The 72,089-nt window shown below is 46.2% G+C and overlaps 1 protein-coding gene across 1 annotated transcript; it reads left to right on the forward strand.

Annotated features, from left to right (window-relative positions):
• The first annotated feature begins 2,730 nt into the window (after window positions 1–2,730).
• On the forward strand, window positions 2,731–51,521 carry UBXN7 (UBX domain protein 7). The gene is made up of 11 exons (XM_088466625.1): window positions 2,731–3,146; window positions 9,649–9,796; window positions 10,450–10,514; window positions 15,493–15,558; window positions 15,902–16,014; window positions 21,401–21,547; window positions 32,088–32,178; window positions 32,261–32,388; window positions 34,507–34,936; window positions 45,315–45,394; window positions 49,840–51,521. Exons 1-11 carry the CDS (start codon window positions 3,089–3,091, stop codon window positions 49,999–50,001), a joined length of 1,488 nt encoding a protein of 495 aa, XP_088322751.1. The 5' UTR covers window positions 2,731–3,088; the 3' UTR covers window positions 50,002–51,521.
• Window positions 51,522–72,089: the final 20,568 nt, after the last annotated feature.

Consider the following 72,089-nt stretch of genomic DNA (forward strand, 5'->3'; position numbering starts at 1 on the left):
TTTTCATCCCCATTACACTTAACAGGACTGTCTTTTTGTCCCTGTTATTATTTGCATCACAATAAAGTGCCACTCTTTCTGCATATGTGACCCAATCTTCTGAAGCACCATCAAAGCTGTGTAAATGCTAATGTTTCCTGATAGTTATATAAACTTTTCATCAATGGTGGAGAGCCCTGCTAGATACACTGTACACTTCAGTGATGGCTGATTGGGCATGCACACCCCGGCTGTACTTCCTGCCTGTATTACACAGTGTGGAGCCCCGCCTCCAATTGTAATACACAATGGAATATGCTGGCACTATATAAGTAAATGGTAATAATTTGTTACGCTCCCATTTCACAGAAATTCACCATTGGTCGTCTGGTGATTGCTATTTGCAACGATGAATACAGTTTTACTTTGTCGCCAGGTGTAATGCGTGTAGTTTAAATTAAACACACTAACCACTTGGAAATGTGAGGAACAGCAACAGCTGAACAGTTTACTGCTGTGCGCAAGCACCTAAGTCAAAAAATGACAGTTATGTGGTGAACGCACTGGAAGGACGGATCGGCCGTCTGACCGACCTAACGATTTGATAAGGGTTATGTACAAACGATATTGTGCATACACACATACAGTACCAATCAGCCGCACAATATGTCTGGACACAAGAACCAGTTGTGATGTCATTTTCACTGGTTCCAGTGGCCAGCATATGAGTCGTCGTTTTGCCTTGTGTACAAGCAGATGTGAACGATATATCTGCACAATATATCGCATCAGCCGTGCAGCACGGCCGATGCCATGTATCTTTCAAATATGTTGTTCACAGATATAGTGTACAAACTGCCAGATGGTCTGGACGGTATATTGATCATCGACTGTACGTATGATGTGTCATCCAGGTTGTAACCAGCATTAAACACACAGACATTTACAGCTGGACAGCCAGTAAATGTACATCAGTACATCAGGAGACCCCCTCATCTCACCACTTCTCCCTGAATGCAATTCTTGCTGTACCTTCTGTTTCTATGGTTCATTTTTAAAAAAAAAAAAGTTATTAACAGTTCTTTATATAGCACACGCACATTACGAAGCGCTGTATAAAGAATATATCAGGCATTCACATTAGTGCCTGCCCCAGAGACATTTACAATATATATTCCCTGCTACAGGGACACACACACATATTATTATTTTGTGAGAGAAAGAAATTAACCTACCAGTAGGTCTGTTAGAGAACCTGGAGGGAACCCACAAAGAAAGCGTACAAACTCCACACAGACTGCACTGAACTCATTACCCCAGGGCTGTGACGCAGCAATGTTAACCATTACCCCAGCAGTCATATTATTAATAGATTTATTATAAATCAATAAACAAAATGCAATAGGATGTATATATATAATGTATTTGTTGTAGTACTACAAAATGTGTTTAAAAAATGCATTAGAACTAGGGAGCTCATTCAGACCCGCTTGCACCCAGCGTATGCAAATCCGGCACACACCCAGCAAGGCAGGCGATTGTACGGCAAGGCATAAGCACACCCACTATGTCTTGGTGTGCGATCGCTTTGTGTATGTAGACGCCCACCAGCCTGACTAAAGAAGCCAACTTGCGTACGTCATCTCCTGGAAGTGTATGCAACCATCGGTACATCGGGTACCATCGGAAGCGAACGCATCGCTTCAGGATGACTATACCCTGCCGCAAGCACTGCGATCACTTGAGTGGGAAAATCAGCCAGGTGATGTGTACAATGACGCTGCTTCTTAATTACGCATGCCTCTGAAACGACGTTGATACGCTCAGGCACGTCTGAGTTCGCATCTCCACACCCCCGTTATTAATGACCAGCCCGTGTCACCACCCACAAACGGCTTCTCCTGTCACTCACTCTGTTGGCAGTCTATGCACAGTGAGCAAACGCTTCCCGATCGCTCTCACTGGTTCGCGCAAATGGGGGATGCGGTCAATATCCCGACTGTGGGGATTCTGGCACTCAGAATGCCAGCTCCGAAATCCTGACACTTGTCAGAATCGGCGCCAGCATCCCGAAAGTAAGTTGCGGGGAAGGTTAGCGTTTGGCACTAGGGGGAGGGTTAGGTTTAGGGTGCAGAGAGGGGGAGGTTAGGGTTAGGCTCTGGGGATGGAAAGGTTAGGGTAGGAAGAGGGGGAGGGTAAGAATACTGACCGACAAGTGTCGGTATTCTAACCCTTTCGGGATTTGGCATCCTGAACGCCCGCATGCCGTATCCAAACCGAGCAGATGTCATTCTGTTTGTTGTAGTCCACCTACACAAGTTTGGATGGCCGTGCTCAGAACCTACATTACGTTTCTCTGGAAATTGTTAGATTATCATTTACATGGCGACACAAGTGTTCCGCAGCGCCTTACAAAGTACATGAATAAGTAACCAGCAAATTACAATACAAAGCAGGACATGGATAATAAACATTGTTATATTAGCGACCTTTACGCCCACATAAGTAGCCAAGTGTTAGTTGCCCTAATGGGGGGGGTAAAAGATAAATGAAATTACAGTAGGGAGAAGCACAACAGGGTAGAGGTGTATTGTTAAATGTACCATTAAAGGAAGCCTTACGTTCTTCATAATCAAATCCTGTCATTGGGTAAAAACAAACGTAAATGCATCGTTTTGTAACAGTCAGGGTTAAATAAAGCTTGTTTGAATGAAATGACAGGGGTGGAAGAAGGATCAGCGGCACCACATCCAGTCGTAGCTGTCTCAGGCATGGAGCAGGTGTGTCTTGCGCATTGAGACAGCTACTTCATGGTCTTCAAGAAAATGGCCGCCGACACTGCTCGCAGAGCTCTCTGAAAACGCTTGGCGCTTCCCGAGATATTTCACCACGGCCTATGTTACACACGGAGCCTGTCGCCTCCTGACTCGGCAAGGCCTAAACGTCTACCTAACATATCTCCCTATCTGCCTGCCGAGCATATCAACCTGACCGGGATCGGCGGCTTAGTGATGAGGTGTATTTGCCTCTAGTGTTCATATGTGTGTGTCCGTGATCCAGGGGGCCCAGGCAGTGACGTCGGCGGTTGTTGTTGTTTGGCGAGGGGAAGATGGAGGCGGATGGCGGGGTTTCCGCTCAGATGCTGAGGGAGTTCATCTCCATTACCGGTGAGAGGAGGTCGGCTGGGGGTCCCCGGAAAGTGGGCCTGCGTGACAAAGGGGAGTGGGGTGTAGCAGGGCAGTGGGAAGGGTGCAGCATTTGGGGTACATCCACAGTACCCTACTTATATGGGTGGAGTACATCCACAGTGCCCTAGTTATATAGGTGGGGTGCATCCACAGTGCCATAGTTATATAGGTGGGGTGCATCCACAGTGCCCTAGTTATTATGTAGGGTGCAGGACTAGCTCCAGCCAGTTACATGGATCACGTAAGGATATGACCTCATTTATAATAATAATTATATTATAATAATAAAATGCAGTTGAATGGCTTTCAGACATAAATGGGATATAACGCACTTTAACATTTTATAATGTTGGTTCCGCTAATATATAACAGTGACAAGTTAGATTAAAAATAAAATAAGCGCACCTGACCACCGTGCAGCTGCAAACGGCATCTAAGTGACGCTCGGCACTCTGGTGATTAAATTATTTCTGTGGTGTCTGATTTCTTATACAGTGCTGTGGATTGTGGACCTGATTCACTACCGTACGCAACTGCGATTATGCAATCTATTTAATTTTGCATTCTGCGTATGCACCGCAGTGTGTGAAATAGCCACTGTGATTGGGACTGCGATCGTAGAGGCTACGCAGACCCATTACAGAGTGATTGACAGGAAGTGCCATTTGTGGGTAGCGACTGGGGGGTGGTCGGGGAAATGCAGGTGTGCCAGGTCGTTTGCACGCCGGTGCAGGGTCATGCATACATTTTCCACTGCTATGGCATATGCAGTCTGAGGTCTCATAGCATGCGTGGTTGTTAGTAATTTCTGAGTAAAGGTGCGTATCCACTAGCAGATAGTGGAACGACAGTACGATTACAACATTGTAATTGCACAGTCGTTCCTCATCCCCTGTAGTGCCTACACTGAACGATATGTCGTTCAGTGCAGGCACCCTCCCTCATCCCTGAACATGGTCAATCTGTCGTTACCGGCAGATTGACCAGCATGTTTAGACGATGATGCCGAAAACTACCAGCGGGAGCGTGCATCGCTGGCTGTTTGACATTTTCATTCCCGATTCATGCCCGATTTAATGATATCGTTCAATCCCTCATTTTAATTGGAAAGTGGATATGCGGCTTTAGGTAAGAGCTTGTGCAAGTGTGCGTGAGGCTGCGATGGTACTCGATTATACCGATGGTTTTGCAGTCTTGCTAAACATTACGGATGTGTGCTAAGTGGGCGTCCTTGTGTAGTGCTGCAAGGGAATAGCGATCGGAATGAATTGATAAATATCGCAATTGAACTGCATGCATAATCTCTGTTACTTATGGTAGTGAATTAGCCCGTGTCCTCACAGTTTTGGGATATCAAAATGTATAAACATGAAACAAAAAGAGAAAGTTTAGCTTATATATCGTGTAATATTACTAAATAGGTCCACCCTTAGGGGCTTGTTATCACTCGCTACTAATCTGAAATGGTGCTCCAACCAATCAGTTCCCAGCTGTCATTTTTCGAAAACAACCTGTAACATGACAGGAGCTGGTTGGCTGGAGCACCATTTAAGATAAGCATATCACTCGTTAGTAAATGGGGCCCTTAGTGTAAATAAATACAAGTGTGGAAAGTCCTTCTTCCAGAGGAAATGATAGTTATCTGCAAGCCTGATGGGTTATATGCTCTTAAATAAATGTGTATCGAAAGTATCCTATCTTAATCAATTCTCTTCAATACCCAAAAACACATGGAAAGAACACAAATATGTATAGTACAACACTGCTAGTATTGAAATCAAAAGGATAATTTAATTATCACTCACATGAGTGCATGAAAACAGCAGCATTTAAAACATATGCAATTCTGTGAATTATCCAATATGGGCACGTACCATAAAAAAGTAAAAAAAAAAAATCAAGGGAGCTTATTACAAGTTCCATGCAGATGTTCTAATAATGTTCTTGTCATGATCACCTACTCCTTAGTTCTGGATGAGTCCTTCAGTGCATGGGGAAACCACTTCTATCCTGAACATGTTTTGGTCACCTTTCACCCATTCTATATTTACATATCGCAACACTGTAAGGAGACAACCCACAGCGCTGTATAAGAAATCTAATGGTGCATACACATGGTCAGGTTTGTCAGATGAACGATTTGAACTACGAACGATTTTTGACTGCATTAAAATGAATGGCATTGTGTCCAAATCTGACTGCAAACACATCAGATGTTAGATATCGTTATCTGACAAGCGGGTACGCGCATCGTTCATCGTTCATCTGACAAACATGTCAGATTTTCCTTCAGATATGAACGATTTTTAAATCATTATGGTTCAGATCTGAAGAAAAGTCCGACCGTGTGTATGCATAGAAGTCTGTTCCTCTGATATCGCTAATGTCCATTCCCAATTTGGATGCATCTATAGTGGTCCTAACCCTTTAGATCAGTGGTTCTCAAACTCTGGGTCTCATTCAGACCCGCTCGCGAGCGCAGGACGCTCGCAAGCGGGTTGATGGTACCCAAATGCGCATGCGCAAGACGGAGGGAGCTCCGTCGTGCGCATGTGCAAGACCCGGATAGCGACAGCCAAGCTGTCGCTCCAGGTCTCGCACCAAAGGGGGCGTGCTGTCGATTGTGCGTGACAGCACGCCCCCTTTGGTGGGCGGGCCGGGGGCGTGGCTGCCAGACGGAGGCGTTCCCATGGGAACGCCTACCGTCTGGCGCCGGCCCCACTGACATCACTAGATAGGCCCCACTGACATCACTGATAGAGCCAAAATCACTCCAGGGCTTGCGGCAGCGAGACCCTATCGCAGGGTCTCGTCGCAAGCCCGATGGTCGCGATGGTATTGACCATCGCGACCATCATCATGGACGCTCGCATAAGCTGTGGGTGGTAACCCACAGCTATGCGAGCGTTCAAAAGGCCGCTCCAAATTTAACTAGGACGGCCCTGATTCAGAGCGAGCGCTCTGGTCAGAGCGTCCGGCTCTGAATCAGGGCCTCTGTCCTCAGGACCCCACACAGGTCACGTTTTCCAGGTCACCAGGCAGGTGCACAGGTGTAGTCATTATTCACCGACACATTTTAAAAGATTCCCAGGTGGAGCTAATTATTTCACTTGTAATTCTGAGGAGACCTGGAAAACATGTACTGTTTGGGGTCCTGAGGACCGAGTTTGGGAACCTGTGCTTTAGATTATGTATATACAGTGGTATAGTAATCCCATCTTTCTGCAAAGTAGGGTCTGACTGTGATGGCTGTGCCACACTCCTTTTATAACTGAGCCATCCCTGTATAGAAATATTTAGGTCCCCCCTTAATTCTCGCTAATGCCATTGACAGAAATGTTCCTGTGTCATCTATGTATTTAATGTTCCGCTCGTACAAATGTAGATTTATAGAAATCCTGTCTTCAGTTTCCATAGAGGAGCCCCAAGGTCTCTATTCAGCTCTAGCTACATTTGTTATTCTGCTGCTTTATGGGTAAATTGTTCCCCAAACCTGTTAAATTGTAAACGTATTTGGGTAGAGTCAGCTTTACCTTCTGTTTAATGTCATTTATTTGTATTTTTTCCCCATCAATATACAGTACTGTATAATGTGTTGGGGCTTTATATAAAAATAAGAGGTCTATTTATATGCTACAAGTCTTATGTCTACCTCCATAAATTGATCTTGCATTTGTTAGGTATGTGCTGTTTTGTGTACCATAGTGACTGCAAATATATTTTACTTTTATTTTCCGCCCTATATCTTCAAATGATATAGTTAATAAAACATGCAGCGTAAGCAGAGGCTGTGGTGGTTTCCCCGATATTAAACTCTTATTTAGCTTTCCATCTTGCATAGATTGCTGTAACTTCTGGGCCCTGTAGACATTGTATTGTCATTAGCTGTTCAAACCAAAGTTCTTACTATAACTCTGCTCTTGACTATACAAATTCTTTGTGAAAATTAAAGACTTTGTACCATCTCTAAAATGCTCCTCACACGTCTGGGATTATACATCCTCTAAATGTTCTCTCTCTACACTTTATCCCCCAGTCACCTGTGTATGAGAATCCCAGATCTCACACTCACACACACTCACACACACATACATACACTTTACGCCAAACATTCTCTTAATTTTTACAATAGACTTTCAGTATTGACAATAAACATTTTCTTCTCTTGATCATTAAAGTAATGCGTGCGCCAACTCTGTCCTACAGCTCTTATATGTAAAGGTATGATCATCTATAGATAATAATCTTAATAGCCCATACATTTACCTGCCATGGAAGGCTTACTATAAATTGGGAAAAATACTTTTGCTGGGTCTTCGGCCAATATATCGTGTGTGCGTCGGCCAGTGCGTACAGACGATATGTCTGCAGATATATCGGCTCATTGTGCTGTGTACGGGCGGTCAGTCATACACTTGTTGCAGAGGCCGCGGGTGACCTACATCACAACTCGGTGGGCACATGTAAATGCCTGCCCAGTTGTGACGTCAGGCACGATGCAACGGGCCGATGATTGGTTAGTGTGTATGACAGCATTTTAGTGAATGGGTCCCTTACAAAATGGTGTATAAGTTAAGTATTCTGGGCACAGATTTTTTTTTTTCACCATGAAGTAAAACAAGACTGTGGACAGATACCGAAACATGTTCCAGAAGCAGGAAAAACCTGGCACAAAAATGGACACATCCTCTCTTTCATATATAATTAACTCTTTATGGTGTGATCCTGCTGCAACTAGCAGAGTGAGATCCACTGATTCATCCAGCCTACAAGAATCTGTGAGCTGTCCGTATTTGAAGACATCAGCTAGGCACGTAGATGGTCAATTGCTTATAGCAGTGGTTCTCAAACTCTGTCCTCAGGACCCCACACAGGTCACGTTTTGCAGGTCACCTAGCAGGTAGACAGGTGTATTCATTACTTACTGACACATTTTAAAAGATCCACAGGTGGAGATAATTATTTCACTTCAGATTCTGTGAGGAGACCTGGAAAACATGCACTGTTTGGGGTCCTGAGGACCGAGTTTGAGAACCTATGGCTTATAGTTTTGTAAAAAAAAATTGCCACACTGCTCAAATTGAAAACAAGTGACATCAAAGATCAGAGCTCTGGGAGGGAAGGACTAGGTTGGTAATAAGCAATGATATACTTAAGATACTTAAAATAACAAAAAAAAAAAAGGTTGTAATCATTAGTAAACCTCTTTTATATGGCTCCACAAGGGTTTTGCAGAGCCTTAAGCAGAAACATTGTGATCAAAACAAGAAGAATAAAACTGCAAAAGACTAAAGCTATGTACATACTAAACGATGTGTACCCAGCGCGATGCCACTAGCGACGGGATCTGGCAGGAGTGCCGGCCTTGCCGATGGAGGGGGCAATGCTGCATTGTGCAGCATGACCCCCACTAACGATATCGCCCGCAGGTCCGACGGACAATGTCACTGACACCGCAAAGGAGCACGCATCGTCAGTGACCTAGTGCATAGACACTGGATGATATTATTTATTAACAGTTTCTTATATAGCGCAGCATATTCCATTGCGCTCTACAAATGGAAACAACATTAATAGAACAAAACTGGGGAGTAACAGACATAAAGGAAAGAGGGCCCTGCTCGCAATCTATATGCGTCGGAATTGGCCAAATCGTTAATAAAATCGTCTAGTGTGTACCCAGCATTACATTGCAGAACATGGGATACAAGCATTGTTTCACTTTCAGTCATGTCACAGAAGTATGACTTGCTGGTGTCTTTGTGGGAATGGGGGGGGGGGTCGGGATCGCAGATGATGGTATAAGTGATGGAGGGAAAATCACTATTTGTTTTTTACTATTCTAACACAGTGAGTGGGGAAGATTTGGGCTGTCTCCTTCGGATAGCATTATCTGGCCGTCCTAGGTGACAGGTTTATTATGGATACTTTTTGTTCCTGCATCAAGTAGTCTTTTTTTTATTCATAGGTCTTGAGGTACTGTTATCTTTTATTTTGCTCCACTCCTAAATTAGAACAAGAACATATTTTTCCAATTTTATTATAGAGCTAATTTATCTAACTGCAGCAAGCTCCTACAGGAAACAAGGACAGCTTCTTATTCCGTATCAAAGGAGAAACAAGTGTGATACAGCAAATTACAGGTGGATCAGACAAACCATCTTATGGAGCTGAGGCAACATTCACCAGAGCAGTATTGACTTCCTGAGTGGAACAAACTTCAGCCATAGTGGAGAAGATTTAAGCTGGTACACACTAAACGTTGTGTGTACCTAGCGATGCAACTGATGACTCCCACCCCCGACAACGGGCGGTACACATTAGACGATTTGGTGCTTGATATGTCGGTCCCTGCCACATCCCACTGCTGTATAATTAACTATGTAATAAATAAGTGTGAAAGAGAGGTGACTTGCTCTTGTGATACAATAGGATTTGGAAATCTTTTTACATGGCTTTGTTTTTTTCTTATTTTGTGCAGGAGCCACTGAAAGTGTGGGGAAACATATGTTGGAAGCATGCAGTCAAAACTTAGAAATGGCTGTCACTATGTTCCTGGATGGTGGGGGTATCGCAGAGGAGCCCAGCACAAGTTCTGCAGGGGCATCCTCAGCCCGTCCTTCTGCAGAGTAAGTGAATTCATTTACATGGTATATAACTTGCAGGATATTTTCCTAGTGGACATTGTGTCTGGCCCTATGTATTCTCCCTCTCACGTTTAGCATTTATTACATTTATTATGCATTTATTATTCCAAATTAATTATATTGCAGTCAAAAGATATGTTTGATGTGATTCCTAGTTAAGCTTTCATTACAACAATGCCACCATCTGTTAGAAATACAGATGTGTCCTCATACACCGAGCCTCATAACTGCATACTTGCACTGAAAATTCGTCTTAGTCACATTCGAATGTGACAAACCGCTTCATATTAGACTGCACTATTAATTTGCTATGCATCACTTGTATATCTGTATATGTCTGAGTCTGTATCCAAAGCGCAACGGAACTTTGGGTGAACAAAGCCGCGGCCTCTGCATTGTAGAATTTAGTTATGTTTAGTGGTCCTTTTTAAGGTATTTCATTATTTCTTGCACAGAAATAAATGTAATATGCCAGATAAAAAATGTAAAATGAATATGTAAAAATATTGTGTTGTAAGAGCATGTGTTAATGAACCTTGCCAGCCTACTTATTAGCCCCATATCTGTATAACCTATTTCTCCTCTTCATTTTGGCGTTCTGGAATAAGATCATCTTCATGTTTTCTTGTTTATAGAGATGATGTTCGTGCACCTATTCCACAGAAACAAGAAATCCTTGTAGAGCCGGAAATTTTCGGAGGTAAGAGGTTTGTGCACTATTAGCTTGTAGATGTCCCGTCTGTGTAACTACTGTTCCGTATGGAAGAACCTATAGTTGCAGTAAGAAAGGTAACATTGTGTTTAGGAGAAGTTGTACACTGTGCTGCCTTTGCAGCTGATTAATCTTATATTCTCTGCGGTGAGAATAAATACTCTCCATTAGATAATGGAGTCTGGCCAAAGACCATTTCCCAAATAATTCAGTATCGGCGCTCTCAGTGGAAATTGGTCCAGTAGATTCTGTGTAATAAAGGCACCAACACTGTTTAAGACTAAACTATTTCATTTGGGCAATAGGTATAAAATATATATAAAGTTATTAAACTAGTCCTTTAGTAGGCTATGAATGATACATTATAGTCTGTGCAGAGTCCACTGGTTGGACAATTCCTATGGTCTACAGTACAGGGGTCAATTGTTGGGAAGTAGACTTCACAGTTTTGAGTATTTGGCTACACAATGGTCTCTATCAGGTAGGGTTCCTTAAAGTTCAGGTGTACTCGTTCCCGCCCCATGGACCATGTTGACATGATGGAATCACGCAGTTGCTGCAGATTTGTGGGCTGTCCATTCCACCATATCTCAAAGGTGCTTTACTGAATTGAGATCTGGAGCTGGATTTACTAGGCAGCAGCTTTTGCAATCTGCCATTTCTTTGCAGTTTTGACCCCAAATATTAAAATGCATTAATAATCGTAATTACAAAGCCACATATGTTTTACCGTTAATATTATTGCGACCACTTATGGCAGGGGTCAGGGAACTTTTTTACCTTTTACCCCAAAATATATTTAGGTACGCTGACGTTACCCCCTTGATTTGAAGGGAAGGAAATCATATAGTAGTGCCCCCATAGTTATGCCCCTGTAGTAGTGCCCCCATATAGTGCCCCTGTAGTAGTGCCCCCATATAGTGCCCCTGTAGTAGTGCCCCCATATAGTGCCCCTGTAGTAGTGCCCCCATATAGTGCCCCTGTAGCAGTGCCCCCATATAATGCCCCTGTAGCAGTGCCCCCATATAATGCCCCTGTAGCAGTGCCCCCTTATAATGCCCCTGTAGCAGTGCCCCCATATAGTGCCCCTGTAGTGCTGCTTGTACAAAAGAAAAAAAAAAAAGAAAAAAACACTTACCTTAATCCCAGCTTCTGCATCCGCCGCCGTCCTGTCCACCCGGCTGCTCCTCAGAACTATGGGAGTAACGTCAAGACGTCTCTCCCATAGTGCGCACGGGGAGAGCCGGGGCTAACGCAGCGCTGCATGGAAGGAGCCAGGCGCCCGCTGTTAATAACATCTCAGCAGGCGTCCGGCTTAGAGCCTCCCTGCGGCGCCGGGCTGGAGGTCACTGGCGCCGCACCCGGCGCCAGTGACCTCCATTCCTGGGGGTAATGGACGGACAGCCGGGCATGCAATGATTAATATGCATGCCCGGCTGTCCGTCCATTACCCCCAGGAATTTAATTTTTACCCCTTTTGGGGTAATTTACACCTGTTCCCCTACCAGTGATTTATGGCATCAACATTCATTGGCTACCCCCCCCCCCCATAGTGTGAATAGATGCCGTGTGTATGCACCCGGCATATATTCACTCACCGGTGATTGGTTCACCCGTGACTGTGTGCCTCCATACGGGCAGAGCGCATTTCAGCAATTTCAAATTGGGCAGGGCGCGGCGCCCTGCTAAAACGGTCTAGGAGGAATACTAGTGGTATAAAAGTACCTCTAAACCAATACTATGCTGTGAATTGGTAATACTTAGATTGTGGAGCTTGGCTGGATTGGGTAATTTTAATGATCAAATAATTGTATTTGCAATACTATTTAATTGGAGTATTTCTTGCTTGCAAGCACATGTATGTCCCTTCTGTAAACCTATAGCAATGGACTTGTCCCAAATTGTTTTGACCAGCACTGAAAATAGAATTTCTCCTTCATCCACTAGGGGACACTGGAGCATAGACAATGGGGTATAGACGGTGGTAGAGCAGAGCCTGGTACTTTTTTAATAATTTATAAGTGTGACTGGCTCCTCCCCCTCTATGCGAGAGCCGGTTGCTTCTTAAGCTGTCTCGAGCCTTTTATTTTATTTTTATTATTTATTCATATTTCTAATTTTACATGTGAGGACAGGCAGGCTGCTTACTGTGGCAGTCTGCCTGCTAGGAGGGAGCAGCCGGGAAGGGCACCGCCACGGCTACTGCAGCCTGTGTCCGGTGACCCTGAGGGGGGCTTTAAAAAGTGAGAAAACAGACTCCTTGTGGACCCGCCACAACTGAAAACAGTTAGTCTCTGGGTTTCCTCATTTGCCCCCCAGCCTAGCATCCCGGCCGCAGCAGTCTGTGAGTATATCCCACCACTCCTGACTAGCTGGAGTGGTGGGCAAAAACGCTGGGCTCAGTGACAGTGCGCGCTGCTGGCTGTCACACATACAGGCTCCCTCTCCCTGCCAGTGTAACTAATGTGGCAGTGTCGGAGCTGTTTACGAGACCCGCTGCGGCCTTCGGCAGCCAGCGTCTGGGTTCATTGTCCTCCCTGGCTAGAGTTCCCCTCCTAGTTAATGAGAGGATGGATGGCAATAGTTGCGCCATCTATAGCACCATTTAGCATGACAGCGCGGTGCTGCCGCGGCTGTCATTCTTAGGATGCGCCACGTAAAACACAGCTGCAGCACTGACAGGACAGCATGGTCACGCCATTTAGCATCCGAGGTGGGCAGCTTAAGTAATAGCAGTTCTCTCTTACCTGCTAGCGCATAGACATGAATAACAGGGAGGCGGGGCTTAGCAGAAACTCTGGGTCCAGACAAGGGGGTCTCACAGTGATGCTCCCAGATGTGCCGGTCATTCCCTAAGATGGGCAGAGAGACAGCAGCGTCCCGTATGCATCCATTATAGGCAGCGTTGTGCTGACACTCAGCGCCGTTCATAGGTCAAGCCTTGAACACTATGGGGAACGCTAGTACCAGACTGGACCCACCCCTGCGTGATTAGAGCACGTGGGGGGGGGGGGGGGAGTGATTCAGCAGTGTTAGTAGATCACCGCTGTTGCGGCTATGATGGAGGGAGGTACATGTAATCACGGCTTTATGTGGTTCAGATGAGGAGGAAGTTTGTTCAGCCGGTGCACATACTGGCTAGACTTGCATAGGAGGGGGACACTTCCTATGGCGCGTGCTCACATAGCCCGCGGTTTAGCTAGTGCTACAGCCGGAGGCGGAGCTTGTGACTACAGCATACCCTTAATGCAGGATTAGCAAATGTTAGTCTCTCTCACTCTCAGGCTTCTCATGCCTCTCATTTATACTAGATGGGGATGTCACTATGGTAGCATATACTGTACTAAAACTGAAGGCTGGTTTTAATCATCCTAGTTTGCAATAGCTCAGCGGCTTCTCCTCCCCTGTAATTCTATAGCCATCAGGGCTAACCGTGGGAGGTATGAATATATGTATATATCTACATATTTTTAGCTCGGGTGCTTGCTCCGGCAGCACATACACAAGATTCGTATCCTGGTATTGTGTAGCCCAGGGTACTATAGATTAAGTGGCTACATGCACTAGGACTCATGTTCTACAGCTTTACATGGTACAAGTACTAAAATTGAAATGACCTTTTTATGATAAGTGCCTACAGCCACACCACCCTGAACTCGCTTGGTCTCGTATGATCTCGGAAACTGAGCTGGGTCACGGATGGAAGACCGCCTGGGAATTCCAGTGTGTTCCGTGACTATCTTCTATTTCTGCTTTCGGTCCCCGTTTCGGTTGGCTGTTAGTCGGGAGGTTTCTCAGCGCTTTGGGACGTCGCCATTGTCTATGGACGCCTACCCAGCGCTGCTTACCTGCCTTCTTGTTTTTGGTTCACTGTTTTCTAGTTGGGCTGTGGTTCCTCTGCATTCTATTGTTGTGTGACTACATGTGTTCCCTTCAGTGGGTCACTCCTTCAGTCAGTCTTTTCTGTGGACTTCTTCTTCTCGTCTTCCTGTTGTCCTCCGTCTCCTCTCGGGCTCAGTTTCTAAACTAGGGCTGATGGGGCATAGAGGGGGAGGAGCCAGTCACACTTATAAATTATTTAAAGTGCCAGGCTCTACTCTACCACCGTCTATACCCCATTGTCTATGCGCCAGTGTCCCCTGTGGAATCGGAGAAAGGGATTTATCGGTAAGTACCAAAAACCTTTTTTTTATTTTATTTTATTTTATTTTTTTTTATACAGATACATAGGAAAATATCAGCAATTCACGTATTTTTATAGGTGTCGAAGTTTCAGACTTCACTTTAGGGATTGGTGGCAGAATGAAAACTGGTCAGAGTATAGTTTAAAATGTATTGTGGACAAGGCAGGTGTTTCTTTGCTGCTGTGGACTATATTAATCAACCAAATCCTCCTCTTCTGGTGTGCACCACAGTGAGCAAGGAAATGGTTTGGAGGATAATGTCCAGGATACTCTGCCACCACTGCGGGTAATTATATCGTTGCAGAGGTCTACTCGAGTTCGTTGCGGGAGGCCAGCCTCGTGTCAAAATGATAGGCCGTTAGACCTTGCGGCAATGAGCAAGGTGTAGCAGAGAGTTGGGTATTATGCATTGTCTATTGTATTTAGGCATCTTTGCAGGGCACTAAGGTTGTTTGTTTGGCAAGATGGTATATCATTTTGATGCTTCCATCAGAGCTTTCAGCGGAGCCTACATCAAGCCTTTGCCCAGGAGAAGTCAAATCCTTACTAATCTCCTATAAAGCCTATGCTATTGCCTCCTTTCTTGCATATCAACTTCTACTGTTTAATTAAAACAAAAAATGTTTTCATCCATTCTGCTTTTAAAATACAAGTACTTCCTGGAAATTATATTACTTATACATTGATCTCATTGCTTCTTTGGTTGTCTCCATGTTGCACAATATTACTTGTACTTCTATCAGAGCAAGCTGTAGAGCTTTATTAGTGTCCTTTTCGTTCAGCTCCCAAAAGACGAAGACCAGCTCGTTCAATTTTTGATGGATTCCGTGATTTTCAGACTGAAACTAGTAAGTATCTGTGTGCTATTAGCTCCAAAAATTATTCATTACTGTTACCAAGGTAACTGTTCCCTAAGCTCTTTATTCTGTCCACGTTTGTTTGTATCTTGTCTAATGAATTTTCTTAAGTAATGTTTAGAACGTTGTGTGGAAGTTGAGGAATGATTTTTTTTTTTCTATTAACATTAGTATGTTTTAAAAAGTTTTGTATTCTAGAAATGGTAAATAATCCAATTTGACCTCTGCAGGTTGCTAATAATGGTAAACAATGAACGGTGAGACTTAATATTCAGGAGTACTGACCTTTTTCACATTCTTTTACTTGTTCCTCTGTCACTTTGGGGTGCTGCAGTCCATCAGGAACAAGAGTTGCGGAATGGAGGAGCAGTGGATAAGAAGCTGACCACATTGGCTGACCTTTTCCGGCCACCTATAGATCTGATGCATAAGGGCAGTTTTGAGACGGTATGTTGAGAAAATAATTTCATCATGGAAGTATTTGGTTGACCATGTCATTCTCTAAGTACAAAAATGTTTTTTTGTTGCTAGATCACACTATGGGGGTCAATTTAATATGCTGCACTCACGGTACCATAGGGCTGTGTGCAAAAATCCACAAGACTAGGGAGAGATGTGACCCTCACGTTCAAATGAATTGACCCCATTATATTAATGTATGTATTCTGTACTACGATAGAAGAATGATGCTCTATCCATGTAGTATTTTAGCAAAGGCAATGGTAGCTGCTTGTGCACATTTATATACATTGATTTGTACCAAGTACGACAGCTTATATAAAGAGAAGGATCACCAATAGTGTAACATGTACAAGCAATTTATTTCACACCAGACATAAAAACAATAAAATATGCATACATTAGAAATGGTTAAAACTGGTTATCTGGTTAAATACCTCAGGACCATGTTCAACCAGATTTGAAAAAGGTTTACAATACCAAATGCCTCAGCGAGTTTCACCCTGTCAGAGCTTCATCTGGTGGATAAGACACGAGAGGTATATATACCATACATAGGGCCAGATTCAATTAGCCACACTGATTACAGCAGGCTTGTAGCAGTGCCCGGAGCTGTTCACTTGCAGGCTGCACTTAATGCAGATTTCTGTCCTCCCCTAGCTGAGGCTAGAATAGAAATCCATTGTGTTAGGGCTATCTGCTCTTATCGTGGCCACCGCAAATGAGTTAACACATAGTTAAGGGCACTTATCCCGGAATCTATGGGTTAATGCGCATTACCTGCGCAAGGAAAAGGGTTTGCAATTGAATAGCCCCAGGCATTAGAGTCCAAGGCTACGAGCCTGCGGTAAGCATCGCTGCTAATTGAATTTGGCCCATAATCATTACAAAATCAGAAACTTTCAAAGCATGACATTTTTTCACTATATACAGTTGTCACTAATAAAGCTAAACAAAATATCTGGCAGCCATTTTCCAGTAGTCCAGATAGTTATAACATTAAAATCACCTGCCTAATATTGTGTAGGTAGCTTTCATGCCACCAATACAGCTCTGACCTGTCGAGGCATGGACTCCACAAGACCTCTGAAGGTGTCTTGTGGTATCTGACATCAAGACGTTAGCAGCAGATCCTCTCTAAGTCCTGTAAATTGTAAGATGGGGCCTCCTTGGTTCGGACTTGTTTTTCCAGCAAATTCCACATATTCTCGATCAGACTGAGATCTGGGAAATTTGGAGGCAGAGTCAGCACCTTGAACTCTGTCATGTTGCCCAAACCACTCCTGACCAATGTTTGCAGTGTGGCAGGGAGCATTATTTTGCTGAAAGGCCACTGCCATCAGGGAATACCGTTGCTATGAGGGGGGAGTACTTTTCTTCTGCAACAATGTTTAGGTAGGTGGTTCATGTCAAAGTAACATCAAAATGAATGCAAGGACCCAAGGCTTCCCAGCAAAACATTGCCTAGAGCATCACACTGCCTCCCCCGGCTTGCCTTCTTCCCATTGTGCATCCCGGTGCCATCTCTTCCCAGGTAAATTATACACACGCATTCATCTGTCCACATGTTGTAAAAGAAAACCTGATTCATTAGACCGAGCAACTTTCTTACATTGCTTCATGGTCCAGTTCTGACGCTCATGTGCCCATTGTAGGGGCTTTCTGTGTTGGACAGGGGTCATTATGGGCAGTCTGCCCGATTGGCGGCTGCTTGGCCCAATAGGCAGCAAGCTGAGATGCACTGTGTGTTCTGACACCTATCTATCATAACCAGGATGCATAAATAATTAACCATTTAGTAAAACCAGGATGTAAATAAAGGGCATAATACAACATGTAATTGGCACTGAAATAACTCATTTTCTGTGTAAATGCGGGATTTGTCACGAAGACCCTGGGGTAACAGTATTTTCAAGCTGAATCTTAATTCACCCCATTTTACACTTTTATATTAAAATGATCCTGACCCTTATATATCTGGCTACAAAACACAAATGGAGATATTGTTTCATATTTACATTCATTTTCAATCAAATGTCCTATCATTTTTAAAAGAAGGTATTTGTCCGTTTATCCTGTCTTTGTATAGAATTCTCCTGATCTATAGTAATTTGATATCACATTTTACCCTTCTTGAGTAGGATGTACAAGGAATGTTCTTCTGCCCTGTCAGTTAGCATCTGACCCACAGAAGTATGCAGGAGTCATGGGTTTTATATTGTATAGTAAGAAAAGTAAAGAGACCAGGGGTTTAGTTACTTAGCGTCAGGTTCTAAAACCCAGTGCTTCCAATTGTGTTTATGGCTGAAATGTAAAAGGGCAATGCTTCTACTGGTTGTGTTTTTGTAGTCAACGTGTGTACTACAAATACCACCCACATGGATTGTTGTTAATGTGATAGTTAGAATCCAGGCGACAGATCACTGTCTACAGGTGACAGGATTTATGTAGTATTCCTTTAAGTGTTCTTAGGTCCGGATTATAATTATTTAGTGAGATTGAATCAGTTTGTTGTGCGGTAACAAGTTACTAACAAGCGAATGGAAGATACATTGTAGACTATAGGGAAACATGTTACTTTCTTTTAAGGAGTGCTGAAATAGAATAAAAACATGCTAATAGCATAGGCAGTTCTGCTATTACACATGTTATTTTTCTAATTTCAGAACACCTTAAAAGGAGAAGTAATGTAGTAGACGAAGAAATCCAGAGGGGACGCAGTAACTCCAATACCGGCATGCACATTGTTCCCAGACAGTGACAGCCTCCTGTAGTGTGAGTTTGGCTTCTCCTCTCTAATTGTACGCACAGTGATGTTTTCAATAAAGGGGAGTTAACTCCTAAATTAGCATATGTCTTTGCTAGTAATGCAGATAGATGTAATTTCCTAATATTTACCAGTGATTGCTTCCGTTATGAACAAACTTCAAACTGGACGACGTTGAAGAATTTACATGGTACAGGGGGTTGTATGCTGTGAATTTTGAAAATAAGATTCGCACAGTTGTGGGAGGATTCAATGTGGGTTGTGTCATGGAGCCTCTTCTCCTGGGTAAAGGGCTATTCATGCAGAACCCACAATCGGCACGTGAGCTGCCCCAAGGAAGCCGTTAACACTGATTTCTGCCGACGGGTATGAGCAAAAATCCACGTTAACTTCTTCCTTGGGGATGCTCACAGGCTTATGTGATTGTGGGTCTCTGCTTGAATAGCTCTGGGCACTTTACCGGGGAGAAGAGACTGTGCCACATAATTGAGTCTGCCCTTAGTGTCTACTTATGTAACCTTGTATAAGTTGGTTGTCTGCCTTTTTTAAGTTAGATTAAACATGCACCAGATACTTTAGCTATGCAACATATTTATATATACACATGTGTATATCCTTGTCCGCATTCATTGTCTGTACATATTAAAATAATGGTTGGCTTCAAAGATCACCATGCTTATAACAATTTGGTGAAGTCAGTGTTACAATGGGCAGCATAGAGGAATGTGGGGAGGAATAGGAAAGGCAACTGTAGAGGTTCTCACCCTGAACACTCGCCAAGGTGCATATTTACTAAAGACGTATTTCTTTCCCAAAGCCTCTGATTCTCAACAGCTCTGAGGGCGGGAATTAAAACAGCGATAACAGTACACGCAAAACAAGCCTGATATTGCATGCATTGCTCTCTAGTATATATACCAAAGCTGAATTTAAGTTACAGGTAAATCATTTATTATCATGCATTTAAAGCACAGCCTAGGAATGCAGCCCTGATATATTGGTTGCAAATAGAAGCTTTTATCTTTAAAGTAGCCAAACTGAATTGCATTTTGTTGGCCATGCTTAGATTTTAATAATCCAACAATTAAACACCATTTGTAGGGCAAACTGGATCCTACGAATAGGAGGAATTGGGAGGAGATCTTAGAAATGCCCAAAGCTAGCTCCTGGCACTGTAACTAAATTACATAGCCTCCATTTGTTTATGGAATTTACTATCCATTATATGTGTAATGACAATTTGTACCATATTTAATTTTACCTGTTCTCTAATATTATTATTATTGTTCATAAGATGCTACAAAAAACACCGGCGGTGCCATACGGTGAGGAAGCAGAAAGTACGGTCTAATTACAGACAAAATAATGGAACTATGGGCTGCATAATACTGTGCATAAGACATAATAGGCAGGAATACTAATGCACATATATGAGGGAAGAGATAACTACATACAGATGGATATACAGGATAGAGGAGATGAACAGAGTGAAACTAAAAGAGGTGACAGAACAGGAGCTCAGGGTGGGCGAGGGAGAGATTGGGGAAACACAGGGGCAGCTGAGGGACAGAATAAGCACATTGCGGTGGTGGAATAATTGTTGATTGTAGGTGAGAGGTTACATGGTAATTGAGAACTTATCCCATGCTAACAACTCTGGTTAACTTCATTTTTTTTGTTCATACAGTGGAATATTGTTCAGTTGACTCATAATACTTAGAAACTATTTTAATAATAAAGATTGTCTCTCTAGACGCATACATTGTGAGTATTTCCTGGGTGCTGCTGGATAGTGTTGATGGGGCAAGTAATTTTGGTAAATATATTACTGTACAGGTGATCTATTCTTAAGGAGATTTCAGTGGTAGGAATTTAAATTAAAAAAAGTAAACGGCAAATTCCACTTTAATTATATCCTCTTGAATATCTCTCTGTGACGATTACTGCCACTGCCTGCCATGAGCTTCCACGCTCTGTCTGTTCTTATGTAGGTGGCTAAGTGCAAGTATGTTGGTAGGAAACTGCTTGGAGGAGTTTGCATGGGACAGCGATGGTTATACTATAGTTTATAACTGGAGTTTCCTTTCTAACCATGCTTAGGATAAACCCACATCTGTCCTGAGAATAAACTGTAAATGGGTAGATGATGGGACATATCTTGTTTTTGGCTATCATCATTTTAGAACCGGGATGGGGAACCTGGGGGCCGTATAAGGCCCCCGGAGTCCTTTGGTCTGGCCCTCTGAGCTTTTCTCTCCTAGCCTCATCTGGCTAGCTGGGTGCCTAGAATGCTACCCTGCTGTCAGAATCTATGCAGCAGTGCCGCCTGGAGCGTCCTTAGGATGCTTCAGACGGTCACACCGCTGCCCTTACAGCTCCGGGCATTGCTGTAATCACCGGTGATTGTGGCCCCGCCCCTGTGTGACGTCACACGGCGAGGGCGTGGCCTCCACCAGCCGGCAACTAATGTTATATATATCAAAATGACCCTCGGCAGAAAAAAGGTTCCCCACCCCTGTTTTAGAATATACTGTTTTTAGTGAATGAGACATCTCAGATTGTGGCTTTTATCTGTTAGCTATAACTGCTTTACCTTGTCACTTGTAGGCCAAGGAATGTGGGCAGCTAAAGAACAAATGGCTCATGATCAACATTCAGAATGTGCAGGATTTCGCCTGTCAGTGCTTAAACCGTGATATTTGGAGTAATGACTCTGTGAAATCTTTAATACGGGAACATTTTATCTTCTGGCAGGTAAGAGCCTTTCTTCCACTTTATACTTTCATGGACTGAAAATGTCTTTGTGCTCATTAAGGGGCCTATTCATTATCACTTAATTTCTGCAACAGCCAGGTGACAATGAATATTTTCACCTGCAATTGTAGAAATTACGTTTAGGGTCCATCCATCAAAAAGGTAACATAGGTGATTTCGCCGATATCTCCTGTTTGCCTTTCACTGCCCGCTGTCCTCATACACTAGTATGAGGACAGAAATTCATTAAGCTTCGAAAATACTATATTTTCGGAGCTTGTCTGTGTGAGCATTCACCATCTTCAGGTGACGTTGGCTCCCGCTTGCAGCGCATACCCAGCTCCTTCCCTTTCGGATCCCTCCGCCCCTGTCTGGCTTCTTCCACCAGATACCGGAGCTTTATTCGCCTACATAAACTAGAGATCACGCAGGTGCACTAGCACTGCCGAGTCGACCCTGCAGTGCTATATTTCACGAGCAGTGAAGTCGCTTCGGGGAGACAGCGGATTTTCGGATCAGCTGTCTCTGTACCGGAGCAATGATGATTTGCTCTGGCGCTCGCAGTGAGTTAGTATGTTAAGTATCGTGATTGGCTCAAACCCTAAAAATTAATGTAATGAATAGACCCCTAATGCTGTAGATGAGTAAGTTTATCTTCATGAGTAGAATGTCAGGTTTTCAGACATGTTTAGCAACTTTAAACATAAAAATGTAAATGTTTTTCCTCAAGCTTTTATATAGCATGGATTAGAGGTTTTCTCTGTACACTGATTTTCAGTTCACAGTGTAAGCATGTAATGGTTTTTGCATTTCATATCTACCTGGATAAACATTAATATTATTATTATTATTATTATTATTATTATTATTATATCGAAGTACCTTCTAATGACACTCCCAGTTTATTAGAAATGTATCTTGCATATGACCATATATAAATAAACAACTTAATTTCGCTGAGATTCTTATATACTAAAGTGAGAGTTTTTAGATGTTGCCCATAGCAACCAATTAGCTTCTAGCTATTCTCTTCTAGAAGGTGCTAGTTAAATGTTAAGTAGAATCTGATTGGTTGCTATGGGCAACATCTCCGCTTCTAAAAACTCTCACTTTAGTAAATATACCCCTTGGACTTCTTTATTTGAAGGGTACTCAGTGATTTCAGGATTTTATGAAAACACACACAAAGCCTCCAGCGGGGAAGCTAGGGGAAATTCCCTGAATTACACATAGTAATGCCTCCCATTTTTATCTGTTAAAAGTATTATTGTAGAATCCAAACAATCCATGCTAATATGCCATGTCTGTGATAAGTCTTGTGCTGGCCTTAATACACTAAACAAGTATGGCCACGATGTATAGTTTACTACAGTGATTCCCAACCTCGGTCCTCAAGGCACTCTCACAGTCCTGGTTTTAGTGATATCCATGGTTAAGCACAGATGGCTAAATCAAAATAATTGAGGTACTAATTAAGTCACCTGTGCTCAAGTATGGTTATCCTTAAAACCTGGACTGTTAGTGTGCCTTGAGGACCGTGGTTGGGAACCCCTGGTTTACTACGTGGAATTGGCAGAATGATGGTCAGGATGTTTGAACATGTTTGATCAAAGTAAATAATCCCGGGTCCTGACTGTTTTTGAAAACGTTTGAATCTGAGCCCTTTTTAGTGCGGTGGCTGGATCTGAGCCATTATAGTGCAGTTTATCATTAGCATGTATTTCTTCTTCAGGGTTCATAGGGCTCCACAGGGAGACAATGGGGTGTAGGTGGTGAATAGGAGGACCGGACACTAAACAGTTAAGCTTTTGCTATCCCAAGATGTTCCGATCCTTCCCCCTTATTCCCCGCCCACAGCCTGAGGCAATCAGTTTGTCTTCGTGTCCAGCTGGAGCTGGATCACCTTTAGAACAGTGGCGCTGCTTTAAGCAGCCCAAGCTGTATTTCAGCTAGCTGGGACCCCGGTTTTCCAGACTGTGGCCAATTCACAGTCTTGTTTGTCCCTAGCCAGGGGGGCTCCCTGGGGACAGGCTGCGCTTGGAACAAGGTACTGATCCTCCACTTCCGCTAGACCACCAGGGACAGCGGGCTGCAGCAGTATGGAACATGCTCCAGCGTTCCAGGGGTTAATAGCATGCCAGGGGTGTGTGCTTTCCCTGTCTCATAGGCACCGCCTTCCCCCGCTGCACAGTGCCTTTCCACAGCGGGATGTGGCAGCGTTCCTCCCCCCAGGCCTGTCTCCTATCAGCTCCTTGGCAGCCATTTTATAAAAGTGGCGAACGCTGCTGGATTCTGATACAGGGAGCATCGCGGTCCAGGTCCGCGCATACCTCTCCTCCGCTGAGGTCAGTGTATGCAGCACTGTTTCCTACCAGGCTCTGTGTCTGCGTAGTTAATCACAGTGCTTGTAATGCAGGTGATTTATTTCTGCATTGTATGTGACTATATGCTAGCGCTGTCTGACTGTACCTCACTTCTGACTGTCAGCCATTTTACTATCCCTGTCTTTCTGCCCGTGCGGTGCTGCAGGGTGCTTATTGCCTCACAGTTATAATGAAAAGTGTTTTTCTGTGTGGTGCGTCACATACACATCGTTTACACTCATCATGTCTGAGAGTGAAGGTGATTATTCTCCTCAGCTAAAACGTACCACATGCTCAGTACTGTTAGCGGAGGATTTCTCACATTTGTATAGTATATATATTTGTGAGAATTGGTATTGCACTCTGCTATATTTATGCAGTAAGTTCCTGCTGCTTGACAAGCATCAGATAGGACTAATATTTTGCTTTACTACTATGTGTATATATGTATATGCTATGTGGTCGCATTATACCCAGTGCATGCTGTGTGCTTTTACCATGCAGTTGTGCCTGCAGGTATGACTTACACCCTGCTGCTCCACTCTACCTGTTAGTTACAAGGCACGTATGTGGGGAGAAACAGCTAATTCTCTCTCCCTGGTAGTTCACGCAGTGTTCACAGTAGTGTCTCTCTCTCTCTACCTTATACAGAGATTGACTACTACCTCCAGTCCATGTTGCAGGGATTTCCCTTAAGCCAACATGGGGCCAGGCTTTAGGCGGAATCCACATATTGCGCCCTTTCGCCTACTCTTCGCCTCAGCAGTGAAGTTTCGCGTGTATGCCACTCTAGGTAGGCAGTCTGGAATTCGCCTGCGCGATACTGTTTTGCCTGCACATTACTCTTTCGCCAAATCGAGACCTTTTCGCAAAAGCGAGGTTTCGCGGGCACAAAGCTTTTATGTGTCAAGGGTATTCTGCGGAATTCCATTGTCAGTGATATCACAGGAATTTTAGCTGCAGGTTATCCATTCCTGTAGTTAATTACATGCCTAGTGAGTACTGCAACCTTGCCTATGTTTTCTCGAATGCTACGTATCGCAAAGTGGTACTTTGTTGGAAGTCCACATACTCCCTTACAGGGGGAGGTTTCCAGACCAGCTATGACTAAGCTGGGTAGCCAGAGAATGGAACAGGGGGCAGATGCCTTGGATCCATATTTTTACTGAGGTAGCCTTAGTTATAGGTCTCCTGACTTCTAGAATTTCCTCGGCAGCAGTTACGGCATGCCCGCTCTCTGTGGTGGCGCTCATGGAGACTCCAAGAAAGGGTTGGTATGCTTACCCTTTAATGGTGAGGTCCTCTTTGGCCCTGATCTGGGAAAAAATAAATAAAAATTGTGAGCACTTTGGCAGCAGCTAAATCCGCGTGTTTGCCATCACCCCAAGTTCCTTCAGGGTCTTGGTCTTTGTCCTTTTGACCCTGTTGGGCCCAGGTTAAGTCCAGAGCACAGTCCTGACGGGACCCCAGGGTGGGAGGCCGACTTCTTCAGTTCGCCCAGTGCTGGTATCAGACTACTACAGACACTTGGGTAGGAGAAATGATCTCACAGGTACGTCCTCTCATTTCGCAGAAGGCCTCCCAGACGGTTTTTCACCACAGGCCTTCAGTCAGTTCATGACAAGGACCTGGAATTCCAGAAAGTAGGGCACTCTATGCTCCAAGCGGGGGTTATAGTGCCTGTTTTGTTGCCTCTGAGAGGTACAGGTTTTTACACCCGACCCTCTTCTGGTTCTGACAGACAATGGGTCCTACCAGCCTATTCTTAACCTCAAGTCCCTAAACAAGTTTTGAGGGTCCCTTGGTTCAGGATGGAGACGCTGCGTTCCATCATATTGGCTATGGAGCCTGGGGATTTTATGGTGTCCTTGGACATTCAGGATGCCTACCTGCATGTCCCAGTTGCTTTAGCTCACCAGCGGTCCCTCAGGTGGTCAATCAACAGTGACGGCTGACGGCAGAATCTGCTCTTCCAATTTAACATATTGGTACTTTGAGCGGTATTCAGAGCTCTTCAGCAAGCTAGACTAGTTCTTCATGGAAAACCCGTGCAAGTCCAGTCAGACTACGCCACCACAGTGGCTTACATTAATCGCCAAGGAGGAACCAGAAGTCAGGGGCCCTGACACAGATGTCCCACATTCTGGCTTTGGCGGAAGGCAATCTCCCAGCTGTCTCGGCATTGCTCATACCAGCAGTCCTCAACTGGGAAGCAGACTTCCTCAGCCGTCAGGACGTGCATCCCGGGGAATGGTTTCTTCACCAGGAGGTGTTTTAATTCCTAGTGAACAAGTGGGGCCTTCCAGAGATAAACCTCATGGCCTCCTGACAAGACAACAAGCTGTCTATTTACGGGTCAAGAACAAGAGACGAGGAGGCTCTTATGGTAGACTCTCTGGCAGTCCGGTGGACCTTCCATTTTGCGTACGTCTTCCCTCAGTTCTTCCTTGAGTACTTCAGTGGTTCAAGCAAGAAGGAGGCACGCTCCTGTTGATGGCTCCAGCATGGCCCAGCAGTCACTGGTACTCAGATACTCGGAGTCTCTCCATAGACACTCCGATGCTGTTGCCTCAACGTCCGGACTTATTGTCTCAAGGTCCTTGCCATTACCCGGACCTGGGTCGTCTGTCTTTGACGGCGTGGCTGTTGAGACAGCCCTTTTAAGGTCCAGGGTTTTTTTCCAGCTCTGTAGTTAACAACATGCTCAGAGCTCGGAAGCCTGCGTCTGCAAGAATTTACCACAATGTGTGGCATACTTTCTTTGGTGTCGACCTAGAGGCTTGGATATCCAGGGTTTTGGCTTTCCTACAGGCGGGCTTAGATCACGGTCTTCGCCTTGCTTCCCTGAAGGTGCAGGTTTCTGCCCTGTCAGTGTGGTTTCAGCGTAGGATTACTACCCTTCCTGATGTCCGCACCTTTATGCAAGGTGTACTTTGTATTTAGCCTCCCTTTGTTCCACCAGTGGCTCCTTGGGATTTGGCTGTGGTCCTGAGGGCTCTCCATGGACCGCCGTTTGAACCACTGGGCTCAGTGGATTTAAAATGGCTTACAGCTAAGACTGCCATTGCTTCGGCCAGAAGGGTGTCAGAATTGGGGGCTAGGTCCAGGGATAAGGTAGTGCTTCGCACTCGCCCTGGTTTCCTACCTAAGGTGGTATCTAGTGTCCACATTAATGAGATTATGGTACCAGCCTTTAATTCCCCAGACCTCTCAGCTGGTGAGGCCTCCTTGGATGTGGTACGTGCTCTAAGGATTTATGTTGACCGTACCAATTCATTTCGGACGTCAGACTCTTTGTTTGTTCTCTATAGTGTCCGTAAGAAGGGTTGGCCTGCCACTAAGCAGACTCTGGCAGGGTGGATTCACATGGAGATTTCTGAGGCTTACATTCATGACTGCCTGCCTCTACCATCCTCTGTTGAAGCTCATTCTACTCTCTGTGGGTCCATCGTGGGCAGCTCGTCATGGTGCCTCTGCTGTTCAGCTCTGCAAGGCAGCCACGTTCTGTCCATACCTTTTGTAAGGTATTATGCTTTTGATACCTTCGCCTCTCAGGATGCTTCCTTCGGGCGGCGGATTCTCCTTTCAGCACAGGAGCGTCCCAAACCCTTAAAGGATACTGCTTTGGGACATCCCCAAGGTATCCTGTGGATACCCTATGGACCCTGAAGTAGAAAATATGAGATATGGTAAGAACTTACCCTTGTTCTCTGTTTCTACCAGTCCATAGGGTTCTACAGGACTCCCGCCCTGTCGCACCTGTACTGCAGATGGGCTTTGTTCTGGTCACTGGTTTTTCTGTCTCCTTCTGGTGAGTTTATGATTGTTGTGTGTTCCAGACTTTCTTCTCTCTCTCTCTTTCTTCTCCTCCTCCGGCCTATGGCTTGTTACGTAACTGATTTGCCTTGGCTCGGGGGCGGGGTATAGGAGAGGGACCCGAGTGCATCCTGGGAGGCTGAAAAATTAACTTTGAGGTGCCTGATGTCTGCCTCCATCGCCTCTACCCCCAAGGTATCCTGTGGAACCCTATGGACTTCGTACAAATAGAGATAACAAGGGTAAGTTCTTACCATATCTCATATTTTTCAGCATTATATGTGACTTGTGCTAGTGCTGCTGTCTGTGTTTTTCTCACTCTGTCAGCTTATGCCTTTCCCTTTTCTTTCACAATAACCATCACAATCTACACAGGAGCCTAAGTCTAAAGTGAATGTACCTGCACTTGTGCAGGCTGTCAAATAAATTCTTCACATAGTAGCTGCTGAGCCCGCTCCTAAAACAAAACAGAATTTTTTAAGAGACAGAAAGTGGTTTTACCGGAATTTCCTCACTCTGATCAGCTTTCTGATCTCATGAGCAAAGCATGAAATACGGCAAGTAAAAAGTTTCACCCCCCTAAACGCCTGGTTTCTTTTTACCCTATTCCAGCAGCTGATTGCGCTAAATGGGAAGCTAGGATTCCCATGTGACGCTTCTAATTAAAAGCTCTACTTTACCGATTTCTACAGCAGTCTCCTTAAAGGACACGACAGATAGGAAGATTATAGCTTGCCTCAAATCTGTGTATTCTCTTACAGGAGCAATTACTCGTCCAGCAATGGCCACTTCCTTGGTGGTAAAAGCCATTGAGAGCTGGGCAGATGCTCTAGAGGATACATTTCCCTCTGATGCCACCTGAGAACAGTTGTCCTATATCTCCGACATCAGGGATGCAGCCTCCTATTTGGGAGAAGTGGCTTTGAATACTGGTCTCCTGGCTTCCAAGGCATCTGCTACTTCGGTGGTAGCTAGCCGTATCATCTGGCTTCGTTCATGGAAGGCTGACACGGACTCTAAGAAGGCCATGTAATCACTGCCTTTCACTGAGGAGATCCTGTTTTGGCCCAGAGTTGGACAAGATTGTGAGTACCTTAGCAGCTTCTAAGACTGCATTTCTGCCCTCAGCATCTACACCGAGGCCTCGGATGTCATCCTTTAGGTCCTTTCGTACCCAGGGAAAAGCTAACGGTCAGTCCTTTCCTCGGCAGTCGGCGTCCACAAAGGCCTCCAAGCCAGAACCAAGCAGGCCTGGGCCACCAGACGTCCAACTGCTAAATCCGAGGACAAACCTTCAGGGTGCCCAGGTTTCGTATGGAAACCCTCCTCTCTACTATCCTAGGTATGGAACCTGGGGACTTTATGGTATCTCTGGACATTCAGGATGCTTATCTACATGTATCTGTAGCGCCCTCCTATCAGCGGTATCTCCGATTTGCTGTCTTGCAGCAACATTTCTAATTTCAGCCACTGCCCTTTGGGCTTTCTACAGCTCCACGGGTCTTTACCAAGATTATGGCAGCCCACCTGCATCGTCAGGGAATCGGACTACTCCCATACTTGGACGACCTCTTGCTCTTAGCACGCTCTCCAGAGGTCCTTCTCCGCCATCTTCAGGTAACTATTGTCTTTCTACAGAGGCACAGCTGGTTGATTAACTGGAAAAAGTCTTCCCTGACCCCCTTTACAAAGGATGGTACATCTGGGAGCTCTTCTGGATTCTCAGGCGCAGAGAATTTTTCCTGACAGCAGACGCGATCTCCGCACCTCAGCAACAAGTGCGCAGGTTACTCCACAGTCGCGGAGCGTCAATTCACTCAGCCATGCAGACCTTGGGGTCCATGGTAACCACCTTCGACATGATGGAGTTTGCTCAGTTCCACTCCAGGCCCCTACAACACCTAATCTTCTCCACGTGGAATGGGCTGCCCCATCTGATCAGAACTCAGACGATGGTCCTCTCTCCAGCAGTTCACCGGTCCCTCTCCTGGTGGTTACAGACGTCCCACTTAAACAAAGGTCGCCCCATTTGCATCCCGGAATGGGTACTCCTCACCACAGACGCAAGCCTCGGCGGGAGGGATGCAGTGACCGGCCAAGCACTCCTTCCAAGGACGCTGGACAACAGTCGAGGCGATCTTACCAATCTACGTCCCAGAACTCCGAGCCATCTACAGAGCCCTCACTCTGGCTCAGGATATTTTTCAGGGCAGGCCAGTACAAGTACAGTCCGACAATGCTACGGCGGTGGCCTACCTGAGGCACTCTAAGTTTGTCAGCAGTGGCAGAAGTGTCACGCATTCTCACATGGGCCGAACGCCACCTCGCAGTCATCTCCGCAGTGTTCATCCCGGGGATTCTCAATTGGGAAGCGAATTTCCTCAGCCGTCATGACGTCCACACCATGAAGTGGTCTCTACACCCAGAAGTCTTTCAGCTCCTGGAGGACAAATGGGGTCTAACAGACGTGGACCTCATGGCCTCACGACACAACCACAAGCTTCCAGTGGTACGGGTCCAGGACAAGGGACCCCAAAGCTGCCTTCCTGGATGCCTTGCCACTGAAGTGGCGTACCTTTTTCCTCCAGTCTCCCTTCTTCCTCGGGTCCTTCGGAAGTTCAAGCAAAAAGGGAGCACGGTCCTGTTGGTAGCTCCGGCTTGGCCCAGACGCCATTGGTACTCCGATCTTCAAAGTCTCTCCATAGATGCTCCTCTCCAACTTCCTCAACGGCCGGACCTGTTTTCTCATGATCCCTGTCTACATCCACACCTGGCCCGTCTATCTTTGATGGCGCAGCTCTTGAGACATCCCTCCTAAGGTCCAAAGGGTATACCCGCTACGTGGTCCAGACCATGCTCAGAAGCGCTTAAGCCGTCCTCCGCCCAGATCTATCACCGTGTGTGACATACATACTTCGAGTGGTGTGCTACCGGAAGCTATGACACTCAGGTTTTTAGGGTTTCTCGGACCCTTGCCTTCCTTCAAGCTGGATTGGATCTCTGACTCCGCCTGGCCTCTCTGAAGGTGCACGTCTCTGGTCTGTCAATCTGGTTCCACTGCCGGATGTTCACACCTTCCTTCAGGGTGTCCTCCATCCATATGAAACCTCCCTTTTGTCCCTCCTGTGGCTCTGTGGGATTTGTCAGTGGTTCTCCATGCACTTCAGGGGCCTCAGTTTGAACCCCTGAATTCAGTAGACGTCAAATGGCTCACTGCAACGACTTTTTTTCTTATGGCTATTGCGTCTGCCCATAGGGTGTCAGATTTGGGGGCGCTCTCCATTTCTGATCTTTCATCAGGACAGGGCTGTTCTTCGAACTCTTCTGGCTTCCTTCCCAAGGTTGTTTCTCGTTTCCACCTTAATGAGGAAATTGTAGTTCCAGTTTTCCTATCACCAAACTCTTTGTCCTATATGGATTTCACAAGGAGGGCTGACCAGCTAATGAATAGACTCTAGCCAGATTGCTTCGCATGACAATCTCTCAGGCTTACTCGCTAAGCCGGCTACTGTCTCTGCTCATTCTACTTGCCCTGTGGGTCCCTCGTGGGCAGCCCGCCGTGGCGCGTCTGCCGAACAACTGTGCAAGACGGCCACATGGTTCTTCTGTCCACACCTATTTTAGGTTCTATGCCTTTGATACATTTGCCTCTCAGGATGCTTCATTTGGATCTCAGGAGTAACCCCGCCCTTGAACAACTGCTTTGGGACATCCCCATTGTCTACCTGTGAAGCCCTCTGGACCTTGAAGAAGAAAAGGAGAGTTATGGTAGACTTACCTTTTGTTAACTCTTTCTTCGAAGTCTATAGGGTCCACAGGGCACCCACCCTGACGCACCTGGCTTCTATGGGTTTCTTCTTTTGGGCATCTGTTCCTTCTCTGTTGTATAAGAGTGTGATTCTTCCATGTACCAGTCTTCCTTCTCTCCTATCCTGCTCCTGTCTTGGGCTTGTTAACAAAATTGGTTTGCCTCAGGCTGTGGGTGGGGTATAGGGGGGAAGGACCGGAGCATCCTGGGATAGCAAAAGCTTAACTGTTTGGTGTCCGGTCCTCCTATCCACCACCTACACCCAATTGTCTCCCTGTGGACCATATGGACTTTGAAGAAAGAGAGTTGACAAAGGTAAGTATCATAACTCTCCTTTTGTAATCTTTGTTCAATGCCAATGGAAAAACACATAAACAAAAGGTCTTATTCAGATTCCATACAGAACATGTGCCAGATGAAAGGGTCTTAGTGTCTTTAAAACCTAATTATCCATCTAATGTGGTAGATTCACTTTAATAACCACTCGTCAGCCAGGGTGATCTCTATTTTGTGGAATAGTTTTATCATAGCCTATTCTACTGTATTATCACAGGTTTATCACGACAGTGACGAGGGGCAGAGATACATCCAGTTCTACAAGCTATCGCAGTTTCCATATGTCTCTATTTTGGACCCTCGTACAGGTGAGTAAGACAGAGAGGGATCTCCATTTCTTCACTGGTGTCCTCTTTCAGACTATTGGTGACTACTGTGATTTGTACACAGGTCAGAAGATGGTTGAATGGCACCAGTTAGATGTAAATTCCTTCTTGGAGCAAGTGACAGGGTTTTTAGGGGAGCACGGACAGCTTGATGGTCTCTCCAGCAGCCCACCCAAGAAACGATTACGTTCCGTGAGTATGAATCCTGTGTTACTTGTAGTCTGATTGAATAGGGATTTCTGGCACAATGGAAGTGGGGGTCATGACAGGGCACTGAATGTTTTAGTGATGAATAATTCCCCTCCATTGTCCTTGCTTCTGAACAGCTGGTTTCATTGACTCCAGTAGAGAACTGTAGCTATTACAGCTGGGTATCTCTTGAAGATGTTGCCTAGTTGTCACTGTCAGACTGTAGCCCTGTGCAGTCATCACATTTTCAGACCTCATATTTTTCTTACATGACTGTACAGCAACAGGCGTTATTGAGTATATATAAAAAAAAAAACAAGGTTGGAATTGCACTAATACAACAATAAGTATATTGATGTGGCAGACTTCTCGTTTAACTTAATTCCACCCCTGGTTTTCTCTCTGACTATGGCTATAGTGAGTGGTCACACACCTTCACTTTTGACATGTGCAGCTGTTTTGGTATTTCATTTAAACTCTTTATTAGATACACTATTTAAGTGCTTGATATACATTTCCTATCATAAATTAGTGCCTGCTTAACCATTTTATTTTTGTTTTATTGGGTATATATTTTGTTTTCTGTGTAAATTAAAATGAAATGATTTGTTATTGAAAACTGTTTGCTAAAAGTATATTGTGATTATAAAATAGGCATTAAACATTATGGGCCTAGTATGTATAGGACTGCTTTTACTTTGTTTATGCACCTACATTCATTGTTGGAAATGTATTCCTGGCATCGCTAGATGACCATTTGAGATTTCTACTTAAACACGTGACAGCAGCACACAGGATGGCAAATGGTCAACCTATGGGACCCCTTATAACATGCAACCTTAAGCATGTTATACGGGGTGACGTATCGAGCAATGAAAAAAAAATGGAGAAGTTGCCCATAGCAACCAATCAGCTACCTAACATTTTATAGAATGCACTTAATAAATGCTGCCTCAAAGATGATTGGTTGCTATGGCAACTTGTCCACTTTTTTCACTGTTTGACACATCTCCGCCATAGTCTTGTAGGGTTCTCTAATAGCATAAAGTCAGATTTTTGTTTCATTTCAGCAATGGGGAATTAATTATGGTTCCTGCCCACATAGAAAAACATTTGTGTTGAGATGTGGTTCTGGTAGTTAATGGGTTTGATATATTCTTGTTTCCTTTATTCCCAGGAATCTTAGTGTACGAATGAAGATCAGTGACTTAGTAAAACTCTTAATAAATGTAAATGACAACTATCACAAAATTGAAGATAAAATATGGAGACCGTTGCACAGTTTGAAGTATTTTTAAACTTGGAATGATATAAAATCTAACCTTTTACAGGTCCCCAGTTAGCCAATGCGCCTGATGTCATTGTATGTACATCTTCCTGGCTACATAAAAGACCATGCTGTCACTATATAATTTGTGTAGCCAGCGACAGAACAACATAATGTAACAATATATTGGACGCACCATACACACTACACGATCCAGTGTATGACGGCGCAAATTATCGTTCCTTGCTGCATGTAGCACAGCAGATGGGACGATGCAAAGAACGTCCGATGAGCATGCGCAATATATGATCTACACGATATATCGTTGTGATACTATATATCTTATAGTGAATACCGAGCTTTACTGGCTCCAGAATTTGTACTTTCTCCTTGCCATTTAGGAATGATCTCCCTGGTCCCAAAAATGTTGGCCACACATCGTGTCACTTGACATTGGAACTGTTCTAGTTTTGGGGCTCAGGCTGTTTGACGAGTATACATGTCATCCAGTTTAATTTCATGGTACAGCACATGATACAGCTACACGTACAGTGGCATTGAGCCAATTTGCTGACTTTGCTCCAGGTGTAGCAGGTATGCTTGGTCATGCCCTCATCATTTTGTGAAGAGCCCAATCTACCTGTAAGGATTGGTAAATGCCTGGGTATGTACGGCTAAGTGATGACGCTGAACTTGGGAAAAGAAGTTACTTTTACTTCTTCGGTTTGCTTATTCATTTCATTAGTGAGAACGCTTTAGACTGTGCAACTCGTCTTCTATTTTATTTTTGCTTGTAATTGTTGTCTCTTAACAGACTTCCTCTAATTTGTATTAGTGGTCTTACTGTCCTCCAGGAGAGCCTCATCGATGCCAGTGAGGACAGCCAACTGGAAGCCGCCATACGTGCCTCCTTGCAGGAAACCCACTTTGACTCTGCATCGAATAAGCAAGCCTCTCAGTATGAGGAGGAGTCGGACTCCGAGCTGTATTCCGGCAGTGAAGAGTTTATCTCTGTATGTGGATCTGACCACGAGGAAGAAGAGGAGGAGAGGCCTGCTGAAACATTGCCAGAACAGGAGACTTCCTGCAGTAAAACGAGGAAGGCCACGTCTAAAAATGGCAGTCATAGAAGAGATGACTTGTGTATCCCAGAGCCTGTAGTAGATGAACCATTGGAGGACACCTCAAACCACCACTCATCACCTGGGCAATTACACACAGAGTCTCAAGTTGAAACACATTTCAGGAATCCTGAATGCTCAGAAGATGGTTCTGACAATAATGGTGAGTACTACTGCAAGTGCGGACTGCCAGCTAATATTTGGTTCTTGTCACCAGAATATTATATAATGTGCCCTGAGGTTAAAAATGTGAAGTCTGTTTTCTTCTTGACATCTACTCTTGGCCACAAGTGCCATAGGAAGAGTCTAACAAATGGGTTTTCCCAAATGAAATATGTAGACTGTGGAAAGGTCAAAACCGAGACATGACCACATTTATCTGGAATTTCAGTAGAGTATACCTACCGAAAAGATGGTTTAAAATATGAGAAAAATGCTAGTGCTGAACATTATGTATTATTATGCTTTCATCCTATCTGGGTGTTTTTTGGCACTGTTACACTGTCGCAGATTAGGGGGTATATTTACTAAAATGAGAGTTTTTAGAAGTGGAGATGTTGCCCATAGCAGATTCTACTTCACATTTACGTAGCACCTTCTAGAAGATAATGGCTAGAATCTGATTGGCTGCTATGGGCAACATCTCCACTTCTAAAAACTCTCACTTTAGTTAACTTACCCCTAAGAGTGAATAGGAGGGGGTGTAGATTACACTGCATAGTCTGTGTCTCTGTGGAAGGTTGCAGTTAGTTACACCAAGCAAACGGTGGTAATGGCATTGTTTTAAAAGCTGTAAAATAAATTTTAGTTGCAAAGAATTATAGTGATACCTCTGCAGATACCAAGGAACTTGCCACATTAAGGCATAACAGTATGGCCTAGTACTTTCCATACCCCATTTGATTTGGAGATAGTGTAGAGAAAGGGTCACTCTGTACGCACTGAATCTCTGTATCCTGCACTATTCTTTGTTGCGTCACAGCTCTATCAGCTGGTGCTTTGGGCAAATCAGCAATTTTTTTCATGCCACTCCAGGGCTAAAAGTTCACTATTGAGTTTCTCCGTAAAACTATTAAAAGCCAAAAATTGTGCTTTAGCTGCCATCCTAAGGTTCAGATATGTGATGGTGTGGACTTGGTTCTACCTCTTTGCGTTGGCATCTGTTCTGATGAGCAGAACAAGTGCAGGTGACTGCTGATCACATCAGGCAGAAGAGGAAGAAATGTACAGACAGTGATATATATAAAGTGCAGCAGAAAGTGTAGGAGAGCATTGGGGGGGGTTTGAATGGAGGCTTGGGAGGAGAGCGGAAGCTAATTACATGAAACTGTGGCTTCTAAGACCGTGAGAAGCATAATTCAGGCCACTGGAGGAAGTCAGGGTGGAGGGGCAGTACAGGTGGTGTCACAAATGATGTGCTGGTAGCAGTGGCAATTTAGGGGTCTGCAGGATTACACCCTACTGCTGACTTCTGTCTGCAGCAGAATCTATAAATCTCCCCTAGTGTGTGCTAATTCAGTGGCTACTCATCTCAGTTTCAGTTATAACGTAGCACACACACAGGTAACGTAGAGACCTACTGTAGACAAAGAATTGGCTGGAACAGACTCCGTGGACCATACTTACCTGTTTGGGCAATCTCCAAGGGACGTACACCACCATTTGGATTGCAAAGTTTCACCACTCCAAGGGACACTATCAGAGCATGATGTCGCTCTAGCACACTGCGGATCCCTACTATCGTGAGTTGGTTAGAGACTTACCCATTTGGAACATTTAATATCTTACCACTGTCATCCTAAGGAGTTCAAGAGATGACATCTATAAAATCTTTCCATTTGTATACCGCATATTTGCAGGGGTAGCATTTACAATCGGTTAACATTTATACATGTTATTTTTTATTATCATTAAATAATTGAATTTTAACCTTTGATTGCACTTCATCTGGTTAATTAACCATTAGTTCTCATAGCGCTGTATTTATCTATTTCTTGTAAACATGGAAGGGGTATGGAGTCAGGAGAAGGGACTCTACTTTCATAGTAGTGTGCTGTGATCCCAAGATGGTATTTGGTAGACGCTGGAGGAGAATAGGACATAGGTATAAGATCTATAAACCTCAAAAGCCTAATTCCAGTGCGCTTATGCCTAGGTGCTAACCTGTGTAGATATCCGCAGCTGATAACAAAGGGTGCACTGCTAATACTCTTAAAAACAAGGACAAATATGCAAAGGTGTGTCGGTGATTATATCAACACCAATATAATAATAATAATATATTCTGGAGGCCGGAATTCATAAAACATTTATTGCATAAAAAACATTCATGACTGCAGTCAAATACATTCAAAATATCACATAGAAACAATCATCTTTGATACAGCATAACAATATAATGAAGTTGATAGTCTGTATTAAAATAGGTAACTAAAATATATCTAATAAAAGAACACAATAATCCAGCAGATAAATGAAATCGGCTGAAGTATATAAGTGAATCTTTGGCCTCAGACCACTGTGTACAGTTGTCAAAAGGGTATGCAGTTGGGAAGCCGGCGGACCAAATCCCGACAACTGGCTTCCCGACTGTCATATCCCAGCAAGGGTCTAAAGACAGGCGCCGATATGCCGACGCCTGTCATTAGACATACGCTGAGAGCCGGACGCCCGGCATCCTGATCGAAGGGGTGCGGATAGCTGCGGTAGGGGGTTAGATTTAGGCTTCCCGGGGGGGGGGGGGGGGTACTTAGGGCTAGGCACTCCCCCGGGAGGTCAGGTTTAGACTAGGTGAAGGGGGGGTTAGTGTTAGGCACCCCCGGGGGGGACTTAGAGTTAGGCATCTCTCCCTCCCCCCCCCCCCCCCTTCCCAGGGGGTTAGGTTTAGGCACTTAGAGGTGGCTTTAGGGTTAGGCACTGAGGGGGAAGGTTAGGCTTGGGCACCCCTAAGGGAGGGTTAGGGGGTAGAAATAGGTTAATATATACTTACATTTGACGATCGGGATTTCCTCCTCTGCCGGGATGCCGCTGTCGGGATTCCAACCGCCGGGCATGGGTCCGGCGGTAAATCATACTGATTCCGTCAAAACCCACTAATCCCTCAAATCAGTGCATTTACAGAGACTCCTTACTTGGGTTATCTAGCAGATGCTAGAGTCAGTGGAGGTATTAAATTGTAATAACTGAAAAATGCTGCTAGCCGTCGCTCTCAGTGTAGCAGTAAGGAGTGTCCAGTCCACAGGATCTTACCAAAATATAACTCTGCCTTCTGAATGTCCAGTCCACAAGATCTTACCAAAATATGACTCTGCCTTCTGAATGTCCAGTCCACAGGATCTTACCAAAATATGACTCTGCCTTCTGAATGTCCAGTCCACAGGATCTTATCAAAATATGACTCTGCCTTCTGAATGTCCAGTCCACAGGATCTTACCAAAATATGACTCAGCGTTATGAATGTCCAGTCCACAGGATCTTACCAAAATATGACTCAGCGTTATGAATGTCCAGTCCACAGGATCTTACCAAAATATGACTCAGCGTTATGAATGTCCAGTCCACGGTATCATACCTAAATATGACTCAGCGTTATGAATCATACCTAAATATGACTCAGCGTTATGAATCATACCATATGAATCAGTCCACGGTATCATACCTAAATATGACTCAGCGTTATGAATCATACCTAAATATGACTCAGCGTTATGAATGTCCAATCCACAGGATCTTACCAAAATATGACTCAGCGTTATGAATGTCCAGTCCACAGGATCTTACCAAAATATGACTCAGCGTTATGAATGTCCAGTCCACGGTATCGTACCTAAATATGACTCAGCGTTATGAATCATACCATATGAATCAGTCCACGGTATCATACCTAAATATGACTCAGCGTTATGAATCATACCTAAATATGACTCAGCGTTATGAATGTCCAGTCCACGGTATCATACCTAAATATGACTCAGCGTTATGAATCATACCTAAATATGACTCAGCGTTATGAATCATACCATATGAATCAGTCCACGGTATCATACCTAAATATGACTCAGCGTTATGAATCATACCTAAATATGACTCAGCGTTATGAATGTCCAATCCACAGGATCTTACCAAAATATGACTCAGCGTTAAGAATGTCCAGTCCACAGGATCTTACCAAAATATGACTCAGCGTTATGAATGTCCAGTCCACGGTATCGTACCTAAATATGACTCAGCGTTATGAATCATACCATATGAATCAGTCCACGGTATCATACCTAAATATGACTCAGCGTTATGAATCATACCTAAATATGACTCAGCGTTATGAATGTCCAGTCCACAGGATCTTACCAAAATATGGTTCTGCAGTCTTCAATTTAGTCAGTGGCAACCAGTGGAGTGATGTGGCCACTTGTCACTTTCAATGAAAGAAAATATTTGCTGAAGCTCAGAGGCTTACTCCACTGAAAAGTCCAGTCTCCAGTAAACCAGGCAACCTCATGCATATGCTATGCAATGTAGAACTAAGCCTTGAAGTGAGATTAAGTGTATAGAGATAAAGTACCAACCAATCAGCTGACACCTCTTCTCCACCTTGTATTAATGTGGGGTTTTGGTGGTAAAGGACAGGGGCGCTATGCTACAAGATAGCGCACCAATATGCTGGGCAATGTATGAACTGTGAGTGGCACTGATGGCTGCAGCTATCGATTTCAATGTTGTTGCCCTAACACCACAGCAGGGACAGCACTGTCCCTGGCTGCGGCGGCTGCCGTGCTCTGGGCTGCACATGAGATCTCGCGATGCCCAGTGGGGCCGGCCGTGAGGTGAGACACAGCGCATCAGCACTAGACAGATGCTATGTAGGCTCTGGTAGGGATCGCCAGAGGGGAGAGTTTTCACTCCCCCCCACTCCAGTAGATGAGATGAGATCACACATTTTGTCGATTCTAGAAGGATAAGTTATAGCGGCACGATGTGTGCCGCTATAATACATCTATCCCTGTGTTTGAAAATAAAAAAGAAAAAGGAACTGGTCGGTTCGTACTTTGTCTCCATCCTCTGTATCTCTCTCCAAGGCTTAGTACATAGAAACCGTAGAGTTCAGACTTGGCAACAATCGTGAATCATGCAGTCAGTCTAAAGGTACATCTTGACATGTTTCTCCTCCTTAGCAGAGTTTTTATCAAAAGGTATTAGTAGTTTTATGTAATGTTTTATGAGTTACAGCCTTTAGGAAATATTATTATTATATTTTGTTGATATAAGCGCAGACACACACTTGCATATAAGACCCATAAAGTACAATCCACAGCATACTGTAATCCAACTCATCATCTTGGAAAAACAAACACATAATCTATACTTGGGGGAAATGAGGACAATTCATAAGGAGTGGGCTGAATCTTATTTATATAAAGTGCACTTGAAACCTTCACAAAATGGAGGCAGTCGTATATTCTTGAAAGTGTCTAATGACTATTCACTAGGACGTAGTATCACTGGGGCACTTCATGTCCATACATTAATTAGGGCCTGCTTCCCTAGTAAATCAATACTTAGAAAACTGCTGCTTCCCCTCTGTATAGATAGCGTGCACTTTAGGGTACTGTGACATTGTTAAAGTCTGATAATGTACAATATAATTTTGCTAGCTTTCTCCTTCATCTACCAGGGGACAATAGAGATCAAGACTTTGGGATTATAGACTGGTGAATGAGTGGAGCTGGCACTTTAAATTTAGAAGTGTGAGTGACTCCTCCCCCTCTATCCGCCAGAATCCCCAGTTTTAGAATTGTGCCCGAGGGAGACAGTCACTTGGGGCTGAGCTCAGCTCACACTTTATCTTCTATTACTTTTATTTTTAGTTCCCACATTGAGGACAGGCTGACAGATAGCTGCATCTGTCAGCCTGCTACATGGACGCATCAGGGGACCCTCTGCCACTATTACAGAGTGAGTGTCCAGGTCCCACGCACCCTGACCCTGGCTCAGGGAAAGGACATGCCACAGCCTAATATAGAGGACCTGATGTTAGCAGCAGGTAAGTATGCCTCTTCCCCAAGGCCGAGTGTTCGAACCCCCATCCCGCACACCTCTCTCCTTAACAGCACTGCTATTTAACGGAGCTCAGAAAGCTCAGTGTAAGGAGCCTCCAGTGCAGTGCAGTGCTTTACTTCCTACACTTGAGTATGTGAGGCTTTCCGGGGCAGCATTTTACTTAAGCAGGAGGGGGCGGCTGTTAGCAGTGCTTCTCATTCTTATAGAATTTTGTTGACAGCCAGCGGGTGTCAGTGGCGCCTTATTCAGCGCAGCTGTACATACGAGGGAGTGGGGGAAGAAAGGGCGGGGCGTCCATAGTGCGCCATGTGTCAGATGCTGAGGCAGTACATTCCTTGGCTCTTCCCAGCAGGGGGAGGCCCAGTACAGCCCCTCTGCTATCTCTTCAGCGTCATTTGACATGAGACGCCTTCTGCAAGCACAGCATCCTGACATCATGATAAAAGCTGTGGCAAAAGCACTCCAGCGCACTCCCTATTTGGAGTTTGTGAGTACCCAGTGACTCCTCTCTTTATCTGGGTGTGAGGTTCCTCTGTTTCTGTCTGTATGTGTGTGTGTCTGTGTACAGATAAAGGGACAGCTGCTAAAGCATCACAAAAGGTATAAACTCAGCTGCAGGGGTGTTGCTTAGACCGGCTTTGGTTGGTTCTTGGGTCAACAAAGCTGTCTAAAGATGGGCGGAGGAGTTGGCCAGTGGACTTGAATCGGGAGTGTCAAGATCCGTACTTATCGTTCTAGCTGAACACATTCGTGAGTCTGCTGTATACCTTGGAGAGGCGTCGAAGGACATTGGTCATGTCGGATCCAGGATCTATGCATCCGCAAAAGCGGCTCGCAGAGCAAAGTGGCTGAGGTCCTGGCAAGCGGATGCCGACTCCAAAAGAGCTGTGGTAGGCATTCCTTTTACTGGGGATATCCTTTTTGGACCTGAATTGGACAAATGGATCTCCCAGGCTACAGGTGGTAAGTCTACCTTCTGTCCTCCACTACTCCTGCTCCGTGTCACTCTCAATCTGGTCCTTCATTTTGTTCTTTTCAGGCCCCTCATACCTTTTGGGGACATTCACGCGGTGCCTTCTCGGCTATCCGTGGAGGTAAGGGCAGAGGTCAACAGTCTAGTTCGACCCGCTGTCTGGACCCAAAGCCTGCTGACAAACCTTCCGCCTGACTGGCTCCAGACCCACCTCGGAAACTCCAAGGTGGGGGCTCGCCTTTTGCGATTCAGGGATGTTTGGTTTCAAACCAGTTCATCGGTTTGGATCCGCAATCTAAGGCCAAATGTAATAAGGTGAGCGTTTAGAAAATGTGAGTGAAAACTGTCACATTTTTTTAAACTCAGCCAATGTAAAAAAGTCACAGAACATGCAAACTTGAGGGTTTTTTCAGTCTGAAAAACATGCAAGATTTAAACTCACATCCAGATGTTTCCTGTTTTGAAAATACAACTCGATCAATGTATTAGTGTGAGAGTTTTACTGCTAAACTCTCACATTTTCTAAACTCTCACCCTATTACATTTGGCCCCTGGTGTCTCTGGGGTACAAACTAGAATTTGCAGAACCCTGTCTACATTGGTTTTTCACCACAGGTCTTCCTGTCTCCCAACAGAAGCAGAAGGTGCTTTTGCAAGCAATCCAGAAGCTCATGGATTCCGAGGTACTGATACCTGTTCCAGCCCATCAGCATTGTCTGGGTTTTTACTCCAGTCTCTTTGTAGTTCCGAAACCAGACGGCTCTGTCAGGCCAATTTTAAATCTGAAATCGTTAAAAAATTTTACCGATTCAAGATGGGGGTCTCTTCACTTGATGATTGCAGGGATGGAACAGGGCGAGTTCCTAGCATCCATGGATATCAAAGAAGCTTATCTCCATGTCCCAGTTTGGAAGCCACATCAGCTTTTCTTCGATTATCTATCAGAAAGGAACGTTTTGAGTTTCAGGCTCTGCCCTTCGGTCTAACGTCGGCACCTTAGATCAATACCAAGATCAATACCAATGTCAGTGGTGATCGTTCATCTCAGATCATTGGAGGTCACTATTGTTAAGTATCTGGACGACCTCCTCATCAAAGCTCCATCTATCAAGATTCTCAACGACCTTGTAGCTTTGACACACAAGGTTCTTATCCATCATGGCTGGATAATCCACTTTCAGAAGTCCAGTCCGATTCCATCTCAACACCTCCAATTTCTGGGAATGATCTTGGATATGGCAGCTCTACGGCTCATGCTATTTGTCAGCTTGTGCTCCTGGTTCTCAAGCCGAAGCGGGTGTCCATTCATCTATGCATTGGTCTTCTAGGGAAGATGGTGGCAGCCTTCGAGGCTCTTCAGTTAAGAAGATTTCATTCTCATCCTTTCTAGTTGAATCTCCTAGCCCAGTGGTCTGGATCACATCTTCATATGCACCGTCTGGTACGGCTGTTGCCTCAAGCATGAATCTCCCTTCCCTGGTGGATTCAGCTCGACCACCTCACTGCAGGTCGCCGGTTCGGCATTTGGAATTGGATCATTCTGACAACAGATGCCAGCCTCAGAGGTTGGGGTGCGATGGTTCGGAACCATCACTTTTAGGGCCGTTGGTCTTGACAGTTTACCGATCAACGTGTTGGAACGCCGGGTGATTTTCAATGCCCTTCTGAAAGCGGTTTCTCTACTAGACTGTCAACCGGTTCGTGTCCAATCAGACAATGTGACGGCCGTCGCGTACATGAATCGGTATATAGGGTTTCTGAATTAGGAGCTCTCTTGTCTACCTCCTTATCTCATTTTTCACGATGATCATGTAGAACTCCGTACTAAGGCATACTTTTTACCAATGGTGGTTTCTGCTTTTCACATTGATCATTCGATAGTTGTTCTGGTGTTGTTGGATACTTCTCAGTCTTCGCTCACGCTAGATATCGTTCGGGCTCTCAGGATTTGTGGCCCGTACCGCTGCCTTATGGAAGTCTGATGCCTTGTTTGTTCTTTATGATGCTTCTAAACGAGGTTGGCCTGCTTCTAAGCAGACGTTGACCAGATGGATTCGTCTAGTCATTCGACAGGCCTACATTTCTGGTGGCCGGTCTCCGACGATCTCTATTTCTGCCCTTTCCACCCACTCCGTGGGAGCCTCCTTGGCTGCTCGACGGGGAGCTTCTGCTTCCCAGTTGTGTCGTGCGCTTACGGTCATACTTTTGCTCGATTTTTATCGGTTTGATACCTTTTGCGGCCTCAGAATCTAGTTTTGGTCGCATGGCTTTGCAGGTTTCTCGGAGCTCTCCCACTCTGGGAGAAAACTTTGGGAAGTCCCCAGTGTCTTGATCTAAAGTGTCCCCTGGTGGATGAAGGAGAAAATAGGATTTTGGTACTTACCAGTAAAATACCTTTCTCCGATTCCACAGGGGACACGGGACGACCTCCCAGCACTGCTTTACCTCCCATTGTGTTATGTTTTTTACACTGTTTGAATGTTCTGATTTTATGCATGTTATGTTCGGCTTTGCTGTCTTGTGTTTGATTCCTCCTCCTCAGTGGTATCTTCTGATTCTGTTTCCGTCTCCTTGGGCTCCAATTCTCTAACTGGGGCTTCTGTGGGATAGAAGGGGAGGAGTCACTCACACTTATAAATTTAAAGTGCCAGCTTCACTCATCCACCCACTAGTGTCTTGATCTCCAATGTCCCCTGTGGAATCGGAGAAAGGGATTTTACTGGTAAGTACCAAAATCCTATTTTTTAGTTTGTCACATTCATTCATTAGAAATGTGACATTGCAATTCTCTGGCAATTTATCAGACTTTGACAATAGTCCGCTTTATATTTTGTTATCCGTTCATTGTAAGAATAAAAAAAAAATTAAAAAAAAATTGGGGTCAATAACCTCAGAGCGATTGTTTTTCTGTTTATCCAAATAATGCGTACAAGACATCTAACAGGGTGATATTACTTAGACAGTCTAGCATGTTAATTCAGGATTGTATGATTGCCTGGATGGGATCCATAATGAGTTGTGTGCCTTGTACTGCAAATTGTTATATAGGTTTGGTATGGTGTGTTGGGGAATAGTGAGCTTACCTGCCATGTACTCTGAATGCTGGAAACAAAGTCAAGCTCTTTTCCATGTAGCAGCCTTTGTACTATCATCCAAACCTGCTGGGTGAAGTTATTTTAACAAGTTTAGGGAAGATTGGTGGATGCCTGGCGGTGCCAGGTGCCTTTTTTTTTGTTTGTTTGTTTGACATCTTCACTAGTATAAAAAACAATCTGTGTACAATGTGACAGGACTGGCTTACTCTGCCACCCTGACTTCTCTCTCTATAAGGTTTAATGATTTGTTTTGGGGATTCCCCTTGCCATCAGTTATTAGCTATTCCTACTGATGCCTCATGCCCACCAGGCACTCTGAAACTGAATGTTGTATTTAATAGTAAGAATTTCTTACTGAGCTCTTATGTCTGCATAGGGGTAAGAACTTTGTAACATCATCCTTTTTCCTTTGAAAGGTCCCAAAGCAAAGATCATGTTAAGATACCCAGATGGAAAAAGGGAACAGATTGCATTACCAGAAAAGGCCAAATTGATGGTAAGTGCTTCTTGTGTTGAGCATTGTCTCTTGAAGATGTAGATGTCTCCTCGGTAAAGAATTCCAGCGCTCTTGGTCCTATCTGAGAATCGTTCCTAGGTGCTCCACTGGTAGAGGTATCCAGACCTCTATAAGTATATGATTAATAAGAGCAGTAGTGGTGCGCTCAGGGGCGATCCTAGTGTGTTATTAATATAGATAATTTATGAGTGTCTGGGTTGATCTTAATCATATATTGTCCTGTGTTTAGCAATAAACATAAAGTCCCGACTTTAAATCTGTAGGTAGGGTGTTCTTAGAAAAACAGTTGAATAGTTTGTATGCAATCCTTGTCCCTGACCGGGGAATGTCCGTGTTTATGTCCAAAGTCCCTTTAAACTCTTATGGAGACAGGATCAATGGATGGTCCCAATTAATAGACACTTGGAACTTTTTTATATACTTGATGTATCCTTATACAGGATGTTTTTAAACACCCAGACTCTGCTGAGTCGTAGTGTTAATTACTTGCAGCAATGAAAGTGTTGTATCAGACTGGAGTCTGTAGTACATTGTATTATAAAACTACCTTGCTAATATACCTACGCAAACATCCTCATCATTACCTGTACGAGCATCGAGACTAGGAGAACCAGCAGGAATCGCACACCGCATGGGGTAAGTAAAAGCCTTTCTTACCTACCTGCAATATCGTGTACACCAAGTCCCTGATACTGTGCCCATGTATTGTATTTGAGGTGGAGAAGAGAACGAGGAGGTGCATGTTGTCATCAGGCTATATTATCAGAACACCCATCCTACAGACACCACGGGATTAACTCTTTAGGATTATTCTATTTCTTGGGACCATCCATTGATCCTTTCTCCATAAGAGTTTAATGGGACTTTGGACATAAACATGGACATTCCCCGGTCAGGGACAAGGATTACACACAAACTGTTCAACTGAACACCCTACATACAGATTTAAAGTCAGGACTTTGTTTATTGTTAAACACAGGACAATATATGATTACGATCAACCCAGGCACTCATAAATTATCTATATTAATAACACACCAGGATCGCCCCTGAGCGCACCACTACTGCTGTTATTAATTAGATGTCTCCTAACCACTTGCCTGGCATGGTCACAATTTTCTGACCACACCAGGCAGTTCTATATCTGATCTGGGCGCAAAATTTCAACCAGTCAGATAAACAGCGTGGGCGGCTGCAGGCAAAGAATTGTCACGCAGCTGCTGGACCTTCCGGTCCCTCTGCTTCCCTGCACACTCCCCCAGTGTCTACTGTGCTGCTGATCGGTCAGGAAAGCAGGATCCCCTACCCAGCGGCTGCAGAGATTAGCAACCGCAGGGAAAAAAATAAATTAACCTTCCCCCTCACCCGCTTAGTCTACCTGGTGCCTGAAACCGATGTCAAAATTAAAGTCGCAATGTTTCCGATGTTTGAAAAAACAATATTTTTTTTTTTTTTACAAATATAATTTTTATTTTTTTTAATGAAATCATTTTGGATGAGTTGAAGTAGATGTTCCTCACCTAATTCACTCATAAAAAAAACCCGACAAATTCTGAGCGGTTTTTAGAAAAAAAAGTCAGTTATGAAGGAGCATATTGAATCCAGCTTGTGGTTTGATATGTGCCTTCTGTGTGTTGCTGTGTGTACTGGAAGGTGAATGTAATTTCAGCGTATCTCACACCTATCTAATGAATCGTTATAAAGAAGGCTTTGGCTACTTGTGCTGGTCGGACCCCTAACATAGCTTTTGCAACATTTTTTGTCTATTATGCGAACACTAGGCTGAATTCATATATGTACGCAACCTCAGTGGTTTATGTACAGTACATCTACAATGTTTGTTGTACTGTGCATGCTCAGCGGGTGGGTGACAGTCTGCAGCCGATTTGGGGCAGGGAGGGGGCAAAACGAGAGCGTCAGCCCCGTTTAGTAGGCGAGCCGAGACCAGGGTCTGCGTTTTACGACGCAGCTTCACAGGCCGATTGGCTGCTACACCCTCCACCAATCTCTAAAGGAGTGCTTTCCTATCACCAACAAGCGTGCTTGTCCAGCTATACCAGCTCATCAACCTACCTGTGCCCAGGGGACCCACATCGTGCAAAGGCTTGCCAGCATTGCCAATTAGGACCCTATTCACTATTTGGACACTGGACTTAGTAAATATTTATCTGGACTAATATCAAAAGCAAATAAAGCTTTGTCGATTTATTGGTTCACAAACTATGCCTCCTAATCCAATGGACTAGTCCCAAATTGGTGGATTGGGTGATTTACCTGTACTTTTATGATTTTATATGTATATTATTGTGGTGATTCCAGCCATATACTCATTGATTAAATCATTCCATTTTGTGAATATTATCATTGATTGGAGCGCTGTTATCTTCTATATTTATGTTTGGTAGCAGCAGCAGATCATGAAAGCATGTGCGTCTTTCTATTACAGTTCAACTCTCGATCAGGCCCATTGAGAATAGGTGATGAATATTATTTAGACAATGCTTTAGTTATACTAAATGGGCCTGATCGAGAGATGAACTGTAATAGAAAGACACTAGATCATTATTTTGCCTTGGCAGGGTTCCGTAGCATATGCAGATTAATAAACTTCTAGAAAATGTATTTGTTAATTGCGTACGAACATCTGCTTATATCTAATTACCCAATGATTTTAATTATTTTTATTTTGTTCAATCTATAATCTGCATTTTGTACAACCATTATGGTAATGTAATTAAATGGTTTTTAAATTCTTTGTCCAGGGTGTCCAAATATTATTGCATTTAATTTTCATTTGTTGCTGGTCTGTGTGTACGCTGTCAGCCAATCGTAATTTCCGTAACCACAGCAGGAAATGAGTTTGCTGATCATGTGAAGTTCTGTTTCTGTTCGTCCTTGTGTCTCTACCGGCAAGGACATTGCTACATGATCTGTGGAAGCAGACTAGATAGAGTATATAGAAAAGGGGGCCCTAGACTGCACACGCTGAATATATATAATGGGAGGTGCTACCTGTGGAGACTATTGTTGCAAACACAAGAAGAAAAAGTACAGGTGCACAACTTATATATAATTAGTAATGTTGGAGTTGTGCACTTGTACTTTTTCTTATTGTGTTTGATCTGTGGAAGCCACAGACTAAGATAGTGGATAGTTAGTGTTTCTGCATCCATGTGACAGGGCCTGCATTAGACTCATACACCCAACTTTTTTGTTTTCTCTAAAGGCGGGTATCCACTTATAGATAAACGAGAGCACGGTTACGACATTGCAATCATGCTCTCGTTTGTATATCTAGTGATGTGCCTAAACTGAACATTCACTCGTTCAATCCAGGTACATCCCTCATCCCCGCACATGCTGAACCTGACGAGATCGTCGGGTTTACCAGCATGTACGGACGATGTCGGAAGCGACCAGCGGGCATGAGCATCGCTGGTCGCTTCCGACCAAAACATGTCCAATGCATGCGCGATTTGCAAGCGATTGCACGATAACGAAGTAGTTATCGTGCAATCGCTTGGTTAAATCGCTAAGTGGATACCCCCCTAAAACAATGTGCCATGTGTTTTCATGCAGTTCTAGTTGGCCTAAATGTAAATAGGATTAAGGAGTCTTTTTGATATACTCTCCTCTTGTCCTTGTTTAGATCCCCTGTTCTACTGTGGTCACATGTAGCATCATTGTCCAGTGAGTGAGAGAGGAGCCATGTGCAGGCACATTATGTACATTTCAGCATGGCTCAGCAGTGAGGGAGATAAGCTGCTAATCCAACAGACCTCCGTGACTAGAAGAGGTGAATCAGAAAGTGACCAGGCTGAGTATAGTTAATTCACTTTCAAAAATATTGAAAAAAAATAATAATACACTTCTGCACTTTGTGCTATTTGGTTAGGATAAACTGTATCTGTATAGTAGTCTCCATGCACCATTCATTCCTAGGTTCTAGGTTTTATAGTTCAAACTGTTGAGGAATTAATACAGTACACAAACTGCAGCCACATTTACCCAAAAGATGCCACCTGGTGTGTCATTGTGTGGGAAGAAGCATTAGACTCTTCTGATGTACATTCAAGATGATGAGGAGGAATGGACAGCACAAATATCTACACGAACATACAAAAGTACTAAGCATAAAATGTAAGCGAGACTAAATGAAAGTGAAAGCTCAGGCCAAAGTGAAGCATACAGAGGGCAGTCCCATCCATTCGGCCTGTTAGAAAGAGGCGAAGTAATAAACATAGAGGAAAGCAATGTGGGACGGTTATAGTGGGACATGGCAAATGGCATGACCATGGTAAGGTGGTTTTTCCATATATGCTCAATGAAAATGTTTTTGGTGCAGTGTTTTTTGTTTAGTGACATGTAAATGACAGACAGACGGATTTTGTTTTAACATGTGCCCTTGACTCCCTTCTCCACAGGCTTTGGTCAGACATGTGCAGCTAAAAGGCTATCCCAATGAGCGATTCGAGCTCCTAACAAACTTTCCCCGAAGGAAGTTGTCACACTTGGACTATGATGTCACATTACAGGAGGCCGGTTTGTGTCCTCAAGAGACAGTATTTGTACAAGAAAGAAATTAACAGCTTTCCTATTAACTCCCTCCTTTCACCTTCGGTTACTTTGCCACTCCTAATGAGATTGTTTTGGTCCTTCTACCTGTTTCATCATTGATGCATATTGCATGAGAGTGGCAAGTTTCGTTGACGCACAGTCATCGGGAGAGTTCTTGCATCATTCGTGAGGGCTCGAAGCACAGTGTGGCGATAGAGAGTCTTCTACTCCAGAATGGCCTTATGGAGCAGTTCTCCACACTGCCACTTCACAAGTCGTCTTTCTGTTTAGTAATACTGGATACAACAGAACTAGCCCCTTTCTCATTGGATACCAGGTACTCCAGTCCCAACTATATGTGGAACGTTACAGCTAAGGTTGTAAGTCTCTGGATATTCCATAGTTTGTTTCTTAATGTGGAACCTAAAGGATAGTTCCACTGGTGACTGTTATTTATTACCCGTTATTGCAGAAACTGCAAGTATGCTTTTGTTTGCTTTTATTTTAGACCTATCTCTTGTTGAATCTCACAGCTTTCTGTGATGTTACCAGATCCATTGTAGGAATGTTTTCCAACATTGGCTACTTACAGTGGAGATGGCCTGTTGGCGAATTCAAGGGAATCCAGCCTATCAGTTCATTTTAGGCCTCAGTGATGTCACTAGTTCCTGGGCAAGTGATAGGCTATACAATTCATACAGTCCACAAAGTGTCCTCACAAAGGCAACCTATACATGTGTTTTATTTTCTGCCAGATGAGTTTGCTTTTGTTCTCTAATGCTGCATTAATATAATCCATCAGTGAGATGTTTCCTCACTGCACATCTAGCGTTGTATCATATTTTTGCCTTCTATATACATTTTAGTAAGTTCTAGATCTTTCCTGACAGGACCAAGTCTGACACTAAGATTGTGCTTCCCCACATAGTACATGTTTAACCACCTCCTGTTCCTTTATACTGATGCAGGAGGTAATCCTTAGCTGTGCACAATTTACACAGTACCTTAGAGAAATACTTTGCACAGTTCAGACCTTGCTGTATACTGCTATAAATGCCGCTACCATACCAATAAATGACCGATGGCAATGTTGTTTTGTTTTTATATTGTGCAGCTGCAGTTCTGTAGAGCTGCGTGTTTACTCTTCTGGAATTTAATATATGGGCAATTTTATTTTTCTTTTAAGTTTTGTGAACATATTTACCTCTTCAATCGTACATACTCATATTGTTACACTTAATTTTAACATCTCTAGGACTATCTGTTCAGTTATAGTGTGTTTCATCATCAACAGTACGCCATCAGGAACATCTTGTATAATTGGAAACATTAACACAAACTTTAAAATAATTTAAAAAAACAAAACAAAATCCACAACCTGGAAGGGCCTAGTCAGTTATAGTATCTGTGAGTAACAGAACTTAATTAGTCTTTTGCTTTTTTTACACTGTGAAAAGTTATTTGCTTTGAGGGTATTTGAAGAATGACATGCAGAACTCCGATATGCAAAACGAATCTAATTCAATAAAACCAGAATTATTTGCATATACTTCTTTATATATGTCCTTATTGTAGTGTTTTGTCAATATCTGATTCAGGATTATGTTGCAGCTGTCCTTTCTCTAGGCTTGGGTACAGGTTTTCAGACAGGCAGCGACTGAATACAACAATAGACAGATCAGCAGACACTTCATAACCGTGGAAAACTGCCTTTGGGGGGTATCCAATTAACCGCGGCTAATTACCTCGCCCGGGCTATCCAATTAGCCCCGAAGTTGGCCTGACGCCGGCACTTATCAGGGGGGGGGGGGGGGGTTTCGGGACCTGAATCCACGATAATTGCTGTTTTTTCACCTTTTAAAAAGGGGAAAACACGTAGGTCCACGAGCGTATAGCGGCACCTATGTGTTTTCGGGAGAACTATCCTATTATTTTGACCAAAATAATAGGATAAAGTAAAAAAAAAATATCAGCGATAATCGGCGAAAAATCACAGTTTTTTGTTGATCACGGGGATCAATTAGCGCCCGAACAATTTTGTGGTAGGCAACCTGTGGAACTACACATCCCAGCATGTCCCAACAGCAACAGTGTGGCAAGACATGCTGGGATGTGTAGTTTCACAGCAGCTGTAGTGCCACTGGTTGCCTTCCCCTGATCTGGACATTTATGGATCACTGACATGCAGGAATTGATCAGCAATATCACTCCTGAAAAAAGACATTGAACATAGCATTAGAATAGGGCTTGTGAGACCTGACCATATAATGTTACTGAATATCTAGTTTTATTTTAACAGAGTGGCGTAACTACATGTGACCACTTCCCTAACTTTACCCTTCATTTCTATAGGTCACTTAAACGGAAGCCGGACACATGCCCCCGACTTCTGATAATGAATCAGACAGCCAATTCTCACCCAAAAACCAGTTACTTGGATGCTTTTCTCTTTTGGGAGTTGTGATCGCATGTCTGATGTTTGTATATTGGGACATGAAATATGAGTTCATCCTTCTTTCCAGTGTTAAGAAACTGAGGCAGTCATCCAAGACCATGTACGGATGTGTCCTCATACATCTAGCTTCAATACGCCATTCAGTGCGATATGCCTGGCGTGAGCGAGTCCTCGGGTCCCAAGCAGCTCTGCGTCTAAATTGCAATGCGATGTGACTAGAACGCACCAGGAGACTGTGATGATTAATTTGATATACAAGTGTCACACATCTGTGCGCAACTGAGAGTGTAAATGGCACTTGGTGTGGAAAAAAACTGTGGCCTCTTCATTGTCACTGACGATTCTGCGTCCTAGTCGCATCGCATTGCGACTTAGACGCAATTTTGGCACACAGACGTCTAGAGCTAGCAGAGGCTCGCGTGACCCGTCGCGGCTCGAGGGGCTGTTTGATGCGACTGCAGCAAAGATGAGTGAGGACACATCTGTACTAGTGACTCCAGATTTAGGGTGTAAAATCTATGCCTAGAGAAATGAATCCTGAATCAATGAAAACATTTATTGGAGCATTCAAAATGAGTGGTGGGTCTTTGTGTTAGTATGTTACAATATGTATTCCTATTTATCCAAGGGCATATTTACAGTGCTCACAAGATTTTCAATTAAACAAAAAATCTAACTAGAATAGCATATTGGATTTGATACAAGTCTCAAAATGCAATATAACCCTGGCATGAAAGTCATTCATGTCAGAAGCTATTAAGTTGCTATTTAAGTGCATTTCTGACAGCAGTCCTGCGTCACACTTCTCTACAAGATATAATGTCAACCGACATTGGGATCCCCCTTTTGAGCATTGTCCAAATAACCTTTCATTTCATGTGTATTTAAATGTTGATGGGCTAATAAAACTACCTTATAGTGGACTGTATGATGTAACGGCTCTTAAGGGGAACCAATATGTGCAAGAAGAAGGAAGATATATATATAAACATCAGTGGCATACACCAATGTGCGAATAATAAAATCCTGTTATACTTCACACATACAGACTGGCTCACATTATCCATACTAGCATCATTCAAAATCTGCCTTTCAACTCTCATTGGATATATGACTTTATTCCCAATATTAGACTGTTTCCTCAGTGGCCACTCCCCGACCTTCTCTCCTGCATTACCTACCTCTACGTTCCTCACTGTACCTTTATCACTCTCTTCTTTTAAGTAGTTATTCATTGTGTCACTTGGTACTGCTTGGTTTCACCGGCTTCACGTACATAAGAACCTGCTGTAGTGTAGGGTTGTTCTCCATCCTTTGTTCTCTGTCTGCACCCATCACTGACCAAGTGGTCGCCTGCATCCATTTCTCCTGAGGGTCCTATTGCCGTGCTGGTGTGTTTGAGCACATGTACACAAGTAACAGTGATTTCATTATGTTTTTGTACTTGAAGGAAGTGACCGTCTCACTGGTTGTACTTAGAGACTATATTACTATGCTCTTCATGTTGATCCCTACTTATCCCTAATAAGCTAGGTGCTCTCAGCAAGACTATGGAGAGAAGAAGCATGCGTTCACATCACACAGATGCTGTGGGGTCTATGTACTAAGCATTGGAGAGAGATAAAGTACCAACCAATCAGCTACTGTCTCTTTACAGGCTGTGTTTGAAAAAAAATGACAGGAGCTGATTGGTTGGTACTTTATCTCCATCCACTTTCTCTCTCTCCAAGGCTTAGTACATAGACCCCTATATGACAAAACACAGCCAAAATATACCAAAACTTGCGGACACTGGAGTCGAGTGTGGGGTATAGACGGGTTCTGAGTGGAGCTGGCGCTTTAAGAAATCCATAAGTGTGCCTGGCTCCTCTCCCTCTGCCTCCCACTCTCCCAGTTTTAGAAAAAGTGCTTCATGGGAGCCGGTTCATTAAGCACACTCAGCTGGTTTTTTTATACTTTATTTCATTTAATTTAGATCAAGCGCATGAGGATACAGGCAGACAGTTCGCCCCTGTCTGCCTACACCGCAGGAGCTGCCGGACGGGACCTACTACTGCTTCGTAAAGCATGTGTCCGGGACCCTGTCCATGTTGCACAGGCAGCAGCCTGTTCAGTCGTCCCCGAAGCGGGACCATGTGCAGCAGGGGGACCTGTCACAGATGCTCACGGCAGGGTCCGGGTCCCTGCGGACCGCTGCTCTCCGGCTGCATGGTGCGGGTAAGTCTCCAGCCTTCCTCGATTAGCAGGGATAGGCTGGGCAGAAGCAATAGGAGGACTGCAGATGACAATCGGGGCCGGTGGGAGTGGCTAGGTCAGCCGAGGGGACTGTCAGCCATTGCAGGGGGGGGTGGAGCTTCCTCCCCACTCACATTGGGCGCCTACTATTACCCCTTTTACACCAAAGTCCCGGGTCCGACCCTGGAATTTGAACACTGGTCAATCCCGGGTCGAACTCGGCTCCAGACCCCGTTTACACTGCAACTTGACCTGGGTTATTCCCGGGTTTGCCCTGTTCAAACTGAACCCAGGTAATCCCTGCTTTTCTCTATAGAAGTCATTAAAAATGGTCTGTTTTAAGGTCTGACAAAGATGGTCACAAAAGAGAGGGGTGGGGACTGATTACAGCATTGCTACAGGTTGCTGTTCTGGCTGTGGCAGGCTGTGTATCAGCCTACGTTTGTGGCTGCTGGTCAGGCTATGGTGCAGGCTGCAGTTCTGGCTATGGCAGGCTGTGTGCCTGCCTGCTTTTGTGGCTGCTGGCCAGGCTGCTGTGGTGCAGGAGGTTAGGCAGGCAAGCGATGGCTTCATGTGCGTCTCTCTCTGCAGGGCACTGACAAATTACATCATCTGCCAGTGCCCCAGAAGCTCCAATCAGCATCTTTCAGAGCTAGCCGGGTCAAATAAGCAGGGTAGCACCCGTCCACACTGCCGCATGACACGGGAACAACCAGTGTTCAACCCTGCTCTCAATTTTCCCGGGTAAATCAACCCAGGAAATTTTTCTGAGAGCCGTTCACAAAAGAGCATCGACCCGGGTCGACCCGGCAATAACTCTGGTTATTCGGTTGGTGTAAAAGGGGTATAATAGTGCACTTTTCCCGGTTCCCGCCACTACTCCCACTCCACAGAGAATACAGCGCAGGTCCTCTGGTTGCAGTACACACAGCCTGTCCTGCATCCTGGCACAGCAGCTCCTTGTATCCAGTCCCTGAATTCTGTCCAGCAAGACAGTGAGTTACTGGGGCTGGTTGTTTAGGGGAGCCCTTAGGGGGGTTATTGTGTGACAATCCTCCCTCTGCTGTGTTTCTCCTTTAGTCACTGTGCCTGGGGTGAGTGTATTTCTTGCTGTTGTGATCTCCTCTGTGTGAGTTCAGTATAGCAGGCAGGGGAGCAGCCTATCTCATGCCTGTAAGAAGTGCAACGCAAAGTTCACTCTGGCTAACTCGGAGGGGGCTCTGCTATGTGATGCTTGTGACTCTAGACCTGCCCCTGCGGAGACTAACTCCGTCCAGGACCAAGCTGGGGGGCTGTCCTCTCCTCCCTGGATTTCGGTTCTGACTGGTGTCATGTCGGGAACTTTTGGTGGAATTAGAGTCCTGTAGAGAGAGGGAAGCTTCCAAGTCAGCTGAACCAGCCAGGGCTCAGGCATTAGCTAGGTCTTTGGATAGTTTGGTTCAGGTGGTGGGTTTTTCCTTCCAGGTTCAAACCGCACAGCCGGCAACCGGGAAAAGAGCTCTGCCGACGATTTTGCAGTCGAACGACTCATAAGAGGAACGGTTGTCACCTTTAGAGGAGGATGAGTTCCTTTAGGGCTCAGAGAAAGAAATTCTTCCAGAGGTGGGTGAGGGCCTATAGGGTCTGGAGACTCTCATTATTGCAGTATTCAGGTACCTAAGGTAACAGACGAGGAGTCTCCGGCTCCAGCATCCCTTTTTGCTAAACAGCAACGGTCTTCTATTATCTTTCTTATTTCCCAGGAGCTGGAGGCCCAGTTGGCGGTTGCTTGGAAACATCCAGACAAAAAGTTCCAGCTAACCAAGCGTCTTATTTCCACTTATCCCTTTCCTCCAGATAGTAGGGCTCGCTGGGAGTCTCTGCCAATGGTGGATTAATCGGTCTCACGTCTCTCCAAGAAGACTACTCTTCCAGTTCCAGGGGTGATTTCCCTGAAGGAGGCTTCTGACCGTAAGCTGAAAACTACATTAAAGTCCATCTATTCGGTTGCTGGGGTTCTTCTCCGTCCTGCGTTAGTAGGCTCTTGGGTTAACAAGGCTACAGAACGATGAGCTGCAGAATTAGCAAGAGGCTTGCGTTCGGGAGCCCAAAGGTCTGAGCTCAATTTAGCGGAGCCCATCAGGGAGTCAGCCATCTACCTTGGAGAGGCTTTAGGTAAATTGGGTTGCTTGGCTCCCAGATTTCAGCTTTGGCGGTTGCTACTCACAGAGCACTCTGGCTTCCTTCCTGGCAGGCTGAAGCGGAGTCCAAGAGGGCAGTGGAGGCGTTACCATTCTCAGTTGATATTCTCTTTGGCCCTGAATTGGACAAATAGATTTTTCAGGCGACGGGGCAAATCACTTTTCTGCCGTCCTCCTCGTCTTCTACACGTGCCTAAGAAGTCTTTTTCTGGAACTTATTTTCGTTCCTTTCGGGTTCCTACAAGATTGTGAGGCTGTGCAAGAGGCTCCTCTTCCGCTGCTAGAGGAGCAAGAGGTAGGTGCTTCAGGACCCTAAGCTTGCCTACAAACCTGTGGCATGACTGGCTGCCTGCCCACCTGGGGGCCCCTTTGGTGGGAGCTAGTCTTTCTTGCTTCAAGGATGTGTGGATTCAGACCTGCTCAGACGCCTGTGTTCGAAATCTAGTCTCTCAGGGGTACCAGATAGATTTTGCGTTTCATCCTCCCTTTCGATTTTTCACAACAAATCTTCCATCTTTGACAGTGAAGAGGAGGGTGTTGCAGAAGGCTATCTCCAAACTCCTGGAGTCAGACGTTGTACCAGTTCCACTTCACCAGTGCAAGGAAGGGTTCTATACAAATCTTTTTGTAGTCCCCAAGCCGGACGGCTCGGTGTGCCCTATTCTGAACTTAGTCTCTGAATGAGATAGAATTCCTGCGCTTGGTGATTGTGAGCTTGGAACAGGTGCAATTTCTAGTGTCATTAGACATAAAGGATGCATACTTTCACATTCCTATCTGTGAACCACATCAGGCATTTCTCAGGTTTGCAATTCAGGGGTCTCATCAGTTTGGAGCTCTTCCGTTCAGACTCTTCACAAGTCATGGTGACCATAGTTACTCTTCTTTGGGTTCAGGGAGTAACCATAATAACATATCTGGACGATCTTCTCAAGGATCCATCTCCAGAAAGATTACTTCAAGATGCATCGGTAATGTACCACCTCCTGTTGTGTCACGGCTGGATCATCAATTTTCCAAAGTCTCAATTGGTTCCATCACAGTGTCTCCAGTTCCTGAGGATGATTTTGGACACCATTCTACAGAAGGTGTTTCTACCAGAGGTCAAGGCCATGGCAATTCAGGAGCTGGTCCGCCTAGTTCTCAAGCCTTGGTGGGTGTCTATCTTTACATCCGTCTTCTAGGAAAGATGGTGGCAGCATTCGAGGCATTAGAGTTCGGTCGTTTTCGCGCTCGGACCTTCCAATTAGATCTATTATCACAATGGTCGGGATCCCATATCCACATGCACAGCCTAGTCCATCTTTCTCCCAAGACAAGAGTTTCCCTTCTTTGGTGGTTGTAGTGGAGCCATCTTTTGGCAGGTCGGTGGTTCGGGATTTGGAGTTGGATCCTTCTGACAACGGACGCCTGCCTCAGGGGCTGGACGGCTGTGGTTCTAGGACATCATTACCAGGGCCGCTGGTAAGCTCAGGAAACCCTTCTGATAAATATTCTGGTACTCAGGGCAGTGAACAATGCCCTACAGGAGTCTTTCCCGCTTCTTCAAGGGCTAGCCATTCGGGTCCAGTCGGACAATGCAACAGCTGTGGCGTACATCAATCGACAGGAAGGAACAAGAAGTTGGGGAGCCATGTGGGAAGGCTCTCGCATACTTCGTTGGGCAGAAAAACACGTGCCATCTTTGTCGGCAGTCTTCATCCCAGGAGTCGACAACTGGGAAGCAGATTACCTCAGTCACCAGGATCTCCATCCAGGGAATGGACTCAAACTTTCCAGCAGCTGGTTCAGCTATGGGGCAGACCTCAGATAGACCTCATGGCATCCAGCCACAACCATCAACTTCCTCGTTACTGCTCCCACACCCGGGATCCAGAGACAGAGGCAGTGGATGCACTGACAGCATCGTCGCCATACCAGTTTATGTATCTGTTCCCACCGATTCAACTTCTTGCTCGAGTGCTCAAGCGCATCAAGAGGGAGAGGGTCAGCGTCACCCTGGTGGCTCTGAACTGGCCATGCAGGGCCTTGTACTCAGATCTACAGTTGCTTCTCGCAACAGAACCTTGGCTGTTTCTCCTTCATCCAGATCTCTTTCAGCAGGGTCCGTTCCGTTACCCCGCCTTACAGCAGCTGCATTTGACGGTCTGGCTGTTGAGATTCAAGGGCATTCCATGTGCGGCTATTCCTACCATGCTCAGGGCTAGAAAGCCAGTGATTCAGCCCACTACCATCGAAATTGGCAAGGCCTACGTTGCTTGTTGTAAACGACGGGGTTGGCATTTCTCGTCTTTTTGCCTGGGCCGTCTCTTAGGTTTTCTTCAGTCCAGTTTCGATGCTGGCCTTAGATTGGGTTCATTAAAGGTTCAGGTTTCGACCTTGTCTATTTTCTTCCAGCGCTAGTTAGCCTTGCTTTCTGAGGTACAGACATTTTTGTAGGGGGTCATTTGTCTTTATCCTCCATTTGTTCCCCCGATGGCTCCTTGGAATTTCAACCTAGTGCTTTCTTTTCTTCCGTCATCTGTTTTTGAACCGTTGGAAACTGTTGATTTTAAAGTATCTTTCATGGAAGACAGTACTCTAATTGGTGTCAGCTAGGCGAGTATCGGAGCTTTGGATCTCTGTCCTGTCGCTCACATAGTTTTTATGCGGACCGCACGGTGTTCCGTACTTGTTCTGATTTTTTACAGAAGGTGGTTTCCTCCTTCCATATTAACCAGCCGATTGTGGTCCCAGTTTTGGAGGGGGACCAGCCTTCTTCACATTCCTTGGATGTGGTTCGCATTTTGCGGATTCACGTGGATCAAACTGCTCAGTTACGCAAGTCTGATGCTTTGTTCTATATGATGCAGCGAAACGTGGGTGGCCTGCTTCCAAACATTCTGGCCAGTTGGATTCGTCAGGCCTATGTGGCGGCATCCTGGTCTCCACAGGTATCTATTTCAGCAATTTCTACGCATTTGGTTTCTCTCTCCTTAGTGGCTGCTAGGGGGGTTTCTGTTTTCCAGCTCTGCCGTGCGCCCACTTGGTCGAGTTCAAACACTTTTGTTCCTTTCTACAGGTTTGGCAGTTAAGTTTTACAGGTGTCAGCTCTCTCCCTCCCGTGGGAGTGGCTTTGGGACATCCCCACAGTCTTGACTCCAGTGTCCCCTCTGGATGCTTGATGTCTGTTACAGGGTGATGGATTGTCTTTGCGGGTAGTTGTTTTTGTTCTGTTCTGTTCTTCCTCCTTCTATAGAGGCGTATTTTCCTCTCCGTCTCCTCTCGACTCAGTTTCTATAACTGGGGAAGTGGGGGGCATAGAGGGGGAGGAGCCCGTCATACTTAAAGATTTCTCAAAGCGCTGGCTCCACTCAGCACTTGTCTTTACCCCGCAGTCTTTACTCCAGTGTCCCCTGTGGAATCAGATAAACAGATTTAACTGTGAGTAACAAAATCCTTTTAGAGAGAGATAGAAATATCTATCTGAAGTACCCTGGCATTGCCTAGGTTTAAATCTTCAAGATATTAAGTCAGGCATGCCACCCCTCTGTGTAGTTTTCAACCAAATTAATTCAGTGGAAGGCTCAGAACAGGCTCCCTGGGTCAAAGTTCTGCCCAGCTTACAACATCATCCAAAATGTAGAAAACTAAAGAACTCACCAGGGTCTTTTTAGAAATGGCAATTTATTCCTGTAGCAAAAACATCAGTGCAGAGTCGATGTTTTAGTGAGCAGCCGTGACTTTCAGGGCAAAATTCTCACCAAAGACAGGACAGAACATACACCACTGTGCTTTGCCACATGGTATATAAGGGAAGACGTCACCACAGACACTCCCCCAGCCCTGTGACTGGAAGTGACCTCATTACTGTATATTGAATCCACTATAAAAGTCCTAAATACATATTCACTGGATTAAATGACCAAAACCATGGTGATGCCACAGACGCTGCCAAGGAATGGGAACACAAACAACATAATGTAAATGCAGAAATCAGCAACCTCCGGTCCGCGCCGTTGCCGCTACCGGAAGTCCCTGGTGTACACTTGAAAACACAAACACCCGGGAAACAGGCAGCACTGTTTTAGTGCCGCCATCAGCTGGAAGTGTCAAACACTTCCGGGCACACAATCAGTAGGGATCGTTATGAATATGAGTCCGGCGCTTCAACTCCAGATGCTGGAAAACCGGCACCAATGATGATCCCGACAGCAGCTAAGGTAAGTAATAACTAACCTAACCCTCCCTTAGGGGGTGCCTAACCCTTAAACCCCCCCCCCCTTCCCTGTAGCTTAAATCTAAGTCTCCCGGGGGGTGCCTAAATCCCCCTGAGGGTGCCTAATCCTAAATCCCCCCGGGGTCCCTAACCCTAAGTCCCCTCCAGGAGCCCTTAACCTCACCCCCTCCTGCGGCTCTATGCGCCCGGCTTACCTTCGATCGGGATGCCGGGCGTTGGGCTCCTTGTGTAGGTAAAATGTCATTAGACTCTTGCCGGGATTAGACAGTCCGGATGCCGACGGTCAGCATTCCGACTGCATACCAATCAGTATACCACAGCAGTTAAGCAACAACAGCAGGGATCCTGAAACGGCAATATCCGGAACCGGAAGTAAACAGGCTGGAGTGTCAAACAACCAGGGGCAGATACATAACTGGTGCTGCTAGGAATTAAACCAAGCTGCCCAACAGGTGGCAAACCAATGGGAGGTCCAACTGGGAACCTAACCCTCCTAAAACCTGGCTAGGATTCAACTGGACCACCTCGCGTTGGTTTTATTCCAATCGGTGCAGGGGTGTCCGAATGCATAACCGGACAGACAACAAACACACCAATGAATTATATACAGTGCATTCAGAAAGTATTCACAACGCTTCACTTTTTCCACATTTTCTTATATTACAGCCTTATTCCAAAATGGAATAAATTCATTTTGGTCCCCAAAATTCTACACACAGTACCGCATAATGACAACAAAAGTACATAAGTATTCACAGCCTTTGCTATGAAGCTCAAAATTGAGCTCAGGTGCATCCTGTTTCCACTGATCAGCCTTGAGATTTTCCTACAGCTTAATTGGAGTCCACCTGTGGTAAATTCAGTTGATTGGACATGATTTTGAAAGACATACACCTATCTATATAAGGTCCCACACTTGACAGTGCATGTCAGAGCACAAACCAAGCATGAAGTCCAAGGAATTGTCTGTAGACCTCCGAGACAGGATTGTCTCGAAGCACAAATCTGGTGAAGGGTACAGAAAAATATCTGCTGCTTTGAAGGTCCCAATGAGCACAGAGGCCTCAATCACCCGTAAATGGAAGAAGTTCGGAACCACCATGACGGCCGGCCGTCTAAACTGAGCAATCGGGGGAGAAGGGCCCTAGTCAGGGAGGTGACCAAGAACTCGATGGTCACTCTGTCAGAGCTACAGCATTCCTCTGTGGATAGAGGAGAACCTTCCAGAAGGACAACCATCTTTGCAGCAATCCACCAATCAGGCCTGTATGGTAGAGTGGCCAGACGGAAGCCACTCCTTAGTAAAAAGCACATGGCAGCCCGCCTGGAGTTTGCCAAAATGCACCTGAAGGACTCTCAGACCATGAGAGACAAAGATTGAACTCTTTGGCGTCAATGCCAGGTATTATGTTTGGAGATAACCAGGCACTGCTCATCACCAGGCCAATACCATCCCTACAGTGAAGCATGGTGGTGGCAGCATCATGCTGTGGGGATGTTTTTCAGCAGTAGGAACTGGGAGATTAGTCAGGATAGAGGGAAAGATGAATGCCACAATGTACAGAGACATCCTGGATAAAAACCTGCTCCAGAGCACTCTTGACCTCAGACTGGGGCGACGGTTCATCTTTCAGCAGGACAACGACCCTAAGCACACAGTCAAGATATCAAAGGAGTGACTTCAGAACAACTCTGTGAATGTCCTTGAGTGGCCCAGCCAGAGCCCAGACTTGAATCCAATTGAACATCTCTGGAGAGATCTGAAAATGGGTGTGCACCGATGCTTCCTATCCCACCTGATGGCGCTTGAGATGTGCTGCAAAAAGGAATGGGTGAAACTGCCCAAAGATAGGTGTGCCAAGCTTGTGGCATCATATTCAAAAAGACTTCAGGCTGTGATTGCTGCCAAAGGTGCATCAACAAAGTATTGAGCAAAGGTTGTGAATACTTATGTACATGTGATTTCTTTGTTTTTTTTTTGTTTTTTTTTATTACATTTGCAAAAATCTCAAAAAAACTTTTTACACGTTATCATTATGGGTTATTGTGTGTAGAATTTTGCAGACAGTGAAGCATTGTGAAAACTTTCCAGATGCACTGTATGTATAATTTCTCTTTCATCCACTAGGGTACACTGGAGTATACACAATGGGGTTGAGACGGGGGATGAGTGGAGCTTGGCACTTTAAATTTCTTCAGAAGTTTAGCTAGCTACTCCCCCTCTATACCCTACCCGAACTCAGTGCCGAGGGAGCCGGTTGAAATTCCAGGGCTTTCCTCATTTATTTCTATTTATCCTCAACAGGCAGACTGCTAGCTGTGCCAGTCTGCTGCGCCGTTGGAGCTGCCGGCGGGACCCGCCACAGCTACCTGCGGCTAGTGTCCGGGGCCACAGGGTCATCCGACTGGGGAGACCCGCAACAGCTGCCTGCTGCTTGTGTTTGGGTCCCCACATGCCCACCGCGCACCGGCCGGCAACGCAGTGGTAGGTATTCCCAACCCCCCTTGAGTAGCAAGGGGGGGTGAAAATATAAATCATGGATTCACAGAACAGCTCTCTAATTATAGACAGCTCCCGCTCCTAATGGACTTGTTTTGGTGTCAGACCACATCAGACGCCTGGGTACGAAGTGGTCTCCCATGGATATGCTCTATCCTTTCTAAGGTGACCCCCCCCAGCAGTTCTTTTGCACAGGCCCTCCATCGGACCTAAGCAAGGCCCTGCTGCTGCAAAAAGCCATTCAGTCCTTACTGAATTCAGCAGTAATAATTCAGGTCCTCTACTCACGACGACGCAAGGGCTATTATTCTACCCTTTTCCTGGTTCAGAAGCCCAACGGGTCTCATCGGCCTATCCTCAACCTCAAATCTCTAAACAAATTTATCAGGGTGCTCAGGTTTTGTATGGAAACCCTCTGTTCTATTATCCTGCCTATGGAGCCTGGGGATTTTATGGTGTCTGGACATTCAGGACGCTTACCTACATGTACCTATAGCACCTTCTCATCAACAATATCTCTGGTTTGCTATCCTATAGCAGCATTACCAATTTCAGGCCCTACTGTTAGGCCTCTCAACAGCCCCTTGGGTCTTTAAAAAAATCATGGCAGTTATGGCGGTCTCCCTTCATCGTCAAGGGATCAGACTACTCCTGTACTTAGAAGACCTCTTGCTGTTGGCCAGCTCCCCAGAGATTCTTCGCCGCCATCTGCAGGTAACAATTGCCTTCCTACAAATGCACGGGTGGCTGATCAACTGGCAAAAGTCTTCCCTGACACCTTCTCAATGAATGGTACATTTAGGAGCCCTCATGGACTCTCAGGTTCAGAGAATCTTTCCAACAGACAAGATCTCCTTAATACAACACCTAGTGCGAGGACTTCTGCACAGTCGCAGAGTGTCACTTCACGCTGCAATACAGACATTGGGATCAATGGTGTCCACCTTCGACATGGTGGAGTTCGCTCAGTTTCACTCCAGGCCCCTACAACACCTGATCCTCTCCAGGTGCAATGTCCTACCCCATCTACTTCGATCCTAGACGATGGGCCTCCCCCCAGAGGTTCGCCTGTCCCTAAGCCTGGTGGCTACATTTAGACAATGGTCGCCCCTTTTGGATGCCGGATTGAGCTCTCCTCACAATGGACACAAGCCTCCAAAGGTGGGGCGCAGTGACGGCCAGCACTCTTTCCAGGGCCACTGGACCCCAGTCGAGGCAAAGTTACCAATCAATGTCTTGGAACTTCGAGCCATCTACAGAGCTCAGGATATTCTTCACGGCAGGCCAGTAAAAGTACAGTCTGACAACGCCACGGCAGTGGCCTACCTCAATCACCAAGGAGGCACTCGGAGTTGGGCAGCAATGGCAGAAGTGTCTCACATGGTCCAAATGCCATCTCCCTGCCATCTCCTCAGTGTTCATCCGGGGCGTTCTCAATTGGGAAGCATATTTCCTCAGCCGTCACGACATGCATGCAGGAGAGTAGTCTCTTCTTTCAGAAGTCTTTCAGCTCCTGGTGGACAAATGGGGTCTGACAGATGTGTGGATCACATGGCCTCAAGACACAACCACAAACTTCCAGTATATGAAACCAGGACAAGGGACCCCAACGCAGCCTTCGTGGACGGATTGTCAGTGAAATGGACATTCCATTTGGCATACCTCTTTCTCCCAATAGCCCTGCTTCCTCGAGTTCTTCGGAAGTTCAAGCAGGAAGGGGGCACAGTCCTGTTGATGGCTCCGGCTTGGCCCAGACGCCATTGGTACTCCGATCTTCAGAGTCTTTCCATAGATGTGCCTCTTAACCTTCCTCTATGAGTAGACCTGTTGTCTCAGGGTCTATATCTACATCCGGACCTGGCCCGTCTGTCTTAAACAGGTTGGTTGTCTCAAGGGCCAAGCCAACAGCTAAGGGATTTTCTAGCTCTGTGGTCCAGACCATGCTCAGGGCCCGTAAACCGGCCTCAGCCAGGATTTATCACAGAATATGGCATACAGTACATATTTCCAATGGTGTGCTCCAAGAAACTATGACCTCCAAGTTTTTAAGGTGTCTAGAATTCTTGCCTTTCTTCAGGCTGGATTGGTTCTAGGCCTCCGCCTAGCATCTCTGAAAGTGCAGGTCTCTGCTTTATTCATCTGGTTCCAGTGCAGACTGGCTCCTCTACCAGATGTTCACACCTTCCTGCAAGGTGTTTGCCATATACAGCCTCCCTATATCCATCCTGTGGCTCCATGAGATTTGGCAGTGGTGCTCCAAGCACTTCAAGAACCTCCATTCAAACCCCTGGAATCAGTGGATGCCAAGTAGCTCACTGCGAAGACTCTGTTTATTCTGGCTATCGCATCTGCCATTAAGGTATCGGATTTAGGAGCGCTTTTATGTCGCTCCCCCTTTTTAATCTTTCGTCGGGACAGGGCGGGTCTTTGAACACACCCGAGCTTCCTTCCCAAGGTTGTCTCTCGTTTCCACCTAAATGAGGAAATTGTGGTTACGGCCTTTCAATCACCAGACCTCTTGGCAGGTGAGGCCTCTTTGGATGTGATCCGAGCTGTAAAGATCAACGTGGACCGTACTACTTCCATCAGGAAATCGGATTCCCTCTTCGTCCTATTTGGATTCTACAAGAAGGGATGACCAGCTAACAAACAGGCTCTGGCCAGATGGATTCGCATGACTATTTCACAGGCTTGCACGCAGTCTGGCCTTCCTGTGCCAGCTACAGTATCTGCTCATTTTATTCGTTCTGTGGGTCCCTCATGGACAGCCCGGCGTGGCGAGCTGGTCATCTGTCCACACTTTTTTTTTTTTTTATGCCTTTGACAAATTTGCCTCTCAGGATGCTTCTTTCAGGGGTAGGGTTCTCCTATCAGCTCAGGAGCGTTCATGCCCTTGAACAACTGCTTTCGGACACCCCCAATGAACCCTGAAGAAGAAAAGGAAAGTTATGGTAAAACTTGCCTTGGTTAACTCTTTCTTCGAAGTCCATAGGGTCCACAGGATACCCGCCCTGACGCTCCTAGCTTCTATGGGTTTTCTTCTACTGGTCACTTGTTTCCTTCTACGTGTGAGAGTGATATTTCTCAGTGTACTGGTATTCCTTCTCTCCTATCCTGCTCCTGCCTGGGGCTTGCTAACAAAACTGAGTTGTCCTCAGGCTGTGGGTGAGGTATAGGTGAAGGACTGGAGCATCCTGGGATTTGAAAGCTTTGCTGTTGGTGTCCGGTCCTCCAAGGTCTCACCTACACCCCATTGTCTCCCTGTGGACCCTATGGACTTCAAAGAAAGATAGTTAACAAAGGTAAGTTTTACCATAACTCTCCTTTTCTTAATCCATGGTGGAGCCATTCTTTCACATGAAATTTGCTGGGTGCAAGTATATTGCCTGGTGTAGATGTAAGAGGGGCAAGGGGTGGACTGCTCTGTGCGCCTGCTGCCGTGCAGGTGTGGCGGGGCACTTACCTCTCTCACCCCGTGGCTCTCCCCTTCAGGACACCTTGGTTTCTCCCACCGACGGTCCTGGGTCTTTCCGATTTGACACAGCCGGGGACGGTCTAACCTGTAAGACAGGTCGGACACGCTGAACCTATGGGCCGGACCTTGGTGCCACAGGAAGGACTGACGGACGGGTGCGGGGACTAGAGGATGGTCATCATTGGCACTTGTGGCCTCAGACTGGTTTGCACCCGCATGCCAGGCACATGGGTGCAACCCGAACGGAAACGCCCGAAAAGGAAAGAGGGGACGACACACAAACAATGATTCGACACACAAACACAGAATGCGCTCACCGGGTATGCCCCTTGTCTCTTTGCTGGGCGAGTAGTCCTGGTCTCTGCTCCTATAAGAGAGCACGGCTGCCTGGCGCCGCACTAGAACAATACCTGCAGCCTAACACCGCACGGTGATGGTGCAGTGGATATGCGGTAACCTAGCACAGGTACAGTGGTCTCGGCCTAGCGCCGCACAGTGGTGGTACAGTGGGTTCACAATAACCTAACACAGGGGTACAATGGCCTCGGCCTAGCGCCGCACAGTGGTGGTACAGTGGGTTCACAATAACACAAGGGTACAGTGGTCTAATACCAAGATACAAGGGCCTCACTGAGGGCTTACCTGAACTGCCAACTCGCGTTCGGGACTCCCTCCAGCGACGATCCGCCTGCTCCGACGGCTCCTCCGCTCTTCTTCTCCTGCCCGCAGGCGGGGATTTTAAATACCCCGCCGCGCGGGCTCCTGGGCTGGATGATGCGGCGGGCCCTCATTGGCCCGCCGCGCCGCCGGGTGATGACGCGCCCCAACACGTGGGCGCGTCCGGCAATGCGGGGTCCGGTCCTTGCCGGCGTCATGGCCGCGCCGTGTCGCCGGGTGATGACGCGCCACCACACGTGGGGTCCGGTCCTTACAGGCGCCTTCGTGGGAGGGGGGGCGTGCGGCCCTGGACCTCCCACACTCTCCCCTTTTCCTTTTGTGGTCCCCACAAAGACCGGATGGCACGACCACTCAAAGTCAGGGTCTGGGAACCGTGGTGGTGGCACTCCCAAGGTCGACCTCGCGGATCTCCGGACTGGAGCCTCGAGGGACAGGGCGGCTGGTTTGGCCAGTGGTGGGCTGTCTTGGGGTCCGGGCGGTGGTGTTCCTGACGCCCGTGTTGCTGGTAGGGGTAGTTCGGTCCCAGCCGACTCCTCGGTGACGACGAGGGGTCTGTGCGCCCGGGAGGGTGGCGCTCACCAAGTGAATGGGGTGAACCCCGGGGTCCCAGGTCCTGCCAGGGCGTTTGGGGGCTCTCTGCTCTGTCCACCAGGCTTCATGCTGCAGCACGGCTCCTGTGCCTCTGACGGGTCTCCCGACTCCCAGGGTCGCAACATGTCTCGGTGCAGGGTGCGAGTGTGACCGCTGTCGTCCTCGGCACGCACCTCATATACTGGGTTGTTGGGCGAAACTTGTCGCTGTACGATGTAGGGCAACACCTCCCATCGCGGGCTTAGCTTGTTCTTTGGGCGCCTCTCACGGACAAATACTCTTTGTCCAACTGGGATGGGCTCCCCCACGGCCCCTCCGGGCTGGGGGTGCCTGGTGGTCCCGATGTTGCGCTCCGCCACCTCCCCTGCAGTCCTCAGCCGTCGCCTTTGCTCCTCGACCCACCCACCATGGGTCCACTCGTCTTCCCCCTGGGGTAGAGAGAGGTCGAGGTCCTGCAGTTCCCTCCCTGCCCTACCGAACAGTAGGAAGTAGGGCGACGAGCCCGTGGTCCGGTGCACGCGGTTGTTGTACACCCACACCAGTTCTTGGACGAATGCTGGCCAACGGCATTTCTTTTCGGCTTCCAAGGTTCTCAGCATTTGTAACAGGGTCCGATTGAATCGTTCGCAGGCCCCATTCCCCTGGGGATGGTAGGGCGTGGTCCGGGATTTTTGCATGCCGTAGGTCTGACAAAGTCGTTCCATCACGCGGCCCTGGAAACATGCTCCTTGGTCTGAGTGGATGCGCTCGGGGCAGCCATACCTTCGGATGAAGTGTTCCACGATGGCCTTGGCGGCTGTTTCCGCTGTCTGGTCACGGGTAGGCGCCACCGCAGTGAACTTAGTGAAGTGGTCCGTCATCACTAGGGCGTACTGGTGTCCGCTCGTCGACTCCCCTATTAGCACGTAGTCCACCATCAACAGCTCCAAGGCTCGCCTGGTCTGGATGGTCTGCACCGGGGCTCTCTGTTCGGTGGGCTTGGTGACGCCGCACGTCGGGCACGCCCGACACACGGCCTCTACCAACTCTTGTAGTCCTGGAAAGAAGTACTGACGGCGTATCCACTGGAGCGTCTTGGCCACCCCGAGGTGGGCCCCTTCCTCGTGGGCCTCCACTACCAAGCCTCCACGACCTGCCTGACTTCGCGGAGTTCTTGTTCCAGGTAGGTGCGTCGGCACAACACCCCGTCGTGGACAGTCAGCCGATCCCATTGGTGAAGCATCCTCTGGCCCACCCCGCCGAGTCGGCCCCTCTCGCGGGCGGAGGGCCAATGTCCCTGTTCCTTCCAGCTGTGGATGGCCCTCAGGTCTGGGTCTTGTTTCTGCTGTACGGCCCACTCGAGGGCGGTCCTCTGCAGCTGGAGGCCGCAACTGGTGGCTTCCAGGGGTCCGGGTGGTGGTCTAACCTTGGCAAGATCAGGGATTTCTAAGCCTTCCTGGTCCTCGTCGGAGGGGCCCTTGGGTGCCTCCACGGGAAAACGGGACAGGGCGTCGGCGTTGGTGTTGTATTTCCCCGGACGATACTTGATCTTGGGGAAAAATTTCGCCAACCGGGCAACCCAACGCTGCTCCAGGGCCCCCAACTTGGCAGTGTCCAGGTGCGCCAGAGGGTTGTTGTCTGTGATGACCTCGAACTCCGTCACAGTTAAGTACTCGGCAAACTTCTCCGTCACGGCCCACACCATTGCTAACAGCTCGAGTTTGAATGAGCTGTAGTTTTCGGGGTTCCTCTCAGAGTCCCGCAGACTCCGGCTCCCATAGGCAATCACCCGTTCCTGCCCCCCCTGGATCTGGGAAAGGACTGCCCCCAGCCCTTTGTGACTGCCGTCGGTGTAGACCAGGAAGGGCTTGTCGAAGTCAGCGTAGGCGAGTACCGGGGCTTGGGTGAGGGCGTCTTTCAGCTGGTTGAAGGAGTCGTCTTGGGCTTGGCCCCACGCCACAGTCCTCTTTCGTGCATCCGTTGCCACACCTCTCAGCAGCTCATGCAGAGGTCCGGCTATTTTAGCGAATCCCCGAATGAACCGGCGGTAATAGCCGACTAGTCCAAGAAAGGCTCGTACCTCCGTCACGGTGGTGGGTGTTTTCCATCCCTGAATTGCGGTGATTTTGTCGGGTGTAGGTTTCACCCCGTCTTGGGATACTACGTGTCCCAAGTACTCAAGGCTGGGTTGGAGGAGGTGGCACTTCCTTGGCTTCAGTTTGAGCCCGTATTGCTCCAAACGCTGTAGTACTTGATCCAGCCTGCGGAAATGCTCGTCCAGCGTTGGGGCGAACACGATGATATCATCCAGATAGATCAAAATCGAGTCGAAGTTTAGATCCCCTAGGCAACGTTCCATGAGTCGTTGGAAGGTAGCTGGCGCATTGGATAGCCCAAAGGGCATCCGGCAGAAATCAAATAGGCCCATGGGGGTGATGAAGGCCGTCTTGGCTTGGTCCCTCTTGGCCACCGGCACTTGCCAATAGCCGCTGGCCAGGTCCAAGGTGGAGAAGAATCGTGACTTCCCCAGGGCTGCCAATGATTCTTCGATGCGGGGGAGAGGGTATGCGTCTCGCACAGTACAGTTGTTCAGCTTCCGATAGTCCACACAGAAGCGTAGGGCCCCATCTTTCTTCTTAACTAGGACAATCGGCGCCGCCCACGGGCTTTTGCTCTCTTTGATGACGTGGTTATCCAGCATCTGGCGGATCATGGCCTTCACTTCCTGGTACAATTTTGGTGGAATGGGTCGGTATCGCTCCCGGATGGGGGGCTGGTCCCCGGTGTTGATCTCGTGTTGTAATGCCCGGGTGTAACCGAAGTCTTCCTCGCTGCGGGAGAACGCCTGTTGTCTCCTCCACAGAAGCCGTTCGAGCTTCTTGACCTCGGCGGGGCCGAGTTCATCTAGGGCCACGTCCATCTGTTCGAGTATTATTCGCCCGTTCCAGCCTTCGGTGGGCTCTACCCGCTCCTCCACCCTCACGGCCAGCGTCCATGGTTTCCGCACGTCGGGCTCTAGGAGGACGTTTTGTCCTGACTTGACACCGCCCTCGGGCACAGCCTCTACCTGTGCCAAGATGGTCCTGGGGGGAACCTGGGCTGGGGCGTCCCCCAGGTTACAGATCCGGATGGGCACCACCCCATGCTTGACTACTGCCAAGGCCCGAGCCACGATCAATCCAGCGTCAGTTTGGCCAAACCAGCAGGGTTCTATCATGACTTCCCTACCCTCCAGGGGCCGTTGCGCCCGCACGGGCAGATCCACGACCACCTCTTGCCTGGCGGGAATCCTCACCCGTTGGTTATGGCCTGTCTTGACCCGTCCCAGGGGGCCTGTGTCAGCGGCTGGAGATGGTCCCTCGCACAGCCGCATCACCCGTTGCAGGGCCTGCTGTACGGGCTTCTGCACCCCTAGGTGTCTCCAGTACCGGGGGCCCTTCTCCAGGACTAGGGCTTGGTCCAAGCAGCGGAGTATATTCATCCCCAAGATGACAGGCCCATGCTTCAAGTCCTCCCCTGCGACAACCATGATGCCTTTCTTCCCCAGGGACTGGGCGTACAGCTCCACCTCGACCCAAACCACACCAAGGATGGGAATTGGCAGGTTGTTTGCGGCCATGAGGGTTACCCAATCTCCCACGTTGGTCCGCTGCAGGTGGGCGTAGTTCTCCTGGAAGCATCGCTGGGACATGGTTGACACTTGGGAGCCGGTATCCAGAAGACAGCGCTGGTTCTTTCCCGCCAGCTGGGCTATTACTGTGGGGCACTCTCCAATGAGATCCGACGAGTGGGTAATGTCCATCTG

This window comes from Taudactylus pleione, unplaced genomic scaffold, assembly GCF_031769625.1.
Source record: "Taudactylus pleione unplaced genomic scaffold, aTauple2 ptg000066l, whole genome shotgun sequence".
Lineage (NCBI taxonomy): Eukaryota > Metazoa > Chordata > Amphibia > Anura > Myobatrachidae > Taudactylus > Taudactylus pleione.

Excerpts from the sequence above, each read along its gene's own strand:
- UBXN7 (XM_088466625.1), top strand. The coding sequence starts at position 3,089 with ATGGAGGCGGATGGCGGGGTTTCCGCTCAGATGCTGAGGGAGTTCATC. Across the intron at positions 3,147-9,648 it reads GGAGTTCATCTCCATTACCG|GAGCCACTGAAAGTGTGGGG; the intron begins GTGAGAGGAGGT and ends TATTTTGTGCAG. Across the intron at positions 34,937-45,314 it reads AGATGGTTCTGACAATAATG|GTCCCAAAGCAAAGATCATG; the intron begins GTGAGTACTACT and ends TTCCTTTGAAAG.